Source organism: Magnolia sinica, chromosome 19 (genome assembly GCF_029962835.1).
Source record: "Magnolia sinica isolate HGM2019 chromosome 19, MsV1, whole genome shotgun sequence".
Classification (NCBI taxonomy): Eukaryota; Viridiplantae; Streptophyta; class Magnoliopsida; order Magnoliales; family Magnoliaceae; genus Magnolia; species Magnolia sinica.
In genome coordinates this window covers 36,875,061-36,947,149 of record NC_080591.1, presented here as the reverse complement: position 1 = coordinate 36,947,149, position 72,089 = coordinate 36,875,061, and the positions used below count along the sequence as shown (strand labels likewise).

Below are 72,089 nucleotides of genomic sequence, written 5' to 3'. Positions count from 1 at the left end.
TGATTTATCTTCCAATTAGATAGGATAGGACTCCAATTTCAATTGTTTTTTATTGAATCAAGCAAGGTAGCATCATAATAGCTACAAGTGGATCCTTGACACCCTAGTTACCACCTTTAATTGATAGTTTAAACATTATTCACAATTACTCTCTTTTATTCCAGAATTCAGATTTAGATCTTCTTCAAGTTCTAGTTCTAGTTCTTTTTAGAATACGTACAAGTTTAGTCCCTATGGATTCGACCTCGTTCTCACAAGTTATTACTACATCATGACCTTACACTTAGGGTTGTGAATAAGTTTTTGGCACCATTGTCGAGGACTACGACTATGTTTTTCTGCAATTAATTGGTATTAGAATTAGGTTAAGTTTCTGCTTTGATTTTAGGTTAAGATTTTTTTCTTTGAAATTATTTTTAGAAACTAACATTGTTTTCTGTTTTGTAGGATCCTAATATAGTAACTCCAATCTGGTAACCTCTTTCCAATTCTCTCTTTCTTTTCTTTTTTTTAGATCTCTTATTTGTTTTAGTTTTTCTTATTTTCTTTTTAGGTTTAATTATTTAGTTACTTGAGAGTTGTGCGTGTTTCATGCCCAAGTTGTTTCGTGAGAACACTCAACGTCTCTTGAGTCAAGGAGGATTAGTCAAAGGGTTGCCTATCCATCAAAGGATTAGACACCACTTGAGATCCTCTCAATTAATTGAAGTGATGGATGCAAATCAACATCAACCTCAATCACCAGTTGAGGAAGTTCAAGATGAAAACAAGGTGCATAATGCACCCCCGCCTCGTACTTTACGCGATTATTTACAACCAGTGAGGGTGAGTACACCTTCCTGCATGGTCTTTCCACTTAATGCATGAAACATGGATATGAAACCTGGAGTGATACAATTCCTTCATAAGTTTCATGGACTAGATTCTGAAAGTCCATATTTTCACATCACAGAGTTTGATGAGATATTCGCTACATTACACTTTCCAAACGTGTCTGAGGACACGGTGCGACTTAAATTGTTTCATTTTTCATTAAAAGAGAAGGCTAAGACGTGGATGCACTCCTTAAAGCCAAGATTCATCGACACATGGGCCAAGATGACCAGGGAATTTCTCAAAAATTTAACCCATTTCATAAAACTTACACTTTAAGGAAGACAATCATGAACTTTGCCTAAAAAGAGGAAGTGACCTTCTTCCAATGCTGGGAAAAGTTCAAAGATCTCACGAATTCCTATCCACATCATGGTTAGGAAGTATGGTGAACAATAAGATTTTTCTATAGTAGATTAACTTCACCAATGCACCAGTTCGTAGAGATGATGTGTAATGGCGAATTCATAAACAAAGAGGTCGATGATGCGTGGGATTACCTTGATCAATTGGCAGAAAATGCATAATCATGGGACACCTCTCCAAGACTAACCACTTCTAAGTTTACTCAATCAAAGGAAATAGGAGGAATTTATGTTCTAAAAGAGGAAGATGATATGAGTGCAAAAGTGGCCAATCTCACAAGAAAAGTCGAGGGCATAGAACTTAAGAAGGCAGAACATATCAAATTTAATAAGGTTGTGGAAGTTGTTTGTGGTAATTGTGCTTGTAACATACATATAACTGATAATTGCCCAATAATTCCTACCTTTCAATAGATATTGAATGAGCAATCGAATGTCATGAACAACTACCAAAGACCTTTTGGAGGACCCACTTCAAATACATACAATTCTAGCTGGAGAAACCGTCTAAATTTCTGTTGAAGGAATGGACAAACAGCTAACCTACAAGAGGCCCTTACTCAATTTTTAAATTAGAAGAGACCTCTAGAAGATACAGTTTAAAAATTCATGCAAAATCAAGAGCTATTCAACCAGAATACCCTACAAGCATTCCAGGATATCAAAACAACAATGAAAATATTTGCATCGTCCATTCAAAGGATTGAGTCACACTTAGTGAGTGGGGAGAAAGAGATGCTTCCAGCCCAACCTCTCCCCAATCCAAAGCCACAATGTGAAATTAGTGACCCAAGCTCTTCAAATCAAATGGAGCAAGTCAAGTCTATCACCACTCTTAGGAGTGGAAAGACAATTGACAAATCTATTCCGATAAGGGCTGAAAAGCCTGAGGACCCTGAAGAAGATAAGAATGATAGACCTAGCATTACTCCATATAGGTTAGAACTAGAACTTCAAAGTAAGCCGATTGCGTCATTCCCTCAACAGTTGATTGCACCAAAACCTCTATCTATTTCTCAAGATATTCTAGAGGTGCTTAAACAAGTGAAGGTCAACATCCCTCTATTAGATGTCGTTAAATAAAACTCTTCATATGCCTAATTTCTGAAAGATCTATGCACTACCAAAAGACGGCGAAACATACAAAAGAAAATCTTTTTAACAGAAAAAGTGAGTGTCATCCTCAAGTAAGATGTGCCATAAAAATACAAAGATCCGGGTAGCCCGATCATCACTTGTGTAATTGGGAATTATCGGATTAAGCATGTACTTCTTGACTTGGGGGCGAGTGTAAACTTGATCCCTTACTCGGTTTATGAACAATTAGGTCTAGGTGAATTAAAACTCACCTGAACCACATTACAACTTGCTAATCGCTCAAGTTGATAAATTATACTATCTTGTAGATTTTATTTTTCTGGATTGAACTGAGAGTGATGATTAAGGATGTGTTGGTCCAAGTTAATAAATTCTATTATCCAATAGATTTTATTGTCCTAGATACTATCATAGATGTGAGCACTCAAATTCCTGTCATTCTCGGTCACCCATTCCTTACTACATCAAATGCAATCATTAATTGCAAGAATGGAATTATAAATTTATCTTTCAAAAATATGATATTGGAGCTCAATATCTTTTTCAACATGAGCAAATAGTCATAGGATGTTAATGACATCCACGACATTAACTTGATAGATTCCTTCGTAGAAGATAGAGTAATCATGACTCTATACTCTGACACTCTAGAGACGTGCTTGGTCCACTCCCCTGATTTGATGATGACACGATTAGGAAGATGGATGTCATGCTTAATGCTACACCGGTACTTAAAGTTAACCGGTGGAGGCCACAATTTGAAGAATTACCTCAAACTAATGTAGTATCTCTACCTTCTAGCCTTAAGGCGTCGAAGCTTGACCTAAAACCTTTACCCTCCGATCTTAAATATGTCTATTTAGGTCAAGATAAGACATACTCGATAGTGATTTCTGAGAGTACGTTTATCTCTACTCTCATTGAGTATAAAGGAGCCCTTGGATGGTTGATTGTGGACCTCAAGGGAATTGACCCTTTGATTTGTACTCACCGCATTCATCTTGAGGATAATGCGAAGACCTCTCAACAACCACGATGCAGATTAAATCTAAACATGAAGGAAGTGGTTAAGGCCGATTTACTTAAGTTGTTGGATGTGGGTATCATATACCCCATATCCGATAGCTAGATGATGAGTCCAACTAAGGTGGTTTCTAAGAAATTCGGAATCACCATTGTAGCCAATGCCGACAATGAACTCGTGTCAACTAGAGTTACTACTGGTTGGAGAATGTGTATTGACTACAGAAAGTTGAATACCGTCACGAGGAATGACCACTTTCCTTTGCTCTTCATTGATCAAATCTTAGAGAGGTTAGCTGGTCACTCTTACTATTGCTTCCTTGACAGATATTCGGGTTACAATCAGATAGAAATATCCCTTGAAGATTAAGAAAATACCACTTTCACATGCCCCTTTGGCATCTTTACTTAATGAAGGATGTCATTCGGACGGTGTAACTCCCTCGCTACTTTTCAGCGATGCATGTTGAGTATATTTTCTGACATGGTGGGGCAATATTTAAAGGTCTTCATGGATGACTTCTGTTTATGGTCTATCCTTCAGCGAGTGTTTGAAAATTTTAAAAAATGTGCTAAAGCGATGTGAGGAAAAGAATTTGGTACTAAATTGGGAGAAGTGTCATTTCATTGTTCGTTAGGAAATTGTTCTTTAACATATCATCTCGTCCAAGGAAATTGAGGTAGATAAGGCTAAAATTGATCTTATCTCTAACCTACTTCCGTCCAAGAGCATACGAGACATGTGATCCTTCTTAGGATGCATCGGATTTTACAGACGATTCATAAAGGAATTTAGTCACCTCTCTCGTCCTTTATGCAATCTACTTCAAAAGGATGTACCATACGAGTGGACTGAGCAATGTCAGGAAACTTTCACTAAGCTCAAGAGCATGTTGACTACTGCACCTATCATGCAGCCACCCGATTAGAGCATTCCTTTTAAGATTATGTGTGATGCGTCTGACTATGCTATTAGAATGGTGTTAGGCAAGAAAAGAAGCCCTACGTTATTCACTATGTAAGTAAAACTCTAAATCCTGCCCAAGTGAACTACTTTACTATGGATAAGGAACTCTTAGTCGTAGAGTTCGCTTTGGACAAATTTAGGTCCAACTTGATTGGAACCAAGATCATCATCTACACTGATCATGCAGTATTGTAGTACCTTCTCTCTAAGCATGATGTTAAGCCCCGCTTGATAAGATGGATCCTCCTACTCTAGAAATTTGATTTGAAAATACAGGATAAAAAGTGAGTAGAGAACGTAGCAGTTGACCATCTTTCGAGACTTGATCTCTCTGATTCTCATGAAACGCCACCTATAAACGATATGTTCCCTGACAAACAATTGTTTAAACTCTCCCAATTACCTTGGTTTGCTAACATTGCTAATTATCTTGCCATAGGTTTCATGCCGACCCATTGGAATGCGCAATATAATAAAAAATTCTTTGCCGAGGTTCATAAGTTCTTTTGGGATGACCCGTATTTATTTAAATATTGCCCAGACCAAATTCTAAGGAGATGTGTACTAGACAATGAACACCAAAGTGTCATCTCCTTCTGTCATTCGTAGGCCTACGGAGTTCACTTTTTTGTTAAAAAGACTATGGCCAAAATTCCGCAGTGCGGCTTTTACTGGCCCACTATGTTCAAGGACACTCATGCGTTTTGCAAAGCTTGTAAACGTGGTCAGAAATTGAGTGCATTGTCTGGTTGAAATATGATGCCTCTGAACCTCATTCTTATCATTGAAGCATTTGATTATTGGGGCATCGATTTTATGGGGTCATTCCCTAAATCCTTTGAAAATTTATACATTTTACTAGCAGTAGAATATGTCACTAAGTGGGTCGAAGCGATCTAATCCCGAAACATTGACCATCGTATGGTCATTCGATTTTTAAAAGAAAATATTCTTTCCTAGTTCGGAACGCCTCAAGCCATCATTAGTGATAGAGGTTTATACTTCTGTAATAGGCCATTTGAAAACTTGATGAAGAAATATGGTATCTCTCATACGATGAGCACTCCATACCAGTCATAGACAAGTGGGCAAGCTGAGATTTTCAACAAGGAAATTAAATACATTCTGGAGAAAACGGTTAACCCTGACCGTAAGGATTGGTCAATCCGTTTGACCGATGCTTTATGGGCATACCGTACAGCTTTTAAGACCCCCATTGGAATGCCTCCCTTTAGACTCGTCTATAGGAAAGCTTGCCACTTGCTTATAGAGTTGGAACATAGAACCTACTGGGATATCAAAAATCTGAACTTTAATTTGGACAACGTTAGTTCACTGCGAAACTACAGTTGAATGAACTTGAGAAAATCCGAAACGACACATACGAGAACTCGAGAATTTACAAGGATAGGATAAAGGTATTCAACGACAGGAACATCCTTCGAAAATCATTCATAACCGGTCAAAAAGTCTTTCTGTACAATTTTCGGTTACACTTTTTCTGAGTAAACTTCGATCTCGATGGACCGGCACTTTTACTATTACTAATGTCTATCCACATGGGGGATAAAGAATCTAACGAATGACCATATTATTAAAGTGAACGGAAAACGTTTAAAGTCATTTGTTGAGAAATTTGACTTGGAGGACATGTCCATTCCTCTAACTGATCCTATATACCAATATTGATCTCCTAGTCTAATGGAGGTGTAGTTAGCTTTATTGCTTTTGTAAGATTTAGGATTAGGATAGTTTGCTTTCAATTTGTTTGAGCTCTTTGTGCTAACCCATTGAAAACCTTAAAAAAGCTTCAATCCCCTTTCTTCAGGTACTACCTTTCTATCACTTCTCATTTCTTTTCATTGTCTTATATGCATTGCATGCTTATGTTTTTTGTTTACATTGAGGATAATTTAGGTTTTATATTGGGGGGTGTGGATTAGGTAAACTAATCAATGTTTTCTTAGTTCTAAGCAAGTTTTTTTGAAATTTTCAATGTTTCAAGTTGAAATCTATTTGGAAAATGATACATTGTGTATGTAAAGAATGTTTTGAATATGATGATAAGATTGAGATTGAATTTTGAATTGTTGGAGCTTGATCAACTAAGTAATACATCACATACATTTTTTGCATTTAATTGATTAAGAGGACGTTTGAATATCATGTTAATCTAAGTCACAAGACACGTTTAAGTTGCTTTCTGTGAATTATGCTAGAATTTTTTATTGTTATGTGAAGCATTGATAGATGATTGTGAATTACGTCTGGAGAATTTTATCCACCTTAAAAGATAAAAAGAACCAGTTAAAAAATAGTGAGATCAACAAAAAGGTCATGTATGATGAAAAGACCATAAAAGAATGAAAAAGAATGGAAAGTCTGAAAAGAATGAATAAATAAAAAGAGACCGTTGATATAAAATCAAAAACTGAAAAAATAAGGAAAATGAAATATGTTTAGAATCAATACTTGATTATTCAATTAATCTTGAGGTGATGATCATGGCTAATATTATGTAATGATAGTATACTTTTATGGAAAGTAAATTGAAATTCACTAAGCACATTAAGAAAACTTGATATATGAACTCATGCTCTAGATTGATTGATGAAGAATTTATTTGATAGATTACTCATTTGATTCGGATCTAGGTTTACAAATTTTCATTCTCGCTTCTTTAGATTATACTCATTCATACTTGTTTACACAAATGATTGTTTTCTTAAAGAACTTTGAACATTGAGAATTGAAGATCACTTCACACATGTTTTGCTCAAGACTAGCAAAATGCTGGTTGAGAGGCATATTGAGTGTGAAATATTGTATATTTCTCCCTATTTATACCTTGGTTTTATAAATATAATAGTGTTTAATCGATTTAATTATGCATGTTTTGATGTGCGAGGTGATTTCGAGAGCGTAAGGTGAAATTGATGTCAAAATGAAGATTTATGCTCAAAAGATTATTAAATAAAGATTTGGATATTTGGAAGTCATTAATGAAGAATTCATATGCTAACAATCCAAGAAAATTAAGTGAGGAATGAAGAAAATCAAAGATTTGAAGCGAAGAAAAGGAATCCTGAAATTGTCCTGAAAACAAACATATTCCTGAAATTGTCCCGAAAAATCATATTTTGAAACTCGGAATCTATTTTAGTTGTGCAGAGTGAAGTATATTTTGAAAAACTACGCAGAGTGAAGTTTAATTTAGCAAACTGCGGAGAGTGCATAAATTTGAGGCGGTTTCTAGATTTTTCTAACTAGATGTAAAAATTAGAGTTCCACAACTATAAATAGGACTCCCTAGGATGCTCCAAAGCATCTTCTTGGGTTTAAAAAGGTCTCAAGGAGCATAACAAAGGGGTAGAGTAGTCGCCAAAGAGTTTTTCTTATTTCCTAGTTTATTTTTCATGATTTGTTTAAGAGATTTAGTTTCAATCACGTCTATGGTTAGCTAAACCTCTTAGCTAGAGCTAAGAGGTGAAACTTGTAATGTGTTGGGATATTTATTTCACTTAAATTCTTATTCTTATTGAACTTCATTGATTTCTAGTTTGATATTAAAGGAATATTTTCAGTTTTCTATGATTTATTGTGACTCAAATTACAATAGATGCTATGATAGCTTTGGATATCTTCTTTTCCTATTTTGAGATAGCGAGATTGATAAATCCTATTGTTCACCATCATCTCCTGGGCATGGTAGGGTGATGGAATCCCTTCCAATATTCACAATTCTCCTCCATTGAGAATTAGGTTAATGAAAAATTTAGATTTGATTTAAATTGCTTTATCTTCCAATTTGATAGGATATGACTCCAATTCCAATTGTGTTTATTAAATCAAGCAAGGTAGCATCTTAATAGCTACAAGTGGATCCTTAGAACCTTAGTTCCCACCTTTAATTGATAGTTTAAATATTATTCACAATTACTCTCTTTTATTTCAGAATTCAGATTTAGATATTCTTCTACTTTTAGTTCTAAATCTTTTCAGAATATGTATAAGTTTAGTCCCTGTGGATTTGACCTCGTTCTCACTAGTTATTACTAAATCGTGACTATACATTCAGGGTTGTGAATAGCAAGCTAATTGTGTGGTATTTTAAATTCTTTTTAAGCTTATTCAATTCCCTTTCTCAAAATTATTTCAATCTTATTTTAAAGAGTAGCTGGTTGTTGATGCCATCATTCAAATTCATGTCATCTTTGGCCGCCCATTCCTAGCTACATCAAATGCCATAATCAATTGTAGGAATGAGATCATGAAGTTGTCCTTTGAGAATATGACACTTGAGCTGAATGTATTTAATATATGCAAGAAATAAGAGGATGGTGATGAGGTCCACGAAATTAATTTGATTGATTCATTCGTGGAAGACGAGTCTCTTCTAAATTTGTACTCTAACACCTTAGAGGCGTGCTTGGCCTGCTTCACTAATCTTGATGATGATATGGTTCAGGAAATTGATGCCTTACTTGATGCGATGTTGGTACTTGAAACTAACCGGTAGAGGCCTCAATTTAAACCATTTCCCTTAACTAACTCAAAGCCTCTATTGCCTAGTGTCCAGGCACTGAAGCCTAACTTAAAACCTTTGCCTGCATAACAAAATATGTATATTTGGATCAAGATGAGACATATCCAGTGACAATTTCTTCCCACTTGGATAATGAGCAAGAGAGTAAGTCAATTTCTACTCTCAAAGAGCATAAAAGAGCTCTTGGATGGACTATTGTGGATCTCAATGGAATAGACCCCCTAATTTGTACTCACTACATTCACCTCGAAGATAATGTGAAAATATCTAGACAATCACAACACTGTCTAAATCCAAACATGAAAGACGTGGTTAAGGATGATGTGTTAAAGTTATTGGATGTGGGTATAATTTACCCTGTATCAATAGGTAATGGGTGAGTCTAACTCAGGTGGTGCTCGAGAAGTCCGGAATTACCATCGTAGCCAATGCAAATAATGAACTCGTGCCAACTAGAGTTACCATTGGTTGGAGAATGTACATTGATTACTAGAAGCTGAATACCATCACAAGGAAAGACCACTTTCCTTTGCCCTTTATTAATCAAATTTTAGAAAGGTTAGCGGGTCACTCCTACTATTGCTTCCTGAATAATACTTAGGCCACAACCAAATAGAGATAGCCCTTGAGGACCAAAGAAAAATTATATTTACATGTCCCTTTAGCACTTTCGCCTACCAAAAAATGTCATTTGGATTGTGTTGAGTTTTTCTTTTAACATGGTGGGGCAATTTTTAGAGGTCTTCATGGATAACTTCTCCGTCTTTAATTGTTCTTTTAATGAGTGCCTTAAGCACTTAAAATTGGTACTAGAAAGATGTGAAGAAAAAACCTTATGTTAAATTGGAAAAAATGACACTTTATGGTTCAAAAGGGAATAGTCTTTGGACACATCATATCATCAATGGAATTGAGGTGGATAAAGAAAATTTTGACTTAATCTCTAACCTACCACTACCCAAGAGTATACGTGAGGTACGATCCTTCTTAGGACACACCGGGTTTTGCCGAAGGTTCATAAATGACTTTAACCTCATCTCTCATCCTTTATGTAACCTTCTTTAAAATAAAAACCTTTCAAGTGGAGCGAGGAACACCAAAAAGGTTTCACCAAGCTCAAAAGCATATTAACCAGCGCCCCCATCATGCAACTACCCCATTAGAGAATCCCTTTTGAAATCATGTGCGATGCAAATGATTATGCGATTGGCCAGTGCTAGGCTAGAGAAAGAGAAGAAGCCCTACGTTATTTATAATGTGAGTAGAACTCAAAACCCTATTCAGGTGGACTATAATACGAAAAAGGAACTCTTAACCATAATGTTCACTTTGGACAAGTTTAGGTCCTACTTGATCGGATCCAAGATAATCATCTTCATTGACCATGCGATGCTGAAGTATCTTCTTTTCAAGAAGGATGCTAAGCCCCATTTGTTGAGATGAATCTTTATACTCCAAGAGTTTGATTTGGAAATCTAAGATAAGAAAGGAGTAGAAAATGTAGCGGCTAACCATCTCTCACAACTTGTTCTATCTAATTCGATGGAGACAACACCCATTATTACATTAATGACATGTTCCCTAATGAACAACTCTTTAAAGTTTTCCAATTACTATCATGCTACATGTACAATTCTTAGTCATTGGATTGCCCAAGATTAGAAGAAATTTTTCACCAAGGTATGTAAATTCTTTTGGAATGATCCTTATATTTTTAAATATTACCCAGATCAGATTATAAGGAGATGTGTTCCCAATCATGAGCAACACAATGTCATCTCCTTTTGTCACTCATATGCGTGTGGTGGCCACTTTTTGGCTAAAAAGACCACCGTAAAAATTCTACAATACATCTTTTATTGGCCTACCATGTTCGAGAATACTAATGGATTTTGTAAAGCATGTGTGCAATTTCAAAAATTGGAAGGAATATCCCATCAGAAATTGGGACCATTTCTCCCATCATTTATAAATATCTACATTCTCCTTGGTGTTGATTATATTTCCAAATGGGTTGAGGCAATTCTATGCTGAAATAATGATTATCGAACGGTCAGTAAGTTTTTGAAAGAAAATATCTTATCTAGGTTCAGAACGCCTCCAAGCCATCATTAGTGGTAGAGGATCTCACTTTTGCAATAGGTCATTTGAAATATTAATGAAGAAATATGATATTATGCATAAAGTGAGCACCCCTATCACCCATAGATGAGCAGCTAAGCTAAAATACCAAATAGGTAGAGTAAACAAATCTTGAAGAAAATAATAAACCTGAATTGCAAGGATTGGTCACTTCGACTAACCGACATGTTGTGGGATTACTGTACAGCTTATAAAACCCATATTGGTATGTCGCCCTATAGACTTGTATATGGGAAGGCTTTTCACTTACCTGTGGAGTTGGAGGATAAGGCGTATTGGACTATAAAGACTTTCAATTTCAATCTCAACAAAGCTGGCTTACTGCTAAATTTCAATTGAATGAACGTGAAAAAAAAAATGGAATGAGGCTTACAAGAACTCTCAAATATACAAGAACAAGATGAAGGTGTTTCATGACAATAACATCATTTAAAAAAAAAATTGAACTGCATCAGAAAGCCCTTCTATACAATTCAAGACTTCATCATTTTTCTGAAAAATTGAGATCTCGTTGGAATGGCTTCTTTATAGTTAAAGTGGTTTATCCTCATGAGGTTATCGAGATAGAGAATCCATCGAATGACAACATCTTTAAAGTGAATGGTCAATGCCTTACGCCATTTGTAGAGAACTTTGATTCAAAGGAAATGTCCATTCCTCTGAAAGATTTTGTTTACCAGGACTGACCTTCTAATCTAATGGAGGTCTCTCTCCACATTTATTAATTTCTTATATTAGGTTAGAGTAGTTTAGCTTTTCTTTTATTAGTTTGTTTTTGTGTGTTTGACAACTTGGAAATCCCCCTTGGTTGATGGAGAATTCATGCAATTACTTTTATCCTTCTCGGGTACTCTCACTTACTCTTTTATTTTTGTTGCCTCATGTTATGATGCATTGCATATCTTTTTACAATGAGGATAATATAGATTTTAGGTTGGGGGAGGGATTCAGGTGGAATTATCAGTATCTTTGCGGTTTTTTAGTAAATCTTTCAAAAATTTCAATTCTCTGATTTCAAAACTCTTTTTGAAGGTTAATTTTTTGTGTGCCTGAGTGTGTTTAGGTATGGGATGATGAGATATAATATAGTTTGATTTTTTAAAGCCTAGAGTCTAGTTGATTAGTAGATTTTGAACAAACTCTTTTAATGAATTGATTGATAGAAAGTTTTAAACATCAATTAAGTCTAGGTCACAATTCACAACTTGAACTCATAGTACTTCACTTGATTACTACTCAGAAATGTTAGGAACCAAGCTTGGAGATCCATGTCTACCCTGATATAAAAAGAAGAGAAGGGCCAGCTAAAAAAATAGTGGAATCGAAAAGGACTACCTATTACATGTGCTTAAATGAAAAAAAAAAAAAAAAACACAGAGAGAGAAGAAAAAGAAAAAAGTAATAGTGTGAAAGCCATCGATGAAAAATTGAAAGATGGAGAAATAATTGAAAAGGGAGTTGGGTTCGCAATCAGTGACTTGTGTTGATTTGACCACTTCTGGGTAATCGTCCTAGTTAACCCTATGGTGGGAAGGCTGACTTTTATTGATGATGAGTTAGAATTCACTGAGCATACTTGGAACTCGATGTTTGAATGCATTCTATTAGGTGATTAATGAATGAGAACTCTGTTTAATTATTTACTAATCATATTAGGATTTGGACTAACAACATCTTATCTTTGTGTCTCTGAATTCTATCATACACATGCCTTGGATTACACAAATTCCTTTGAAACATGTTTGAAGTTTGGGATATGGATTTAGTTTTCACATGTTTTGCTCGGGACTAGCAAAATGCTAGTTGGGGTATGTTAAATGTGAAATATTGCATATATACCCTCAATTGTGCATTGTTTTTGTATGCATAAATGTGCTAAGTTGATCTAATTACGTACATTTTACTATGCAAGGTGATTTGGAGAGTTAAAATGAAATGGCAATTAAAGTAATGATTTAATGCTCAAACAATGATCAAATGAAGGATTGGATACTTGGAAGACAATATTGAAGAATTTAAGTGGAAGAGATCTAAGAAAACCAAGTGCTAATGATGAAGAAATGTCTGAAAAATCACGTTGTTAAATAACAAAATTAACAGACTGTTCAGTCTGACTGAAAGTGCCAACAATAGTCCAACAACAAATAGTGATTTTTACAGTTAATTCAGCTCCACTATTAGGTGCAACTGAAATGATGTTCGGTACCAATGAAGATAGGTTCAGTGTGACTGAAAGGAGATAGTTCAGACATGTTTTTCATCTACAATTGAAAGTTAATTTGGCTCAGCTTCGGTGTGTCCAAAGGTGATCATCGATGTGACCAAAGCGTAAAAAAGTGTAAAAAAGTTGGTGTAAAGTTGGTGCAAAATTTTCTTATTTAAATGGAGGATTTAGGCTATTCTAAACACAAATTAAGGTTTCTAAGAGACAGCAAGAGGTTGTGGAGCTTCTACAGAGTTGTTCTGCTTCTTCAATTTTTCAATTCCAAGTTGCTTTTTATGTTTTTGTTTGAATTTAGTTCAACTATGACAATGGTTGGCTAAATCTATTAGCTAGCGCTAAGAGGTGAAGCTTGTAGTTATTTTAATGTTCTATTTTACTTTGATTCAATTTTAATTATTTGAATGTTGAATAATTCATTGATTTCAGTTTGAATAAAACTTTAGTTTTAGTTTACTTTGATCCATTGTTGGCTCTGGGCACTTTGGATGCTTAAGAAGGCTAAGATTGTTTGTTTATGTATTTTGCAATGGATTGATATATAAAATTCAGAGATTTATCATAGACTAAGGCATGATAGATACTTTGTATTCCCTGTGATCAATAACATAGTGCTTTGTGTGGGAACTGAATCAATTGAAGTTCAAATTTGTATTGCTTTGAAATATTGAATTAAACTCTCTATTATCCAGCTAGATAGGATAAGACTTCGATTCTAACTGTGTTATCTAATTGAATCAAGTGAATCAGGCATTGAGAATGGCTAAAAGTGGATCATTGGCGCTCTAGTATTTTATTTTATTAATTTTATCTCTACATTGCTTAGATTTCCATTATTGCTTCTTATAATTCAAATTTAGTAGTAGTTTAGTTCTAGTTCTAGAATGTTTTGAGAACGTACCAATATAAGTCTCCCAGGATTCGATCTCAGTCTCACTAAGTTAAAACGACATCGCAGTCATGCACTTGGGGTTGTCAACCTTTAGGTTCTATCAGGAATCCAATCCTGTCCCACTGCACGCACCTCATTAGCTGGACATGCCAACGTGGGATGTGTGTAAGATAGGACTCTGGCATATGTATCACGTGGGTCTCCACATGCTGGTAATTGGTCCAAAGACTTAACTATTGCGTTGGTTTTAAATTGGACCGTGTGTGTTATGTACGCATGGGCATGCCAGAGCCGAGAGTGGCTTAACTTTAACGGAACCCACTATGACCTCAGGAGTCGAAATAATCGATCTGATATAAGAAGATTGGCCAAACTACTCAACCACCAGTTACATAAAACCAAACAATTTATAAAGGGGGCCTTCTAATGAGTTCTTTTTGCCTTTGGAAAAAAGACCTTCAATTAAGCACGTGATATGTTACACCGTTCAACAATATAAGAATATAATTAAGAGAATAAAACTAAGCTGAAACTGATCAATTAAATGAGTTTTAACTATGGTCAGCTGAAAAATAGAATAATTAAAAGAAAAAAAATAATTAATAATAATTTTTCGTAATGAGATGATAGTAAAAAACGACTATCTGTTTGTGGTAAGAAGATCGTCAAGCACGAAAGCTAGATCACTTGCTGTTTACACTTGATGTGACTATGTCAAATCTAGTGACGCAGATGATGCCACATGGCAACAATATCTCGATAAGAGACAAATAAAATATCTTTTCACCTACTCTGGTGGCCGAATTTGATCATAATCTGAAAAGTCTCGAGTAGCTAAAAAGGTGTAAGTCTAGTTGGCTACTATCGTGGGATGTGTATCACATATCTCGCTCATGTGATAAGGTTGACTACTCACCTTGGTGGCCTTATGGTTGATAATGGGTAACGACCGAAATATGATCATGGCTAGTAATGAATTCGACCGATGCATCATAACATCATTCATAAGAGATCCTTATGGCCAAAATCGCTTAAGGAGCTATGAAACAACGTAAAGTCAATACCAAGTTAGCCAATTTTCATGATGCACAATGCACGTTCGAGCAGATGAAAGGATAATGATTATCTACATGTAGCGTCATATAAGGAAATATTGCTTACATAATGGAATCTAGACGTGCGTACAACCATTGGCCAATCCATGATAAACAAGTAACACACATGACATTGCATAATAGGCTACAATTATTTACTAGCTCAGACAATTATTTTCATGTCAACAAACGTAAGAAGTGGCTACAAAGATCTTTTTCTAGGTACCACATAAAATTTCTATAAATAGGAGAAAGATCAAAGAGCTCTGAACCATCACCAACCCAACCTGGCATAACTCTACAGTACAACATTGCTTATCTTAGTTTAGCTCTTAGCTTAACATAGTTCGTTTAGGCTGCTATGGTGGACGGACTTTAGCTTAGAAGTATTGTAATCTAGTCCATCTACATAGCTACGTTGGATCGGCTTTAGCTTAAATTGTAGTATAATTTCCTTTGTTTACACCTAAGTCATTGGACCATGGAAGACCTTATATTTAAGACCTCGCTATCTATGCTACAATTGGTAGATCCCTAGGAGTTTTCTCTTCTTTTTTATAAGTATTTATCTTTAATAAATAAATTTTCTTTTCATTTTCTTATCATTCTCATACTGCGTTAATTGATTGATGATTACTATCACGATGAAAAAAAAATCCTTTCGGTAGAAAGGTAAAAAAAAACTCATTAGAAGCCCCCCAAAAAATAATAATAATAATAATAATAATAATTCACCTATTCTTTATTTTAAGTGATTGAATAGATGGATGAATTGTTAAGTTCTCGGTCTCTCAGTTTATCTTGGCGCTTATTGTCAAAGGTGTTCAGTTCAGATTGAGTCGTATTGGGTTCTTGCACGCTTGGCACTGCACACACATATAAATGACTGAATTTTGAGCCCAACATCTGCTCAACTAGCTTTGTGGCTAGACAAATTTATTAGGAACGATAATTTGTTTGTCGTCGGATGGGCTTTGTTATACTAGACAATCGTGGTTGTAGAAGGGGTGAATATCGTTCGTCAGACCACTAGCTTTGTGGTTGGACAGTCATTATGGAAACTGTCTATTTGTTGTGCAGGACTGGGTTTTGTGGCTATACAGTTGATGGTAAAGCGGATCTTCGATAGTTTGTTCATCTCACTACTAGATTATGTGGCAAAACAGATGTGGAGAATGACTTTTTGTTCATTACCCTTCACAACTACGCTTCATGGGCAAGTCAATCATTGTTTAAATGATCGATCGTTCGACTCTCAACCACATTACTTTGTGACGGGAAGGTTGGTAGGATACAACCTATTCATCGCTTTAGATCCTCACTTCGTAGTGAGATGGTCATAGGTATGACTATCCGTTCTTGTGTGGATCCTAATTCCATAGGTAAGTCCATTGTAGGATGACCACCTATTTATCGCTCGAATGAGCTTCGTGATAAGGCAATCGTAGTTAAACAATGTCTTGCTCATAGCTTGGTCAAACTCCGTAGCAAGGCGGTTGAGTGGAATCTCTAAGCACGTGGCAAGATAGCTTGCTGACCATCCGTTCGAGACCTAAAGATCTTCATAAGTCTTACAACAAGATCACGGACATAGGGTGCGTAATTACCTTAATATAAGATACTTAAATTGGGATGGGTTTGTAGCTTTGCACTAGCTTGGTAGTGGAGAAGTTATATTGATAAGTATTTGTGGTGGACAAAAGATGGATAGTATTGCTTTAAAAATAATAGTGTTGTATCGTATTGGAGTCCCGTGGACCCTGAGCTCTTCATTGGCTACTGAACTTATAAATGTGTAAGACAATTTACTAGAGATGTACATTTGAATTGGGTTTCGGGATCTTCTCTTGATTGATTGGCCAATTAGTAAACATGGCCTATTACGCTTCTAACTCAAGATGAATTTGCGAGTTTTTCTTCTAATCAACCAATTTTCTAACAAGCTTAGCTAATCATATTTCTATTTTGAGATAATCCTTCCTGATTTTTGATAATTAGCTTACTTCCAGATGCATTTGGCCAATTAAGTGACATCATGCATCTCTATTGATCATTGCCTTAGCTAATCGTGTGTGTTAGAGCTCTTCGCTCATGGCTTCACGTATGTGTAGCCACTCGTACTCTGTCATGTGTCGTGGGAAGAATCACGCTAGCTAAAAAAACAGTCGTGAATCCTCTTTATGGGTTATCATAGAGTCCTTGGCCTCTCTTATTTTGCCATATGTCATGTAACAACTTTTCATGAGGCACAATGACATGTCTCTTGGTGGCAACTTTCCTTGTGCTTCACGGTCTCCTCTTGTCAATCATATTAGCTATGAGAATCGTGTCTTGATCTTTTATATAATGGTGCTACCACATGATGGCTTATTAGCCGTCAAATTTGGCAAGGTAAGATCAAGTGTAAATATATTCTACAAATATGATGGGGCACACGTAGAAAATCAATGGGTAGGAAAAAATAGTTGTGTCATTTTTTTCATATGCATGTAGCTTACCTGATAGTCGTTAAAAGGGGCGTCAATGGGTTGGGTTAGGGATAAGCCAAGATTTATCTAAGACCGACATGAATTGTCCAATGTAAGCCCAAACTCTATCCATAATGTAGGCCGAGCCCAGCCTGAAATGTTTATATAAGGCCAAGATTTATCTAAGACCGACATGAATTGTCCAATGTAAGCCCAAACTCGACCCATAATGTAGCCCGAGCCCAGCCTGAAATGTTTATATAAGGCCAGCCCGAGCCTAAGCCTGAGTTCCTTCTCCCTACCCTACCTTGTAAATCGAATAGTTCTCAAAGGTGTGATGCAATCCATCCATTGCAGCATGGAAGAGAGCATGGCGGTGATAGTGGTGGGAATGTTTGAAGAAGCGAAAATTCACCATCACTCTCTTTCTTAGACGTAATGGGATCAGAAGCATTCTCGTTTCTTACTGATGCAATGGGAGCATGGCTCACTGAAGATGACCTCTGTCACGCCCCAAACTCGAAAACCAGGCTCGTAAAATTTTCGATCACCGAATCCGATGCTGACAGCCTCCGTAGTACCCCATTCACAGCTCCTAGCGCGCATACGCCAGGTTCCGATCCTAGAGTCCTACAAGGAGGATTTTCCAAAGTACATTTTTCTCATAAGAAGCATAACCACAGGTTTACCCAAATCATAAATGCAACATCATCATCACATATCCACTAATATAATCATTTGAATACAATGCTGAAAGGGAAATGCATGTATCGAAAATCAAAGCTCCAGAGGTCCGTTGCATGCTCCAAGCTCAACGCTGTTGCAACCTAATGCTACCTGCATGCATCTATCATGCATAAGCTTATAGAAAGCTTAGTGGGTAGTGAAAGTGTGTACACAAGGTAAGTGTCGAGTAAGTAATATCAAAGTAATCAGAGTAAGCGAAAATACTGATAAGCCCATAAATCATACAATATCAAAATTACTAGCAAGATCATAAATCATACAATATCAGAGTAATGCGAAAACATGCTGATAGGCCCATAAATACCATCAGCCTTATCCAGGCTATGTGATGCAAAAATTTAATAAAAATAATATCATATGCTGATGAAGCAATGTAGATCAGCTATGCAATGCGGGGACAGTAAGCCAAATATCAGATGCTGATGATGCAATGCAATATGCGGTGCGAATGAAATGACTAGGCTGGAATAAAGTTGGGATGATAGTATGTAGTATTGCAGGCTTTGGGTCCATCACAAGGGACTTCTATCCAAACCAGTCTCATACTTAAATTTAGATAGCCAGACTTAATGTAATAGACTCCTGATCTCAGGTTATTCGCACGCCCAACCGAAATCCTGGTCATGCGAAAGTACACGTAATTGCGCACCACCAGCTCCAGTGAATAGTGAATAAATGAATGATTATGCAACTCCTACTCGATAAGTCCACATATCAGTACAGTTCCTCTCTAGGATCATCACCGGGGTTTAGTACACTCTACATGCAAATCGTCACCCACTGATGTGCGACCATGCAAGTGGAAGAGACCTCAGTATCCACCTGGCCAATAGTCAGCCAATATCTACCAGGCACGATGATAGCGGACCCATTCACGAGCTAGTCAAACTCAGCCTAGCTATGCCCCCTACGCTCAAGGGGGTAAGGCCACACCCCCTCCTAACCAACCAGACATAATGGGAGACGCGGCCTTATGGTATTCGGCACTCGGGCACTCATATATCTACTTGGTCTTGACATTAGGGCGTCTCCTGGCCTCAGAGGTTTAGAGACTTTCACCATGGACATCCAAAGTGCCCAAATGCTCGAACCAAATATTTTTGGTGTCCCATCTGGCCATCCACGACATGCCTGTGGAGGTCACAGCCCTGATGTCGCTAGGGCGTACAATAATCACACTCACATGATACAAGATGCATGAGTCATGTAGTCCAATCATGCATCAATCCTGCGCATACCGTACACTCATGTGGAATAACTCCACCTATCAGGGAGTCTCATAAACCATCTGTACTATGGCATATGCAAGAGTCAATCATATCTCACAATAAACATGCAAATGATGCGTATGAGCATGTATCATGATGCTATGTCATCACATACTCATAATCAGTATCAATAACTGGCATCAACAATCGGCCTCGACAATGTGGACATTTAACCAACATTGCTCCTAAGGAATGACCCACATAGAGCCTAACATATAGTGGACCCATGGCCTGACACAAGGGCCAAATATACAACATCATAGGCCTCACTCAAGAGCTTAATACACATCACGATGGGCCTTTCACATGGGCCTAACATACATTACAATGGGCTCCATCGCCTGGCCCTCAAATGCATTATAATGGACCTCATCACATAGGCCTCATATACATCATATTAGGCCTTAAACACGGGCTGCATATACATCACATAGGTCTCGACAATCAGCCTTGGCAATCGAAATCGGCCTCGATAATAAAAATCGACCTCAATAATCGTAATCGACAATCGTAATCAACAATCGGAATCGACAATCAAAATTGGCCTCGATACTCGACCTCAACAACCGGAATCGGCCTATACAATCGGCCTCGACAATCAGAATCGACCTTAATAATCGGAATTGGCCTATTCAATCAGCCTCGACAATCAGAATCTGCCCCAATACTCGGCCTCGACAATCGGAATCGACTTATACAATCAGCCTCGACAAAACGAAATTGGCCTCGATACTCAGCTTTGACAATTGGAATCGGCCTATACCATCAGCCTCGACAAATCGAAATCGGCCTTGATACTCGGCCTCAACAATCGAAATCAGCCTATACAATCGGCCTCGACAATCGGAATCGGTCCCGATACTTGGCCTCGACAATTGGAATCGGCCTATACAATCGGCCTCGACAAATCTGAATCAGCCTCAATACTTGGCCTCGATAATCGAAATCGGCCTGTACAATCGGCCTTGATACTCGGCCTTGATAATCGGAATCGGCGTATACAATCGGCCTCGATACTCGGCCTCGACAATCGAAATCAGCCTATACAATCAGTCTCGACAAGTGGAATCAGCCTCGATACTCGGCCTCGACAATCGGAATCGGCCTCGATACTTGGCCTCGACAATCAGAATCAGCCTATACAATCGGCCTCGACAATCGGAATCAGCCTCGGTACTCGGCCTCGATAATCGGAATCGGCCTCATTACTCAGCCTTGATAATCGGAATCGGCCTATACAATCGGCCTCGATACTTAACCTCAACAATTGGAATTGGCCTATACAATCAGCCTCGATACTCGGCTTCGACAATCATAATCGGCCTCGACAAATCAGAATCGGCCTCGATACTCGACCTCGACAATCGGAATCGACCTATACAATCGACCTCAACAAGTGAAATTGGCCTTGATACTCGGCCTCGACAATCGGAATCGGCCTTGACAATTGGAATCGGCTTATACAATTGACCTTGACAATTGGAATCGGCCTCAACAAATCAAAATCGGCCTATACAATCAACCTCGACAATTGGAATCGGCCTATACAATCGGCCTCGACAATTGGAATCGGCTTATACAATCAGCCCCGACAATCAGAATCGGCCTATATAATCGGCCTCAACAAATTGAAATCGGCCTCGATACTCGGCCTCAACAAATCAGAATCGGCCTATATAATCAGCCTCGACGAGTGGAATCAACCTCGATACTCGGCCTCGACAAATCAGAATCGACCTATACAATCGGCCTTGACAAACCGGCATATAAATAAGGTGAGGTCCATCGATGAACAGTTGATCAACCATAATGTAAAGATCGGCCCTCAGCCGTGGTTATATCAAATCTGATAACACGGAGCCATCCGTCTATAGTGAATGGGGCCCACTAATTAGGGTTAACCCACTAAGAGAATGATGAGAATGGACCTAACAAGGCCTAAGGAAAGGTCACAATGTGGACATCCAACCACCATTACCCATCAATGTGGACATCTAACCAATATTGCTCCCAAGGAGTGGCCCACATAGAGCCGAACATAAAGTGGGCCCATAGCCACACACGCAAGGGCGTAACATATATCACAAGGGGCCGCCCACATGAACTTCATATACTTCACATCGGGCCTTACTCATGGACCTAATATACATCGCAACGGGCCTAATATACATCACAAAGGGCCACATCACATGGGGCTTATACAGTACATCGGGCCTCATCATATGGGTCTCATATACAACATATCGGGCCTCATACACGTCGCAATGGGCCGCATCACGGTGGGCCACATACATCATAATGGGCTGCACTAATGGGCCTCATACACATCAAGTGAACTACATCAATGGGCCGCACTAATATATCAAGGTGGGCTTCAGGGATGGCTCACAAATATATCAAGGTGAGCCATAAAAACATCATATTGGGCCTTGACAAAGGCCACGGATACATAACAAGTGGGCCCTGCTCATGGGCCCTTACACACACCACGTGGGCTATATTAATATCAAGTGGGTCACATTACATGGGCCTCATATACAACACGTCCAGCCTCATGGACGGGCTACAAATTCATCAAGGTGAGCCTCATGGATGGGCTAAAAATACATCAAGGTGGGCCTCATGGACGGCCACAAATATATCAAGGTGAGCCTCATCATATGGGCTACACTAAAATCATTTCAATAGTTGTAGGTATAACATGTGTATCACTGCACACATGGCCCATGTATGATGATCAGCACTGTCCAAACATTGTCCAAGTAAATCGGTAGCGTCCAAACAGTATCCATGTAAATCGGTGTCATCCAAACATTGTTTATGTAAATCAACATCGTCCAAACATTGTCTATGTAAATTAGCGCCATCCAAACATTGTCTATATAAATCAGCGCCATCCAAACATTGTCCAGCACTGTCTAAACATGATTTAGCACTGTCCAGCAATATCTAGATGATGTGGATTAAATTATACATCATGGTGTAGCCACGTCAAAATGGATGGGCAGTGGATATACAAAACACACATAAAGGTGGGCCCCACCTCCACACTCGTTGATGTAAAAACATCAGCTATATAGCTGAGTGCAATACACTAGCCAACCCATTTCCAACAGGTGAGTCCCATGGAACTAGCTGAAGTCAATGCAGCAACCTTGCTGCTAGGATCCACTGTCCCTCCAACAGACGGCTTGGATATGGAACGCATACATCAATATGGGCCCCACCTCCACACATGCAGCACGTGTGGAGTGGGTCCCACGGCTGCCAAAAAAATGGATGGACAGTTTGATATAACTCATACTGCATGATGGGGTCCACAACATTTGCTGACAGTGTGGATTAAATCCATATATCTAATGGGCCCCACCCTTACACGTGCCACACGTGTGAGGTGGGTCCCCACGCCCTATGAATGGACGGCATTAATGAAACACTTACATCAGGGTGTGTACCACCGTCCAGCTGCTGGACGGTGGATACAACACATATTACAGTGGTTCCCACAACACTGTCCAAGGACGGCATACAGCTGGTGGGTCCACACGTGTGGCCCACCAGCTTATACCAAGCTGATATATGTGTTTTCATTTCATCCAGGCCAGTGGACGGACAACCTAGATGATACACGGCTATCAGGTGGGTCAAAGCTTTGGATCAACTTGATATTTGTAATTTCCCTTCATCCAGATTGGGTGGCAGGGCTGGCCCAATGGTTGGACGGTCTGAATCAGTCGTGCATGCACCTAATAGGTGGGCCACATCAAACAATCAAAAAGAGAGAGAGAGAGAGAAGGAAAGAGAGAGAGATCGGTGAGAAAGAGAGGGACCCCGCCATTATGGGCCCTCCCTATACAATGCATACACCATGATGGGTCCCACGACAAGTGGTCCCTAAACAAAATGAAATCCAACGGTTGATCACCCACCGTTCTTACTTCTTTTAGACTCCTTGGATCCTTTAGCTCCAAAGCTCCAAAATTGATGGAGGATGATGGAGGTTGGATGGTGGAGATGAGAGGTGAGGAGGGTAGGAAGGTGGGCCACACCAAGCTCTCTCATGGAGCTTGGACGTGGGTTGCTTGGAGAATGAGGGAGAGAGAGATGAGAGAGAGAGAGAGAGGGATGGATGAGTGATGGGGTGTGATGGGTGAGAGATGGCTGATGGGTGATGGATGTGTACTTGTTGTAAGAGAGAGAGAGGGGTGGTTGTACTTGGCATTGATGTGTGATGTGTACTTGATTGATGGGATTGATGGGATGTTCTCTTAGGTTTTGCAAAGCGTGACATTTTTTTCGAACTGAATGCGAGGCCACATCTCCTGGCCCGGGTATCACCTCAGTGCACGAGACGCGGCATTGGAACCGCGGCGATGGCGCAGTCGTACTGGTACAAGTCTCATGTCAAGCTGACTCTAGAATATAGGATACAACTCGGGATCACGTGCAACTACTGTCCAGGCGTCGCGAGTCGCCGAAATTCAACCGGGAGGGCCACGGAAGCCTACGGAATAGTACAAGCTAGGATACGAGTCTTACAACCTCTTCCATCGCATCACTCTCGAGCCAAAGCTCTGTTATTTCTAAGTCGAACATCTTCTTTCTTCACCTCTTTTTTCTCTCTTTCTACAATCTTTATTGATTAAAACACTACGATTTAATTAAAGGAAAAAAGCTTGAATTTATATAAAGGATAGAAAATAATAGTTTGTTTCAATGATCAACCTTTGCAAATCCTAACAAGTCGGGCCGGTTGATGGGCTTTTGGACAAATGGTTTAAGACCAACTCAATTTAGATACATTTTAAACCTATGTCCAACCCTCAGGCTTGATACTCCGAATCCACAAGTCTGTCAGAGGTGGGATAAGCTCGAATGGCTGACAAACCCTAGCCATTAGTCGCTCTAAGCATTTGTTCAAAGAGTGTGAATCCTTTATTTCTAGGGCATAGGAAATCCTTATGCCCTAGTTTATGTTAGGTCCACTCCAACTAATCAACCATGTCATCAATGGGTATTAGAAAAAAGAAAATTTTTAATAAGAGAAAAAATAAAAATGGAGGTTTTAGTTTTAGGGTTTCCTCTTTTGGAGATTTTGTAATTTCATCCTTCTTTCCAATTCAAAATCCATTCAAAAATATTTTGAATCACGAGTTCGATTTGAGGAATTTACTCATAATGGTCGTATTCCAATTACTAAAGGGGGATCTTACCCTCATCTCTCTCTCTCTCTCTCTCTCTCTCTCTCTCTCTCTCTCTCTCTCTCTCTCTCTCTCTCTCTAGAGCATGCATAGTGCCACCATTCTTGGAGATTCAACAAGTTTCTAGTCAACCTTCGAGCATTACTGCCTCTCTTATCCCTCCCTATCTCGATGACTCATGATAATATATAGGTATTTTTCATTTTATTCTTTTTTTAGTGTTGGTGTTGGTGCTGGTGCTGGAATTCGAAGGTTGTGGAGGTGTTTGAATTCACAGGTGGTGGTAGTGAACTTGGTTGAGTAGAAGAAGGAGATGGGCATTAGGCTTGGACTCGAATATTGGGTCGGCATCTGCCTAATGCTAATTCATGCTTGTGGTGATAACATCTAAATAGTGTATATATATCCTCTCAATTGCATTAGTTTCTATGCATTCAAGTGATATATTCATTCCATGACATATATTTTATACATGCGAGGTAATCCAAAAGACAAAGATGAAATCATGCTTAAGAAGTAAGATTAAAAATCAAATACTAATCAAGTGAAGACTTGATGTTTGATGGTCATTATTGAAGAATTCACATGTCAAAGATTTAAGGAAACCAAACGCAAATGATGGAGAAGAAAAGCTAAACAAGAAAGGAGGAGAAGAAAACTCCTGGCCAGCTGACGCTCTCTCTCCTCTTCCTTTGCTCCAGGCTCCCAAAGTGCCTCCACTACTGCCCAAGATGGTTCCAAAGCTCTCTCTCACGTCTCCTTTTATAGCAACAGGGTGGTGAAATGGCTAGCGTCAGTGGAGTCAGTGGTATGCATAAACTTACGCAGCAAGAGGCAGTGCGTGCGTAGCCTTTACGCATCCCCTTTGCGTACACAGTGAAAACCCAAGAACACCAATCTCCTAATGTTCTTCCTTCCCAAAAAGGCTAACATCCCTTTGGATGGATTTATAGGGCCTATAAGATGGACGGTCCGGATCTTCATGGAGAGCCATCCGTGGTGGCCCATCTAGATCGTCAAATCCATTTGCAAAATAGGGCTCGCGCACGCCTCCTGCGTTGATGATTTGTGGGGCCCATAAGCAAGATTCTCTGAGAAATCCAGTCCATCCATTGGATGTGGCTCGAAAAACCAGTCGAGGATGTCATGGTGCAACCCAGATTCGGTGTGGCCCACAAGAATTTCTTTCCTGTTGTCCAACCTACGTCTGAACGGATGGAAACCATTCTTGTTGTTTCCTTAGAAGATCCACCTCTAGGCCTTGGTCAGACGGCCCTATAGAGTCTAATGGACGATCCAGATCGATCATGCAGATCAAGATCGTGGCCCACAAAACCCATCTGCAGACGCTCTGTTTCCGTTTTCGCAACAGAAATTTGAATTCAAGAAGGATTGTGTGGTCAGCGTGCTTTGACCGAACTTTCGCTGGATCTGTATGGCCCATTTGCAGTAATCTTTCGCTAGATCTGTGCCCTTTGATGAAATTGTCGGGCCATATTAGGCCATAGGCCAAAATATGGAGTGGATCTAAGTTTTAGATGGACCACACGATCAATCAAGGTGCTGAGTGCTGCTCACCGCTTAAAATTCCTACTTTCACTTACATTGGATTGTTCAAATTACATGGGGTCCACTTGTGATGATTTCTCGAGGAATCCACTCCGTCTATCTGGTTTGTTACCGTAATTAAGGGTATGAGGTCAAAAATGAAATGATTCCAGTAATCAGGTGGACCATACTACCCGATCAAGCACCAAGAACATTCACCATTGAAACTCAATTGAAATTCTTGTGCAACAGTGCCATGCACATGTTATCACTTACGATTTTACCCTTTATGTTGTCAAAACTTTCGCCGTCCGTAACTCCTGACTGCACCATGCAAATGAAACGAAATTTCACCAGTACATATTATTTTTCACGCTCTTTCTAACGCCTAAGTTTGAGCCTTGATCGCTTATGGATTACCAAGATGTTCTTTAATAGCTAGCGCCCTCTGATCTCTCAGTTGGGCCACTTCCACAAAGATCAAATGGCTGAAATTCGACATGTATGGTTAATTTAGGGTCCTCAGGCCAAATATAAAGTTTCAAGCTGAACGGATGGTGAAAACCCTGTGATCTTGCATTCTGAAAAACTTTCAGGCCCCTTTAAACCCAATCATTTAATCTTCTCGGATCTTTGGTATGTAAATCCCTCGATCTTGGTCCCCCAGGGTCCGTCCCTTGCCTTAGTATTTTAGAGCGTTAAATCCATGCTTTTAATACCCTTTTCAGTTCAAGCTCTTTAAATTCACCTTGTAACAAAAATACGATTAAAATAGGACATTAAGAATTATCATGTTCATAAAATCAAGGAATAATTGGGATCTAATATGCAATATTTGACCATTAACATAATCCCCAACCAGCATTTTGCTAGTCCCGAGCAAAGTATGTGAAAAATAAGTTGAAAACTACAAGATAATTTCTATAAACTCAAGTGATTTTTGAACAACAGTCCAATCAATAGAATTCTAATATCCATAAATGTTAGCCATTACTTTCTCCTAGACTCAAGCGCACAGTAAACTTCATAGTCAAGTTCAAGGTTTTGATCCATTGATTAGAAAAATTCTAAACATTGAGTTCCATGGGTTAATGGTGAAACCTAAACTTACCACAATCAAAGGCTCAATTCATTATTTTCATGATAATATTGATAATCACAAGAGCATTCAAGATAACCATAACCTAAACTAAAACTTGCCTTACAATTCAACTTTTCATTTTTTCACCTTTTGATTTTTCCATCGATGGCTTTCATGCTACGCCAATCTTTTAAAGGTAAAGCCAAGGAGGGGAAACGAGCCCTCACCTATAGGGAGCAAACCCATGGTGAAGATCATTTGCCCAATCCGTTCCGAAGACAACTCTTTTTTAGCAAGGTATTAATTTTTTTTCTTTGAACATTATGGACAAATTCTCCAGATTGGTTCCTTCCATGTCTAGTGACTACCAGGTTAACAATTCAATACTAAGGCTTTTACGTGTAAGTCAAGTGTGACATGTGGAATCATGACTCAATCAATGTTTAAAACTTCTAATCATGGATTAACAATTTGAACTTAACTGTGAATTCTACAGATACTTGAATCCAAGAGTCATCAATTACCAACATTACGTATCGCATACTTCTAAAATTAAGATGGCCCTCAAAATCACTTCGACTTCACAAGAATTTCTATAAAAATTTTAAAAATTTTCTACAATTTTTGCTCAAAAGCAAGAAAATACTGATCAGGTAACCTAATCTCTCATCCCTAACCTAAAATCTACATTGTCCTCAATGTAAAAGATATAAGCATGTAATGCACATGAGACAACGAAATTGAAAGAGAAATAATGGAAAGATAGTACCTGATAAAGGAGTTTGAAAGGCTTTTTCCAAAGAGATTTCAGCGTGACGGTGGTTCGGCATAAGACAAATCCAACAAAAACAAACTATCCTAAAACAACTGGCAAGTAAACTATCCTAACGGCATAAAGCCGACTATCCTAGAACGGCATCAAGTAAACTATCCTACTTCTATGAAAGCAAGGGAAAAGCTACTCAGTCATGCCACAAGGTTCCTCTTCTGATCAATATCTAGATAAATTTCTCAGTAGGTTTCTCAACATGATCATCCAAAAGCCCTTTTTGTAATAAGCTTGGATGCCATAGAGCATGAATTTCCAAAGAAATTTATGGACCTCAGCACAAGATTGTAGTTGAATCGCTTAAGGTATCCAAAATATATATGATTCACCTGTGACTGAAAAAGTTTCAATGTTAGTACCCCATGGTGAATCAGAGACTATAGGTTGATAAAATTTAGAAAAATTCTCAGCAGTTGTAGTCTCAACACATTCCGAAGTTCCAGACTTTGGTTCAATTTCTAGCTCCTCCTCCTTTAATGGTAAACATTCAGGGTCTGGGGAAGGAGGGGCTTCAAAATAAGAATTTTCTCGGTCTGTGACAACTACCGAGATAATATCTTGCAAGGCATTCACTGTGTCTTTTATCATGAGATTATCTGAGTCTGCAAAGTGTGTCAAGCAATCATCTGAAGAGTTGGAAAATTCAGCTGAGAGTGACTTATTTTTCACATTAAAGTTCGTGATGATCTGTCCAAGGATTCCATCGTCTCTGAAAGTAGATGGACGCATGCTCTCTTGCTCCTGCCCTACACAGACAAATTGAAAATCAACAAGGGAAGCATTAATGTGAACACTCTGTTCATTGAAACTACTCAATCGAGGCATTGAATTGTCAAACGTGTACAACTTAGATGATGGCCTCAACTGGGTGGTTTCAAATTCCAGAATCATATCGAGCAACTCGTCCTTCTCCCGAATCATATCATCATTCAATTCAGGAGAGTGGTCCAACCATGTCTCACAAGAGTTAGAAGAGTCGATTGTAAGGAGCTCATCCTCCACATTTAAATCAGGCATGTCAGATGAGTAGAGTAGATCCTTATGACTGATCACTTCGTGTACTTCTTGATCACAGACCTGGACCATACTTAAGATTGATTCCAGGGGAATTTGGGCTGAACATCATGATCGTCATCCCAATACGCATCATTGTCTAATTCCGTGCAATGCACACTTAGGATGGGATCGCTTTCCTCACATTTTATTCCTAAATTAGGTTGAGGTTCAAATAAACTAACTTCTCCCTCATCATTGAAATCATGTATGCCATGTGAGTGAAGTGTGTCACTATCATTATATTTGAAAGACACCCACGTCTCTTGACCATTCTTTGGACCGTCATCGAGATCGACTCATCGGGAAATTGAACCATATGCTCATTAATGGACTCCAACTCCTCATTCATAATTTAGTTGGTTTCACAAGCGAGTTAGGATCTCTTTCCTTGCATTGTGTTTCTAGATTAAGTTGTAGCTGAGACGAACGAGCCTCCAATGTCTTATCGATGCGCACTACAAGCACTTCTATCATTTTTCTAAGGCCCAAAAAATCATATATGTCGCCCTGAAGTGACTTCTCTTGGATAGTTTCTAATTGAATTTCAAAGGTAGAAGACCTAAGAGAATGTTCACTAGGATACATTGTTGGTTCATATTGATGTTTCCACTGATTATAATCATACGGATCATAGGTGGGAGAATCTGATGGTTGGTAATACATATTATCACCCATGACATAATCATGCATTGTTTTCTTCTTATCTGATGGGTGATAACTATAATGCCCTGAATTTTGAGGGTCGAGCGAGGCTCTACTCCCGAGATTCAAAACATCACTTATGCAGTATGGATGATGATGTTCAGATTTTGTCCATATTAATGAGTTAAGCGTGAGTGAGATTATACTAAAACAACATATCATACTCCGAATATAATTAAATTAAGCAAGTGGAAGTCTGAAACATATTTATTTTAGCAATGGGGTGTTTCACAAACCTCCAGAGTATGAGTATGTAACCAGGTTTAATATATACATGTATTATCTCAAAATGAACAAAATATGGAAGTGTAAAGTGTCCAACTAAGCCAGATATCCCAGTGGACCCTGCGTGTCAGTACGAGGTCTACATCGACCCGCCCGAGAGCTAAAAGTAGGAGAAATCTTCCTCCTTATCCATAAAGTCCTACTCCATTACATAGACTTCATCAGCATCTGCATCTAAATCAGAGTCTGGTTGGTGTTTTAAAATACCGTCCCAGAATGGGAGTGAGTGATCAACTCAGTAGTTCTATAAGGCAAAAGTTAACATGTTATTAAGTCAATCAAGCAGTAATGATAAAGCAACATAACAATCACTTCCTAACTACTATTTTTAATGCAGGAATGGAGTGCAAGTAATGATGTATGCCCTCGCATCGAAACTCCCTCGCAAGCGACTCCGACAACCTATTTCGCATATGACAACACTTCCTTAAAATGGTGCAACTTCATCGCCTTTAAAGCACATCCTAACTAATGCAGCGCGATGCATGGTCGTGTTAGCCAAGTAATTAATTAAGCTTATTCATACAACCAGTTTGGGAAGCTAGGATACCTCCCTTTATATCATGACCCGAATCGAATGATCCATCTAGATTCGTCACTCTTAATTAAGCACATATGATAGGTAAGTTGTAGGGTCATCACTCCTAATGAAACGCATTCGATAGGCAAGTTCAAGAATTTATACTCGCAGTCACTATAGGGAGGTTCATCACCTCAGCGTAGGCAACAACACGAAGACGGTGTCTCATACCACCATGCCCGGCTCACGAGTCTGAGTTGTTCACTGGTCACTACGGGGAGACTCGTCACCCCAGCATAGGCCGACAGCTGGAACACGTTGTCCCATACCACCATGCCTGGCTCATGAGTCTAGCGGATCGTGGTACCATAGTTAAAGTGAGCCTTTACATTGATGAGGGGTACCTCAGATTCAAGCAGTAGTGTCCGTATATGGTAAACACACAATAGACCAATCAGTTTGTTAGGCAAGTTCGATTGGTACGGGCACATGCTAACTTAATTGACATGAAGCGCATAAGCACCCCTCGTGGCCTAACCACTGTCGACAATCGTCGTGCGACCCAGATTCATCGAGTATACCTAATGTGGCGAGACTAATTCGACCACCCAAACAGGGATTGTTACCGATTTCCTGAGCTACGTTGTAGCCTTAACCTACTCATATGTAGCGATCAAACCCATGTGATATTCATCTTAGTATTTAACAAATAATCCAAGTGGATTCTTCATTTGCGCATTTCATCAAACACATCGATCATGATACCAAACACTTACATTTTATCAATTAATTACACAGAGGAAATTATGATTACATAAAGGAAATCATACATATGCATAAGACAATAAAGAATCCTATCTAAATACTCATAGTAAATACAAATTATCAACAATTTTTCATTCAGACAATTCATCAAACACATAGACTAGGTTAGTTACAACATATGTTTTATCAATTCCTTATATAGAGAGATCAACATGCATATGACAATGATGAATCCTAGACCAGTAATCATAGCAAGCACAAATCATTTTCAAATATTCATTCAAACATTTCAACAAACACATGGGATGCATCTTTTACTCATCACAGTTCATATATGTATAACATATATAAATCAACGTATCTAAACTAATACGGTAGCAATTAAGTTAGACATAAATCATTAGCTGACATGAAAGCATTGATAACCACAACCTAAGCATTTATGATCCACACCTTTCGTCGGAATACTCGTTTCGGATTCGGTCCAAACTCTACGTTTTCGAAAATGGAACGTCGGGTACCTAAATGATGAAACAAGTTAGCTAGGTTGACGAATAACTATCCTGGATCTCTACAACAATATTAGAGTTAGGATTTCTTACCCAAAATCGTAGCTAAAAAGGTTTTGTAGCGCAACGGGGCGAAGATTTGGTGCGTGGAATCGTGGGAGAGGATTCCTGCAGCGATCTCCCAAGTTTTTCTCTCTCTTTCCTCTTCTCTTCTTTTCTCCTCTCTCTCCCTAAAGGTTTTTGTAAAATTCGTATATGGGAGTGAGGGAGAGAAATAAGGGCTATTTATAAGCCTAGAAGTGATGCAAATGGCCCCAAGGCCACTGTATACATAGTTTATACCCTTTGGGCGGCTGTTTCTGATGAATAGGGCTCATAGGGAGGCCCACAACTCATATACGTCATAGAGTACATTCCCTACTAATGAATCCATGCTAGGACTTGATTTCGGTGTGATTGGATAAGCCAATCAACTGTGGAGAGCCTGTGTTAGATCAACGGTCATACTTACTCAATCGGGGCCACAGTTATACGGATATGTGCAGGAAAATTTCTTTTCCCCATGGGTGAAGTGTGGTCAGAAACTAACGGTCCGAAATCCTCAATTTTGCGTGAGAGAGAACAACCCAATTCACTTAAGTTTTAGTTCGTTTTCTAAAGGTATTCGCGTTTCTCACGCACTTCACTCATGGCTCAAGTTATACGTTTCTAGACACCATTTGGACTTTATTCCCGCGATGGTTGTTAAACCCAGTAGGACGGAAATAGTCCTATAGTTTCATGGTCATCAGACCCTCGACGTGTGGTCTAGGTCCAATACGAGGTTTCAATGTACTCCTGAGAGCGACAAGCTCTTGGAATTTCTCCTAGGTCTTTAGGTAGCATTGAGCCAGTGGTACTCATGGTTTTAGGCCTTCTCATTTGTGAAAATGGTGGCTCAAGATTAATCCACCAATTATTTAGTTTAGTACTTAACTAAATTCCATCTAAATTATACGACAGGATGCAGTCCTTGGGTAGTTCCGCCTGAGGTGATACTCGGGTCTTTGTACAAAGTTTTCTGGGACGTTACAATAACAATTCTCACTCCCATAATTATGATAACTCCAACACTCATGTACTGTTTTATTAATCCGTGGGGTGTAATTGTTCTCCTGCATATGATCGTGTAAAGACTCATTAACCAGTGGAGCATTATATTCCGGTCGGTTCTCGATGATGGCTTCAGAAAAGTTTTGAGACATAGGTTGATTTCTATCATAATCATCATCCCAATTTATATTATTCTTCTCAACATACTGACATTCCCACTCTTACATATATATGGTGAAACCCTAACTCTGAATCTAATCCTAAGAGAAATAAAAGAAAAGATCCAACAGCAGTATAGAAAGTAAAAGGAGAAGAAGTTAGAAATAAATTACCAGATTGGAGTTCCTATGTTAAGATCCTATAAAAGAAAACAAAAGAAATTAGTTTTTAAAGTTATAAAGTTCATAAAATTAGAAAATAAGTTAGTTTCTAAAAACAAAAATAGAAAGTTAGTTTCTAAAAAGGAAAGTTTCTAACCTACAAATAAAAAGCTAAGCTAGTTTCTAAAAAATAAAAAGAAATCTTAGAATTAGAAAATTTCTAGAAAAACAAAACCTAATCCTAAAAATAGAAAATAGAAAAACTATAAAATTAGAAAGAGATTACCAATTTAGAACATCTATGTCAGGGTCCTATAAAATAGGAAAGTTAAGTTAGTTTCTAAAAATCAAACAGAAAACCTAATCCTAAAAATAAAAATTAGAAAGTTTCTAAAAAAAACTAGTTCCTAGAATTAGAAAAATCTTAGAATTAGAAAATTTCTAAAAAAGAGAAAATAAAACCTAAAATTAGAGAGTTTCTAAAAATAATTAGGAAAGTTCTAAACCTAAAGTTAAAAAGTAAGTTAGTTTCTAAAAAGGAAATCCTAGAATTACAGTTAGAAAAATAAAATCTAATCCTAAAGTTAGAAAACCCTAATCTTAACCTAATTTTCAAACTAGTTAATCTCAAAAAAATGTAACCGTCAATTCCCGTCAATGGCGCCAAAAACTTGTTCACACCCCAAGTATAGGGTTATGATGTAGTAATAATATCGGTAAGACCGAGGTCGAATCCACAGGGACTGAACCTTGTACGTAATCTGAAAGTAACTCGAACTAGAACTAGGCGAAGATGTAATTTAAATCAAGGAATTTTTAAGAGAATAATTGTGAACTATTTATCTAAAACTTGTAAAATTCAAAGGAGGGAAACTAGGGTGTCAAGGTTCCACTTGTAGAGATTAGGGAGATCTGCGTTTGATTCAAGAACACAACTGGATTTAGAGTCCTATCTTCAACTAGTTGAAAGATAATCCATTAAAACACAAATATGAACTTCCTTTTGATCTAGTTATCAAATAGAAGATAGGTATGGGAATTAAAATTGATTCCATCATAAAACCATGCCCGTAAGACAAAGCAAACAACAGAATTTAGCCAATCCATAACCAATCTAAGGGATGTATGAATGTTGGGAATGATTTCATCATCCAACCATGCCCAGGAGACGATGGTAAACAATAGGATTCCCAAATTCACAAACCTTATAATGCTAAGAACACGCTCAAAGCTATCGCAGATCCATTGTAATTTAAGTCACAACAAACCATTAAAAACTGAAAGCATTCCTATTAATCAAACTATAATCAAAGTCAGTTCAACGTAAACATGAATTAAAGCACTAGAACACACCCCATCACACTACAAGCTTCACCTCTTAGCCCTAGCTAAGAGGTTTAACTAATCATGGACATGATCAACTAAACACCCTTAAAAATATCAAAAGAAGAAAGAAGAAGGAGAAGAAAAGTCCTGGCCGACTCATGCTCTCTCTCTCTCCTCTTCCTTTGCTCCAGGCTCCCAAGGTGCCTCCATGGCTGCCCAAGATAGTTCCAAAGCTCTCTCTCATGTCTCCTTTTATAGCAACAGGGCGGAGGAATGGCTGGCGTCAATGGAGTCGGTGGTATGCATAAACTTACGCACCAAGAGGCGGTGCGTGCCTAGCCTTTACGCATCCCCTTTGCGTACACAGTGAAAACCTAAGAACGCCAATCTCCTAACGCTCTTCCTTCCCAAAAGGCTAACATCCCTTTGGACGGTTTTGTATGGCCTACAAGATGGACGGTCCGGATCTTCATGCAGAGCCATCCGTGATGGTCCACCTAGATCGTCAGATTCGTTCGTAAAACAGGGCTCGCACACGCCTCCTGTGCTGATGATTTGTGGGGCCCATGATCGGGATTCTCTGAGAAATTCAGTCCGTCCATTGGATGCGGCTCGAAAAACTAGTCGAGGATGTCGTGGTGCAACTCAGATTCGGTGTGGCCCACGAGAGTTTCTTTCCTGCTATCCAACCTGCGTCTAAACGGATGGAAACCATTCTTGCTATTTACTTGGAAGATCCTCCTCTAGGCCTTGGTCAAACGGCCCTTTAGAGTCTAATGGACAATCCAAATCGATCATGTAGATCGAGATCGTGGCCCACAAAACCCATCTATAGACGCTCTGTTTTCGTTTTTGCAACAGAATTTTGAATTCAAGAAGGATTGTGCGGTCAGCATGCTTTGACTGATCATTGCTTATTCAGTGTGGCCCATTTGCAGTAATCTTTCGTTGGATCTGTGCCCTTTGCTGAAATCGTCTGGTCATATTAGGCCATAAGCCAAAATATGGAGTGGATCCAAGTTTTGGATGGACCACACAATCAGTCAGGGTGCTGAGTGGTGCTCACCACTTAAAATTCCTACTTTCACTTACGTTAGATTGTTCAAATTGCATGGGGTCCACTTATGATGATTTCTTGAGGAATCCACTCCATCTATCCGGTTTGTTACTGTAATTTAGAGCATGAGGTCAAAAATGAAATGATTCCAGTAATCAGGTGGGCCATACTACCCGATCAAACACCGAGAACATTCACTATTGAAACTCAGTTGAAATTCTTGTGCAACAGTGTCATGCACATGTTATCACTTATTTACGATTCTACCCTTTATGTTGTCAAAACTTCCGCTGTCTGTAACTCCTGATTGCACTGTGCAAATAAGACGAAATTTCACCAGTACTTATTATTTGTCACGCTCTTTCTAACGGTTAAGTTTGAGCCTTGATCGCTTATAGATTACCAAGATGTTCTTTAATGGCTAATGCCCTCTAATCTCTCAGTTGGGCCACTTCCACGAAAATCCAATGGCTGAAATTTGACGTGTATAGTCAATTTAGGGTCCTCAGGATAAATATAAGTTTCGAGCCGAACGGATGGTGAAAACCCTGTGATCTTGCATTCTGGACGACTTTCAGGCCCATTTAAACCCAATCACTTAATCTTCTCCGATCCTTGGTGTGTAAATCCCTAGATCTTAGTTCCCTGGGGTCCATCCCTTACTTTGGTGATTTTAGAGCATTAAATCTATGCTTTTAATACCCTTTTCAGTTCAAGCTCTTTAAATTCACCTTGCAACAAAAATACGATTAAAATAGGACGTTAAGCATTATCATGTTTGTAAAATCAGGTAATAATTAGGGTCTAATATGCAATATTTGACCCTCAACACTCGACTCATGTAACCTCCAAATTTGGGTGATTATAGAAATCAAGTAATAAAGAGAAAAGGAGGTCTAGGTTTCATCAAACAACATGATCTATGGTGTAGATTTCTTATGAAAGGGAAGGTTATACCATTAGACACCTTTCACTAGTGAAGAAATGAAAATGTTTTTCGGTGACGTGAGACGCATCCAAGGTCCAACGTTCTCTTCACCATCTTCCACTACCGAATGATCAATGGAACACGTCAACCGCAAGCTCCAACAACCTCAACCCTAACCCAACCCAACCTCGGGTTAGGAATTCTCAACCTAACCCGACCCTAGCGGGCTCGATCGGGTTGGTCGGGTGGATACATGATAATATTTTCATTATCATATTAGTCTATTATATTTTCAATATACGTCTTTTTTTTGTATGTATGATTTTATTAATTATATATTTAGTTATTTATCATAAAGAACTTCATTTTTTTCTAAACAAATAAGCTAAAATATAGGACTACTGCTTTAAAAGTCATGTTGTGTAACACACAATCTATTTGGGAGAGATAAATTCGGCATATCTTATTAGCTTGAGTCATTAAAAATGGCATAGACTAATGAAATCCGACAACACTAGACTTTCTCATGCCTTCAACACAGACAATCCGCACTCAATTATAATGTATAAGTAACTTATTTATTGATTGGGTTTGGGTTGGATCAGGCAACCCAAGACCTCAACCCGAGTCCGACCCAAGTTTTATCAGGTCAGTGTTTATATAGCCCAAGCCTGAGATCGAACCGGATGCATCATGCCCGAGCTCAACCCAGTGTTGGGTCGGTCATGGGTGGGTCGGGTTGATCCCACCCGACTTTCAGCCCTAATATACGACGCACACACCACACACATGGATTGGGCATTAGGCGCATGTGGGCCGAATATTGCCCAATGCCCATCTCCTTCTTCTACTTCATCAATGTCACCACTACCACCTTCAAATTAAAACACTTTCACCGCCTCCGAATTCTAGCACCAGCACCAACACCAACACCACCACCGAGAAAAGAATAATATAAAAAATACTTGTACATTATCGTGAGTCATTTAGATAGGGATGTTTGGAGGTCGACTGTTGGCAACCAACTTGTCGAAGCACCAATAACGGTGAGCATATGCACACTTGAGGGAGAGAGAGAGAGAGAGAGAGAGAGAGAGAGAGAGAGAGTGTGTGTGTGTGTGTGTGTGTGAATCCCCTATTGTAATTGGAATATGGATGTTGTGAGTGAATTCGAATCGAATCCATGATTCAAAATCACTTTTTATAAGAGAGAGAAGGGAAGAAATAACAAAATCCCCAAAAGAGGAAACCCACTTTAAAAAAATTATTATTAAAAATTTTCTTTTTTTCTTTCTTTAATATATGTTGCTGAAATGGCTCATCAGTTAGCGGAAGCAAATTGGCTGGTGTACCATACCACCGACCTATCTAGTGTGTTGACGTCACCCAGTTCAGTGGACCATCTGTCCATTTGGCAAGCTTGTCGCAAGGCTTGAGTTGAAAAATAAGACAGATCCAAATATCAAGTGGACTACATTGGAAAAAAGCAGTGGGGGATTGAACGTTTACCATTGAAACCCTTTTGGGGATTATAGAAGTTTTGGATCAATATCATATTTGTTTTTCCTCTTCATCGAGGTTTGTGTGACCTCATGAACAGATTTGATGGAAACATATATATATATATATATATATATATATATATATATATATATATATATATATATATATATATATATATATATATTATTGTGAGCCTTATAAATTTTTTAATAGTAAAAATCAGTCTTCACTTCTATTTTTAGTGGTCCACTTGCACTTTGGATATGATTCATTTTTGTCTTGTGCTATAAACTGATCTCGCCAAATGGCCCGATATAATAAATACATCATTGTGGTGCCATGTAACTTTGATATCCATTAAAGGGTTGATACAACTGGGAGCTAAATGAGCGGCAACGCTTTTCTTTGAATACACATACCATATAGGTCGGTGGTACGTGGTACACCATTCAATCCTCTTCCTTAGTTGGTATAGTTATATCGAGTGCAGGTTTTCCTGTGCCCAAGGAGGATGCTAATTTCAGAAAGTTCCTGCATTGAAAGCTTAAGTTGGCCCGCAATGATGTTTGTAAGAAATATACCTGCTAATTCAATTTATGAGATTATTTTAAGCCATTGGGCTAAAATTGAGCTAGATACAAAATTTAAGTGTGATGAAAACATGACGATTGAACCTCCTCAATTAAAATATTCACGGGTACATAGAAGTTTTGAATCAGGCTAATATTTGTGTTTTCAGTTTATCTTAGGGCCTGTTTGGATGCCTGTAAGTTGGGTAAGTGGGAAGTGACTTACAGGGAAGTCACTTACAGGTGGTGTTTGGGGAAGAAAAATCACCTGTAAGTAACTTACAACCTGTAAGTCACTTACAGGCAAATCTACTAAAAAACTGCAGGGGGATGGGGGTGGGAAGTCACTTCCCTGTAAGTCACTTACAGGCTCAACGGTCAGATTTTTTAAATGAGGGGAAGAGGGAGAAACGCACCAACCCACCAAATCTCTCTCCGTCTCTGCAATCTCTCGCTGTAGTTACTGCCTTCCGTCTCTTCTCCTCTTAAAACTGTAGGGTTTCTTCTACCCTTTTTTTCTCCGAACGGGAGTGGTTTGACGTTACTCTATAAGGCACGCTGGCATCCAAACAGTCACTTATACGCACCGGCGTATTTTTTCACACATGTCATGGGCCTCTAATCCGAACGGACCATGTGATGCAGCATCCCATGAAACCGTCAGGGACTGTGGCCTGTGGTTGGTGATCCTGTAGATTGTTTATCTGGTTGGTTTCACTGTAGCCTGTGGTTGGTGATCCTGTGATGTACTCGCAGTGTTGGTGAATCTCTTAGATTACACAATTAGAATGCAAGTAATTTAACGATCTACATCAGTGTTGGTGAATCTCTTAGATCCTGAGCATCAAATTCCTCATTAGAGAATGAGAAAAACTTTGATGATAGAGTGGGATTGATGATGCGCTGGCCCTTGGAAATTACATCAGATTGCGCAGTTGGAATGCAAGTAATTTAATTATTAGATTTTCTATTAATGTTTTAAAGTTTATTCTCAATGCTTAAATTGAGTTATTATCCCATATTATAGATTTTTTGAATTCGTGGGCCCACTTCTATAGCCCACTTGATGATTGGTTTAGCTTAATAATTATCTCAAATATTCATCTTGATGGGCTTAACAAAATAACATATTTGATCCCATGTTTTTTTATATGATTATAACATTTTAGAACGATTTCCCAATCTAAGCTATGCTTGATGTGAATGTACAGCTTTCTACCTGTAAGTAACTTACAGGTTATCCAAATAGAAAAAGTAACTTATCTATAAGTGACTTACAATATACATCTAAACAGGTTACCTGTAAGTCACTTACAGGTAAGTCACTTACAACTTAAAAGAACTTAGAGGCATCCAAACAGGCCCTTAATGGAAATAACATTACGAATAGTTTGAATGGCACGTAAACATCACTGCCGAGGGAAGTATCAACGGTTGGAATTTCTATACCCACCTTTTCCTTTAGTGCGGCGAACTTGAGTCCTGATTTATTTATTTATTTATTTTTATTGTTTAAGTACTATAACGAGCAAACAAAACGGATAGGCGGAGCAGATTTCTCATAACCTCGCATGAAATCCGCGTCCCTGGAAGCAGAGGATCCGCACGAATCAAATGATATAAAAGCAGCATGAGTACTGCGTGTGGATAAGGTGCGTGTAGAGCTAGCAAACCTCCTCTCATAAGTAACAACCGAACCCTAACTTCCTCTTTTCTTTTGCGAATTTTCTAGGTTACACATCTGTCTCCCCTACCGATCTGCTCTCTATCTCATCAGATATATTCTAGATCGTTGATCTCTGGTCCGGACGTTGGATTTTCGATCAGAGATTGATCAATGGCGGAGCATCTGGCATCGATCTTCGGGACGGAGAAAGATCGGGTGAACTGCCCGTTTTACTTCAAGATCGGGGCATGCAGGCATGGAGACCGTTGCTCGAGGCTCCATACTCGTCCGAGCATCAGCCCCACGCTGCTGCTCTCGAACATGTACCAGAGGCCTGATATGGTGACACCTGGCATTGATCCTCAGGGCCAGGCCATTGATCCCCGCAAGATCCAGGAGCATTTCGAGGTTCGATCCTCTTTCTCTCCTTCCATTCATTGCTCTTTGAGTTTTCGCGATTTTATGCTGATTTGCTGAATTTCTGCTTGCTGGCAATCCTCCCCTTTTGTAAAATTTTGAATTTTAAGTTTTGAATTGAAAAATTGAACAATCTGAACCTCTCATCTGGTGGCACATGCGTGAATGGGCTGCCTGTGAAAGCTCACTGATCGGACGGTCTTGATTGTTACATCAGCGGCCTACAAGTAGAAATGAACATTAGTGTTGATGGTTACCAGAAATGATGCAACAAAATGGTCACACAAGCTGATTAATCAAGATTTTAAGTAAAGGCCCACATATGTGCACAAGAAAATGACCACTCTCTCTTTTTATCTCATCTCTACTTTGATTTATCTTTCAAATCTCTAAGTTAAGAAATTTCCCTTTTCTTTCATATCTTTATATTATGCGAGAAGTAATTTTAAGGGTCATTTGGGTGGTGGTAAATCGGGCAAGGGGTAAATGATTTACTAGCAAATCATTTACTACTTGTGTTTGGATGCTCTAGTTCAAGACTCTAGGACTGTTGAGCTTGCTCACAGTCTTTCATTCGTGGTCTCTAGCATCCAGCTAGAGGATTGTTGAGTCCTTTCCCACAATCTCTTTCTTCTTTTCGTTGATCTATTTGCTTCTCCTTTCGGGGATTGCATTAAATTGGTATCAAAGCAAGTTCTGCTCTTGGGATATTCTCTTTTCTCCTCTTCCCCATCTTATTTTCCAACCCTGCCAAGTTCTAATCCCGTTCCAACCCATCAATTCCCTAGAGGGAGGAGTGATCTCTAGTTCAAGACTAGAGGACTATTGAGCTTGCTCACAGTCTTTCATACTTAAGATGGTCTAGTGAAAGCAACTTTTTGTCGAGAATTGATCACATATAGGCAAGGTGGCATAACTTGTGGCGCCGTACAGAGCGCATTTGTGTAACATCAGTACTATTAAAGCGGTTAACCCTGCCATGAAGATCACTTGTCAGGGGCACATTCTGGGAGATCTTGAGAGATGGCATGCATGTCATAGTGAACATGCTATGGACCAACAATAATCGTGTCATATCTAATATGTATTGCATATGAGGTCAGGTTCGGGGTGAGTCATGTTGCCTAAGGAGTTTGAGATCCCAACAGACGACATACATGTCAGAGATCTGTGCCATTCATCAAGTATACGCACAGTGAACATGCTATCTATCAAAAATAATGTGTCATATTTAATCTGCATATGTATTGCATATGACTCTGGTTTGGGGCGCGTCAAGTTGTCTGAGGACTCAACACAAACCTCGGGTTGGGGATTTTCAACCCAACCCCAACCTAGTACAACCCAAAGTTCATGTTGGGCTATTTGGGTGTAAGTGCCTCAGTTTCTCAAGAACATATGCTAGTGTGTCTTGAGTTAGTTGAGCCTCCATTGGAAGACAGACAACCGAAGACTTGAAGACTTGCAATGTCAAGGCTTGAAGGCAGAGGTAAATTGAGGTGCCTTGGTAAAACTAACCCTAAAGACCCTTAAGTTCTAAAACACCCTACCTCTAGATGACACAATTCAAATAGGTAAACCTTGCTTCATCATCTCAGGCCTTAGTCTCAAAAAAGAACATGTTCAGCTTAGTCTTGTAAGAGGTTCAGAGCTTTTGATGGTTGGAAACAAAAACAGAAGAAATCAGAGCTCTGTCGATTGAATCGATAAAACTGTTGATTTGAGTCGATCGAATTGAAAGTGGCTAAAACTGTCTAGCGAACCATACAGTTAAATCAGGAGTTTTTTCGATCGAATCGAAACTCCAATCAACAATGTTGATTCGTGTTGATTGAATCGATAGTTAGCCTTAAAGATCTGTTGGGGCTTTTTTCTTATAAAACGGGCACTCTGACCTTTGCAAAGTAGATTGAGTTTTGATGATTTAGAAGCCTTAGTGTATACAACTCTTTTTCATTACTCTTGGGCTCTAATCCAAAGAGATTTGTGTCATCTTCCTTGTGATTCATCACCCTAACAAGCATTCCATGCTCCATTTGAAGATTTACATGTTCTTTTACATTCTTTAGAGGTCGGACACTAATCCTATAGGTAAGTTGTCAAGTCGCATTTGCGATCACATGTGATCAGTATATGATGTTCACATATGCGATTGCACAATTGCATATGCCATGGCATATTTTTTAAAATTTTGAAAAAAAGAATAAAAATCTAAAAAATAGGAAAATTTTGCCAAATTAGTACACATGATTGGATTGGATTATTTTACTTATTTCATTATAGTTTGAGTGTTTCATTAAGTTATATATTTAATTACTTATATTATATTCTATAAATTGTAACAAAACAATCAACAATCTACATTAAAAGAGAATTAATTATTAAAAACTTCGAACAAAGAAATTTTATTGATAAATGGATAACTTGAAACAACTTACAAGTTATAACTTACAACTTAATTTACAAAAAGTAAGCACAACTTATTAAATACAAAAAATAAACATACTTGAAATAGTCGCAGAGAGATTAGAGTAAGAGAGAAAGAGGTGTAAGAGAGTGAGTAAGAGATTGAGAGCTTTGGAGTAAAGAATAGTGAAAATGGAGGGGATATGAGTGCTCCAAATTGAAAAAAAAAAATGCATCCACTCCAACTATTGGGAGATATGCGATCACATATAAAAGTATGCCATGGCATACTTGCCAAGATCGCATTTGCCATCATGGCATATGCGATTCGATCCACAGTATGCAGATATGCAAATGCATTTGACAACAATGCCCATAGGTAAATCCTTTGTCTAATCATTATCTAGAATGCCCATCTAGGTGAATCCTTATTTGGAACCATCCCATTGGTTGTAAGAGATTCCACCACCATTTATTACCTTGGCAGTCTCATAGGCACATTATTGCAAGGTAGCCAATTGTCGGAGTTGAAGAAGATCCACAACATAAATCAAGGGAGCTGAAGAGAAGCCACATCAAGATCGATCGAGCATCTTAAGAAAGGCGCTATCAACGGGGCTCTTGCAGTAGTCAGATGTGCCTTTGCCCAAGCTAAAGAAAATGATGATTGAACGATGAACACGATCTTTTACACTTATACCAAGTGTGGAGAAAAGAATTGTAAAGTGATTGTGGACAGTGGCAGTTGTGCCAACGTGGTCTCTACTAGCACCGTGAGTTGATTGGGCTTGAAAGTCGAGTATCATCCTTAGCCCTACAAAGTTTCGTGGGTTGATGAGTCCTCCATTCCGATCTCACAGCGATGTTGCATCCCTATCTAGTTTGGGTCGTATAAGGATTCACTGTGGTGTGATGTGTTTCCGATGGATATCGACCACATCATCTTGGGTAGGCCCTGATTATTTGACTTGGATATTACAATATTCAGTCGATCGAATATTTATACATTCATGTTTGAGGGCAAGAAAATTAGATTGAGTCCTCTTCCACCCACGAGCATATTGGGAAATAAGGAGATCACCAAGAAGGGTGATCCTAGAACTTTGAGGAAGCCCAAACCCAAGTCTTTTCATATCATTAATGCAAAAGAATTTGAAAGAGAGACTAAGGAGGATTCAAAGGTGTATGCCCTCGTGACTAGAGTGGCTACCCCCCAGTTGGTGTAGAGTTGCCTAGTGAGGTAATTTCGGTGATGGATGAGTTCAATGATGTCTTTCCTGACGACCTCCCAGATGAGCTTCCACCTATGAGGGACATCCAGCATGCTATTGATTTTATCCCCGGGTCGACTCTCCTAAACCTTTCTCATAACAGAATGAACTCAACAGAGCATACGGAACTCAAGAAGTAAGTTAATGAGCTTCTTAAGAAATAGTTCATTCAGGAGAGCATGAGTCCATGTGTCGTGCCCACCTTTCTGATGCCCAAGAAGGATGGCACGTGGTGTATGTGTGTGGATAACGGGGCCATCAACAAGATTATTGTTAAGTACCAATTTCTTATATTGTGTTTTGACGATATGTTGGACATGATGGCCAATGCTACAATTTTCTCCAAAATAGACCTCAAGAGTGGGTATCACCAGATCCATATTCACCCAGATGATGAGTGGAAAATAGCCTTCAAGATGAAGGATGAGTTGTACGAGTGGCTAATCATTCCTTTTGGGCTGACTAATGCCCTAAGTACATTTATGCAAGTGATGACCCATGTATTGAGACCCTTCATGGGGAAGTTCCTAGTCCTATACTTTGACAACATACTTATTTATGGCATGACTAAGGAATAACACCTCCACCATCTGAGGCAAGTGTGTGGGATCCTTATGGCAGAGAAGTTATATGCCAACCTCAAGAAGTACTCGTTTTTGTCTAGTAGTGTCATCTTCTTATGTTTTATTGTGCCATCTGAGGGCATGTCTGCGGATCCCGATAAAGTCAAGGCTATAGTCAGTTGGTTTGAGCCGCATAATATTCATGAGGTGTGTAGCTTCCATGGCTTAGCCACCTTTTATAGATAGTTTATTAGAAGGTTTAGTTCCACCGTGGCTCCCATTACTGATTGCATTAAAAAATGGGAGTTCTAATGGACTAAAGTAACCTCTGGGGCGTTCAAGGAGGTTAAAGTCAAGATGATTGAAGCTCCTGTCATGCGACTTTCAGATTTTTCCAAGGCTTTTGAGATCGCTTGTGATGCGTCTAGTATAGGTATAGGTAGAGTGCTTAGTCAGGAAAGACACCATGTCGCTTTCTTTCACGAAATATTGAATGAAGCAAAATAAAAGTATTGTACCTATGACAAGAAATTCTATACGGTAATGCAGTCCTTGTGCCATTGGCGACATTATATATTACCACAGGAGTTCATCTTTTTTTCTGACCATGAGGCTTTGGGCTATCTCAACTCGCAAAAGAAGCTGAATCCGAGGCATGCCAAGTAAGTCTAATTTCTCCAAGAGTATGCTTTTGAAGCACACGGCATGGTTAAGAATAAACCTGCTGACGCATTGAATCGTAGGGTTGCGTTACTCCACTCTATTAGCGTCAAAGTCACTAGGTTTGAGCGTTTAAAGAAAGATCATCCTAGTTGCCCAGATTTTGGAGAGGTGTACGTATCGTTGTTAAATTCTCAGTCTAGAGGCAGTAGTGAGTTTGTCCTGGTCAGTGAGTTTTTGGTTAGAGGTGATAGATTGTGTATGCCCCGCACGTCCCTCCGTGACTTTCTTGTCTAGGAGCTTCATGCTGAAGGGATAGCTAGTCATTTTGGACATGACAAGACTATTGCCCTTGTAGAGGAGCGCTTTTATTGGCCAAGTCTCAAGCGAGACATGGCTAACATTATAGGTCAATGTAGGACTTGTCAGCTGGCAAAGCAGAGGAAGAAGAACACCAGTTTATATACACCTTTGTCAGTCCCCCACGCCCCATGGGTTGATATTAGCATGGATTTCGTGCTTGGGCTTCCCAAGACGATTAAAAAGCACAATTCCATTTTTGTAGTTGTGAATTGTTTTTTGAAAATGGCTCACTTTCTCCCATGTTCTAAACTGTCTGATGCCACTAATGTGGCAAAGATATTCTTTGGGGAGATAGTTCGTCTGCATGGTTTGCTGAAGACCATTGTGTCAGATCGAGATGTGCGGTTTAGGAGTTATTTTTGGAAAAGTCTATGACACATGATGGGGACTAAGTTATAGTTCTCTTCGGCATATGATGCAGGGATGAACGTGATGAGGTCGATCACCATCTTCCTCAAGGATAACTACTCCGAATCCATGGAGCTTCTCTAGACTCCTCACAGAGACTTCTCAAATCTACGAGGAAAAAATGCAAGGAAAATAGAAAATAAATTCTATAAAATTCGTAATTTGATTGATTGATGAAATAAACGAGTCTACAACCCTTTAAATAAGGATATCAAGCCTTGGAATAAATTTCGGAATTAAACTACAACTAAAACTCCCTAAAATTCGTAACTTACTATAAATAGTAAATTTACTATTTATAGTAAGTGTACTATGTGGCTTAACCACGTTATTATCCTAATTTTTCTAAACACTTTTCATGTTGGACACAACTCCTAAAGCCCAACGAATGAAGAGTTACAATTAAATCAAAACTTACTAAAAATAGTAAAAATGGAAATAAACAGGAAATTCGATCGTCAATCTAATGGAATCTTGCAAATTCGACGTGGGTAACCCGACATAGCCGGGTTGGTTGGCTAAAGTAGCTCGTCCTTCCCCAAAATCATATATGGTATGTCGAGTAACTAATTGCAGTTTGCGAGATATGCCTATTTTAAGGTTTTGACGGTTGTGATGACTTTTGCCTCCGATCGGGCCTTCTCTGGTCCATCTTGGACATGAAAGAGTCCGCGACCCGCCCTACATCAACATACCATCTTTAGACTGATGGTCAGACGAAGGTTGTCAATCGAAGCTTAGGGAATCTGCTACGGTGTCTGGTGGGAGACCATATTGGGACCTAGGATGTAGTTTTGCCCATAGCCAAGTTTGCATACAACAATTCCTTCAATAGGTCCATAGGAATGAGTCCATTTGAGATAGTATTTGGGTACAAGCCCAGAACGCCTATAGATCTCATACCCATATCCATTTCACATAGGCCATCTAAGTCCGCAGACACATTTGCACGGCATATTCATGATTTGCATTGTGAGATCAAGAAGTGCATTAATGCTAGTAATACATTATAAAATCTCTGTAGATTCACATCATAGGTTTAAGGAGTTTCAGGTGGGTGATTGTGTCATGGTTCGCATTTAGGGGTGTACACAAACCGAGCTAGCTCGGTTAGCTTGCTCGACTTGACTCGAAAAAGTTCGATTCGACTCAGTTCGAAGCCGAGTTCAAGCCAAATCGAGCTGATTTTTTGAGCTTGAAAATGAGTTCGAGCCGAGTTCGAGCTAGCCCCAGCTCGACTCGACTCGGATTGAACCCAACTCGAATCGAACCAGTTCGGTGACTCGGTTACTTTGATATTGATGTTGCTCACCAAGTGTTTGATGAAATGACTCAACGAGTGTGGCTGGTGGCAATGAAGGTATGTACTTAGCCATGCTTCTCACGGGGTGGAGCATGTACTAAGTCATGCTTCTCACGGGGTGGAGCAGCTCGAATTCAGGTAGCTCGGAGCTGATCGACGTTGGTTGTACTTCAATGTGGGTCCGCTTCTGCATGGAGTGGGTCACTGCAGGGCTGTACGTGTGGTCGCTCATTGCCCCACTGATCTTACCTGACCGTGAGTTCGCATAGAGCTTTTATGTACCAGACTTTGGTGGATTGTAAATATATATATCAATATGGATTGGATGTATGTCAGTCTGTGCAGACTCTATTGTTGTGTTAAAGCTATGGTAAAAAGAAGAAGAAAACAACTAGTAAATTCATTTTTAAAAAATCATTTCAAACTAGTAAACAACAATGGGATTTTGAACGTGCAATTCAAGTGTTTGTGAAAATGCTGCACAGACGAACTCGGCTTGATCTTAGCTCGAACTCGGCTCGAACTGGCCCTAGCTGCTGACCGAACCAAGCCGAGCTAGCCAATCAGGCTCGAGGACCGAGCCGAGTCGAGCTGAGGCCAGCTCGACTCAGTTCAACTCGATGTACACCCCTATTCGCATTAGGCCCGAACGATTCTCACAAAGAACCATGAGGAAATTGCATGCCTGTAGGGTAGGTACATATAAAATTTTGACAAGACTGGGCCCTTATGCCTATGTGGTAGATCTTCCATTTGACATGGACATTAGTGCAACATTCAACGTGGAGGACTTTGTGCCCTGTGACAGACCCACATATCTTTCTTCTTGCCCTCCTGCAAACCTTTCTCATATCCCAAATGATGGTGTCCCTAACTTCGTCCCTAGCCTATGGCCTTTACTAGACTTTACTTCCCATCCATTGCCTTCTCTTCCATCACTACCTGGTTAGAAAGAAGAGATCGAAGATATTCTGGACCACCAAGCGGTCTTTACCTGCCATGGAGGATATCATAAATAACTTGTGAAGTGGAAGAACAGGTCGAAGTCAGACAACACATGGATTACAGAGGTAGAGTTCCAGCACACTGATCCTGACCTCCTCGAGCGTTATAACAGCTTTATTTCGTCAGTGGTGAAATCTTCTCAGTCGGGGAGAATTGATTGGGACATCAGAGGACCTACTCCGGTGTACCAGAGATTGAGATGACCACCCACATTAGCGCAACTTTCTTTGTAGATGGGAGATGAGTTCCATATGGGGCCCGCCGAGCCATTTTAAATACCCCACATGCATTGGATGTATATCAAGAAGACCCCACTTTGGGATGATGCATGCAGTGTTCGAAGTATCGGTATCGTTACAAGTTTCGCTAGCCAGGGATACGGAAACAATATCGATATTACTAATAACCGGAAATGCGAGGAAACATGGAGAAAATGATGAAATTTTTAGCGAAACTTCAGGAGATGTTAAAATGTACATATTTATATATTTAGAAATAAAAAATTGAAAAAAGAATCACACATAACAAGTTTCTCCGCTGGGCCATTTTGAAGACCCCACATGCATTGAACGTACATCAGGAAGACCCCACTTTGGGGTGATGCATGTTAGATTTGCTCAATGACCCTCAATCGAGTGGTCCTTTTCTTGTATAGAAATCATTTTCCCTAATTACAATATATCCTCCCCTAATAACAGCATAATATCTCCTAATTACAGCAGCATCTATATCCCCTAATTACAGCATCTATATCCCCTAATTACAGCATAATATCACCTAATTACAACATTTATATCCCCTAATTACAGCAGCATCTATATCACCTAATTACAGCATCTATATCCCTTAATTACAGCAGCATCTATATCCCCTAATTCAGGAAAGATATTTACAGATTTGTTTCCTAAATAACTGTACAATTTATTTATGGTAAGTATGTTGTTTACCCTACTAACACCCCCCCGCAAATTGATGTTGGTCGATCAAGAAGCATCAATTTGCCAACAAGAAACTGATGACGTAGTCATGTCATAGTTTTGGTGAAGACGTCCGCTATCTAAAGGTCGCTGTAGACGTGTGGAAGAGAGATAACCCGAGTATCAACAGCTTCTCGAATAAAATAGCAGTCCACCTCGATATGTTTGGTACGCTCGTGATAGACGGGATTTGAAGCGATCTGAATAGCACTCGTATTATCAGCATGAAGAGGAGTGGGAGTAGACTGAGGAAAACCTATTTCAGCAAGCCACGGAGGCACATAATCTCCGAGCAGGCTACCGACGTGGCACGGTACCGGACTAGGTCAAAGATTTGAAAACACGATCCTGTTTCTTACTCTTCTAATAGAAGTAAATCACCAAGAAACACACACCACCCGGTGACAGACCAGCGAGTATCAGGACATCCTGCCCAGTTAGCATCACCAAAAGCTACAAGGCAAAGAGGAGTACCAGTAGAGAAGAACAAGCCACGGTGAGAGGAACCCCGGATATATCGAATAATTCGGCCGACCGCGGCAAGATGAAGGTGGCGAGGAGACTGCATAAATTGACTGACTTGTTGGACAACAAAGGAGATGTCAAGCCATGTAATAGTGAGATAATTGAGACTACCAACTAACTGTCGAAACACCATGGGATCAGGAAGGAGATTCCCCTCACGTTGATATTTGACATTCACTTCAAAAGGGGTATCCACAGAAGAGGAATCCTGCAAACCAGACAAGGAAATCAAGTCCTCCGTGTATATATGCTGATGCAGGAAAACCCCAGAGGAATTGGACTGAACTTCCAAACCGAGAAAATACCGGAGAGGACCAAGATCCTTCATATGGAATGAATCATAAAGATGCTGCTGAGTTAATCGATGAGGGCAGAATCAGTGATGACAATGTCGTCGACATAAAGCAGAAGAAGAACGATACCAACAGAAGTCATACGAAGAAACAACGAAGAATCATACTAGCTTTGGACGAAAGAAAATCGAAGGAAGGTAGCCCGGAACTTATCAAACCAGGCCCGGGGAGCCTGTTTCAAACCATACAGAGAGCGCTTCAGCTTACACACATTCGATGTCGACGACGAGCAGAGGCAAGGAGGAGGTGTCATGTAAACATCTTCCTGTAAATCACTGTGAAGAAATGCGTTCTTTACATCCATCTGGCAAAGGGACCGTCCCTGAGAGGCTGCAATGGCAATAATAGTACACACAGTTGTCATTTTAGCAACAGGAGCAAAGGTCTCCTCATAGTCAACCCCATTATCCTGGCGGTTACTAAAGGCAACCAAACGAGCCTTATAACGGTCCACAGACCCATTAGGCTGAAGTTTCACAGAAAAAACTCACTTACACCCAATTAGCTTGACATGAGAAGGACAAGGGACCATGTCCCAAGTCTGATTTTCTTGAAGAGCTTGAAGTTCTTCCTTCATAACCTTTCTCCAACACTCATGTTTATCAGCTTGTGAGTAGGAATTGGGAATCGACACAGTTGATAAGGTAGTCGTGAAGGAGGTATGAGGGAAACCATACCTATCTGGTTGATGAGAAGTACGGCCAAATCGTCGAGGAGGGTGCAAAACGGGTTCAGGTGGCAGATCAGAACAAGGAAGGGGTAGAGTTGGTCGACGATGTTCATACACAAAACCAAGCTTGAAGCGTTCAGGAGGGCACATCAAATCATTAAAGTGAGGAAGAACAGAAACTGCAAAAGATGATTTAATAGAACTAGGAAAGAAATATTGATGCTCAAAGAAAACGACATTACGAGATATATGAAATTTATTGGAAGAAGCATCATAGCACACAAATCCTTTTTGAGATAAGTTATATGCTATAAAGACACATTTCACAGATTGCGCAGAGAGTTTGTGACGTTGATGCGGAGGTAGATGCACAAAACAGACACAGCCAAAAATGCGTAAGTCAAGAAAGCTAGGGTGCTGTTTATGCAGATGATAGAATGGAGAGTCGAAATTTTGCACTTTAGAAGGCAACCTATTAATCAAGTATACTGTTGTAGCTACAGCTTCAACCCAAAATTTAGGAGGAACAGAAGATGCAAGTAACAAGGTCCTAGCCACATCTAACAAATGTCGATTTTTACACTCAGCCACGCCATTTTGTTGAGGCGTATAAGGACACGAGCAGTGAGAAACAATTCCTTTGTGACAAAGAAACTCAAGAAATTCATGAGACATATATTCTCCACCATAATCAGATCGTAAAGTCTTAATGCTAGTGGTAAATTGATTCTCAACATATGCTAGAAACGATTTGAAAACAGCAAAGACTTCAAACTTACAGCGCAGAAAATATACCCAAGTATGCCGACTATGGTCATCTATGAATGTCACAAATTATTTATAATGAGCATGAAAAATGACAGGAGTAATGCCCCATACATCACTATGAACAAGGTCAAAGCAATTCTTTGCCCTACTCCCGAAAGAATGGAAGGGAAGAATCTTACTTTTTTCGATTTTACACGTAGAACAATCAAAAGATAAAGCATGAGGTAAAGAAGAATCTTTTTTTTCCAACAAACCAGAATTCAGCAAATGAGATAAAATAACATTGTTTGAATGGCCTAATCGTTTGTGCCATACTTCACAATTATTGGAGACAGTAGTACGAGCCAAAGAAATGATACTAGGAATGGAAAAGTATAATGGAAACAATCTCCCAACTTTAGGCCCCTTCGCTATTGTCCTCCCCGACACCGGATCCTGCACATGACAACCATCACGAGAAAACTGAACATTGTAATAATCATCCACTAATAGTCTAACCGAGATAAGACTCAAGCCCAGGTGATACAAAAATATTAGTAAGTGACGGTGCGATCTCACCAACCCCAGTAATCGATAAACGATGGCCATTAGCAACTTGAATATTAGAAGAACCAGTATACTTACGAACATTGCTAAGCATATCAAGAGAACTAGTCATGTGATTGGATGCAGCGGAGTCAACAAGGCAAGATTGAGAGGGTATAGTATGTATAGTACCCTTACCTTGCAGCCCTAAAGTGGAAAATGTCGATATAATCATTTGATGCACCATTTCTGGTGTAAGGGCAGGTGTAGTAGCAGTGGAAGATGACACTGGAGCGAGATTTTGAGTGCTGGTTACCCCATCCGAAGTGTGGCCAGTAGCAGTAACATGATAAGCATTCACGAGTCGATTTTGAGGACGTGCTGGGCATTCTTTGATGATGTGCCCCTTCTGTTTACAGTAGTTGCAGAACTTTTTAGCATAATGGGTAGCAACATGCCCATAATCTTCGCAACTGTAGCACTGAACTGTACGCATGTCTTGAACCCTCCCTTTGCCTTGAGCAACGTATGCAACAGCATTCTCTTGCGGAAGCGAAGATTGAGTAAGAAGATGTTCCTCTCGAAGAAGTGCTCCAAAACACACGTCAAGAGATGGTGAAGGATCCCTGTGCATTAGGTTGGAGCGAATAGACTCGAATTCTGGCCTTAGTTTCATTAAAAATTGGTCTCTTTTGCTAACTTGATGGACTACTTGAATAGCAGAGAGGGACTCGGCCGACACGTTGCCATATACAATGTCGGAAAACTCAGCCCAAAGATTCTGAAAACCACAGAAATATTCCTGAACAGAGTGTACCTTGGGAATAGGCAGCAAGATCAGTTTCCAACTGAAATAGCGGGCGGAATGATCGTGATGATAGACCTTTTTCAAGTACTCCCACATCGATTTAGCCGTCTTGTGCGGCCTTAAATTGAGTATAAGCAGTGGATCAATACCTAAGAATCCAAGTCATCACGCAAGCATCTTTCACCTTCCATTGAACCAACATCGTAGGATCGGTAGGTGCTGGATCACTCCCATCAACATGACCCCATAACTCCTTTCCCATGACAAAAAGTTGAAACTGAAACTCCCAGGCAGCATAATTTTTCCCTGTAAACCGAGTTTGAAAGACTTCTAAGTTAGAGTTGTTAGCCATAACTAGAATATCTCAAAATGCACCAAAAAAACTGCAAACCAAAACCTGCACCCAAGAAACCAGAAAACCAAAGCCTAGAACCACAAAAATTGGACCAAAGACAAGGTTGCAGAGAGTGGCTCTAATATCATGTCAGATTTGCTCAATGACCCTCAATTGAGTGGTCCTTTTCTTATATAGAAATCATTTTCCCTACTTAAAATATATCCCTTAATTACAGTATCCCCTAATTACAACATAATATCTCCTAATTACAGCAGCATCTATATCCCCTAATTACAACATAATATCTCCTAATTACAGCATAATATCACCTAATTACAGCATCTATATTCCCTAATTACAGCATCTATATCCCTTAATTACAGCAGCATCTTTATCCCCTAATTCAGGAAAGATATTTACAGATCTGTTTCCTAAATAACTGTACAATTTATTTATGGTAAGTATGTTGTCTATCCTACTAACAATGCATGCAGTGTCGAAGTATCGGTATCATTACAAGTTTTGCTAGCTAGGGATATAGAAACAATATCGATATTGCTAATAATCGTAAATGCAGGGAAACATGGGGAAAATGGTGGAATTTTTAGCGAAACTTTAGGAGACGTTAAAATGTACACATTTACATATTTAGAAATAAGAAATTGCAAAAAGAATCATAAATAACAAGTTTCCATTTAATGGGGCCTTAAAAGCATGTGTTATCGTAAGAAATCAGTCCAACCATCCCATCCGGTCTATTTGACCATCCATCCTTCCATCCAAACATCCATCGATATTGCAAAATATCAACAACACATGATATTTCACCAAGAATTCTTCAACAATTATAAAGGAAACGAAAGATTGTGGTCTCAATATCGCGCATGTTACAATATCGATAATATTGAGATGTGATCAATATTATCAATGACAAATTGAACACTACATACAACCATGTGCCCATGAAAAAAATTGAAATAATTTTTTTTTCTAATAAATAAAATTTTGATGATATCAATTCGTTTACGTTATTATTGAAATATCGTCGATACACTTGTAATACAAGGATTACCTAGAATTTATAGAGTCGAAAATATTGGCAATACGTTGATGATATTGTTGCATTGGTAATCCAAGCGACACCTAGAATTTACATAATTGAAAATATTGACGATTACATTAGCGATATTGATATTTTGGCGATACTTGGCAATACACTACTAATACCTGGAATTTCTTATACTACTAGCAAGGTGTTCCGTATCCATTACGATACGCTCGTAAAGGCCGATATGTATAGGTAACGACCATGACCGTTACGCGATATGAGGGTGAAAAGTGGCAGTTAGTTTTTTGAGACCATATCGGTTGTTACGGTGGCCGTAAAGGCCATTACAAGGCATAACAACCATTACTCCCGTAACAGTCGAAAAACGATCACTTTTTTTTTTTCTATTTAAATTCATTTTTCTCCTCTTTTTCACTTTTCTCATTCCAAAAACTCTCCTATATCATTTTCAACCACTCCTACTATAGCTTTTAAGATTAAAATTATGGATTGAAGTAATTTGAGTGAATAGAATCTCCGAGGGGCTATTTTTCCAAAAATTGAAAAAATAGAATTTATGCCTTTTTCTGATTTCTAGTTCTAATGCTTGATCGTAATGTGTAAACATTAGAGACATTATCATATTAAACAATTCACTAGACAACTCAATACAACACTCTTACCACAGAGTGGACCGTTACACTACCATAAACATGTTCAAAACAAAAAATGAATATATATTTAAAATATTTACATTATTCTAGATTTTCTAGATATTTTTTCAGAATTTTTTGAGCAAAAGAAAATTTTCAACCATTACGGGGGTCGTATGGTTGTTACGCCCTCATATCAGCCATTATGGTGATACCCGTATCGGTAATGGCAGTGACTGTTACAGCCACCGTTATCGATACGGAATACCTTGACTGCTAGCATTATCGATATCGCTACCAGTGTTATCGCTGAGCTGGAGATAAAGATAATATCAGAGATAATTCGAACACTGGATGCATGTGGGCTGCGTAGGAGACTATTTAGTCATAAGATTTTTATTTCATGTTGATTCAACCGTTGGATCTTGTCAATCAGGCCATTGGGCCGCCAAATCTTTTAGATCTCGGCCCCTTAGACTCTAATCTTGTTTCCTTTATTTATTTATTTATATATATATTTTTAATGATTTATTCGGTGGTTGAGATTGATAATAAGTGTTTTAGTTTTCTTATTTTAGATGATAGGTCATTCACTTAGGTGAGTTGTATAATTATAATTATCCCGAATTTTTAATAATAAAAGCATGAAGGGTGGAGGTCCAACCCTAGTGGTGTTATTGAGAAGAAAAAAGAAAAGACAAGCTCTCTTGTGTGAATAAATTTTTCTCCTTATGTTTTAGGGTTTGTAAGAAACCCTCTCTTCCAATTGAATTATGGAAGGGTAGAAGCTTGTTTGGTGGTGGATTCTCTAAGGTACATTTTCCTCTTTCTCTTCTTCAAAAGGTATTCTTTTTCTTCTCTTGTCTTCTTCTTTCCCCTTCCATTACAAACTTCTAAACCCATCAAAACCTCACTCAATCCTCCTCTCTTTCTTCTCCTTTACCTAGACACGTGTGGGCTCTCGTTTGGAGTTTTCTCTTTTTGATTTTCCTCCAAAACTTCCTAATCCCCAAATCCTTTAAATCCCTAAAAGTTCAATTCCTAAATCTCCATCCATGAATACAAAACCCTAATGAAAATCTGAACTTTTGTGAAACTTTCCCTAAACCAGAATTTTACTTGTATCTTTGTCTATCCACGTGGTTGTCGCACTACCCACGCTAGATTGGAAGTCCCTACTTCCAAGTGGGCCACTCTTGAATTATTTTATATTTTCGTGCATTGCGTATATGATAACCTAAGACCTTCGTATTATAAATTTGAATTTTCGAATCTATTATGTGGTTATGTTTTGATTTTACATGTTGATTGTTGAAATTAATATGTAAATTGATCTCTCATCTTGCATTCTAGGGTAGTTTCCATCATCCTTCATCAAATTTGGTATCAGAACCTAGGTCTAGCGTAGGGTAGGTGTTTGACAAAATTCTCATACACGTAGTAGAGCATGTAGGTCACATATAGCTTGCCGAATTTTCTACTTGGGTATTTTCAAAGTCCTATATCGCTAGAATTTTCAAATTTAGTGACTTTAAGACACCTAATTGCTGAATTTTCCAGTTTTAGCCTTATTAGAATCATCCTAGGGTAGTTTCCATCATCCTACATCACTCCCCCTTACAAGACAATCAAATTCTCATGTGTCGGGCCTTTAACTCTCTTGTGCTGAACCTGACATCACCATCATTATGTGCAGCCTTTTCTTCGGAATGATTACTCTCGAAACAGGCGAAGGGATGGGTGGCGCAACCTCCACAGCGCCTTCTCGCCATGTTGGGCGGGTACGTGGTGAATAGACGAGAGCACCCTCACCACCTTCCTTTTGAACATCTCTCCTCACGACGCGTCGCTAACCCGATTCTGGGTGGACTACCAGAGCACTAAAATGGTACTCTGTCATCCTCCTCTGTCGCCTCACCACCTTCAAACTTCTCCCCATGGTATCTGCCAACATCCCTACCATCTTCCACCACCTCCTTCTCGACACCCCTCTCTTCCCGCACCACCATCACTAACACCTTGTCCTACCCCACCAATATAGAGATTATCTCCAGAGGTAGACTCTACTTCCTCCTTCTAACCTAATCCCTGGCTACCTGGAGATCCACCCATCCCAACATGTTGGGTCAATGGCAGTAACCTCACCCACACAGGCACCCATTGCCAAGAAGACCTCCGGAACCCACAACTCGGTAGCCCCAAAAAGGGGAACCAATCCTCCCTCTTGAAATCAGCCTGATCGACCCACTTGCAAACATAAGTCACAAGCTCGTCATTGAATAAAAAGCTAGTTAGGATGATCTTGTCCAGGTTCTCCCGCGGTAAAAAGCTAGTTAGGATGAGGGTTTTGTCTTCAAAGCTTAATTTTAACAATATGTCCAAACAAACCAAAATGATGTACGGAAGCTACAAGGAGGATAGTTTTCAACTCTAGGCCATTTGAAAGGGAGATAGAAGACCCAATTTATAGGTGTTAGATGGAAATATGGAATTTTAGTTATTTGGGTGAAGATTGAGGGTAAAGTACATGAGCCGTAGAAATATTAAAATATTCAAGGTGGAATTAAAATATGCATAAAAGGGAATCCAAATGAAAAATGGGAGCTATTATGGGAAGACCAATGTCATTATGATTTCATGCGTGGCGCAAGAATTGGATTCCTGTGTACTTAGACATGATCCATTACAACATGTTGGTTGATGCGTGCAGGTTGACGTGTGGGCATGCTTGTGGCCGTTGGGAATTGGATTCCCATGTCATACCCTTTTATCGTGGAAGGATTTGGGGTTGGGTAAGTCCTAAGGGCGTGTTTGGGCGGTGGGATTAGAAGGGATTAGGTGGGATGGGATTCAAAAAACATAATGATTACCCATGGCAGGGATTGTCCCCTGTTGCCATGGGATAAGATTAATGCCGTACTTTGTTGGTAATATGATGGTACATTGAATGGGTATACCCACCATCATTTGAAATTACTAAGAATAACGCACATGTGTTATATCTAAACCGTTCATTTGTTTTGTAACCTCATTTTATGGCATGGGCCTAAAAATGAGGTTGATCCTAAACTTATGTGGCCCCAAAGAAGTTTTCAACGGTAAGTATTCAATCCCCGTTGCTTTCTATGGTGGGGTCCACTTGAGCTTTAGATTTACCTGATTTTTTGGCCCATGCTCTAAAATAATCTCGAAAAATGGGTGGACGGTGTGGATATAGCCCACACATCATGGTGGGACCTACACAACTTGCTAACATTGAGTGAAATTGGCACAGGACCCAATGCAATTCCATCTAATCTAATTCCAAGCTTTTCCATTCTTCCCACCTAATCCCTTCTAATCCCATTGCCCAAACACGCCCTAAAGGGTTTGCTTCTTGAGGGAGATGAAGTACAGAAGTGGGGCCTTTCCTAATCTAGTCTAGTCAAATGGTTTTGTTGACCCTTGCATCAAGCAAGGTGTTTACAAAACCTAACGTCAAAATTCACTGACATTGGCCTATGATTATATGTGATTATGTGGCGATATGAATATGGTTAGGGTCCAAAATTTTGTCCGTTCCTTTTCCTGTGTGCAATGAAATGAGTCACAAAATAAAAATGGAACCCAAATCAACTAGAAACAGACCAAAGTGAGTCATATTGATTTGGTCCCCAGGCGAGTGTACTACTAATATTTAGATCATAGGATGTTATTCCATGAAATTGAGCTTAGTTGTTTGACCGACTATCAATTTTTTTTTAAAAAAAAGAACTTAGAAGTTGCAAAAGAATAGCTGATTTGGTATTACAACGTTGAATCATATATTTGCAACAAGAAATAACAAAGGAAAGAAGAAGAAGAATTTTTACATGTTTTCTTTCATATTTCCCAAATTCAGCCCTGGATCTTCGATTCTCCTGAAATTGCTTAAATCTCATATTTTTATTTCCAAAGATTGCACAAATCTAGTAGAAAATGGGTTAAAAATAGTCACAAGAAGCCAAAATGTTAAAAAGAGAGAAAATGAGGGGAAAATGAAAAAGAGGCCTCAAAAGGGGACTTGGATACACATAAAGGCCTTAGGGCATGTTTGGTCCGTGGAATTGAATGGTATTGAATTGTATTAGATGGGATTAACATCATTATTGCACAATGATTGCATGTCTGGAAATTCCATGGTATTGTAGCCATCAATCCCACGTTTGGGATAAAAATTTTGCTACCCGAAAACACCAGATTAAGCAAAATCATGTTTGGTGGACCATGGAATTGTAATCAACAGACCAAATTCAAAACGGATTTCGTTCACTTGTACACATATATAACTAGAATGTCATGTGTAAACGATGTATGCGGATGGACGACATGGATAAACACAAGCATCAGTGTGGGGCCCATATGTATAGTGGATTTCAAAATCCATGGGACTAAATGAAATTCCATCCTGCCTAATCCCAACCTCTCCAAATGCTGGATGGAATTGCACAGTACCAAATGCAATTCTATCCCACCTAATCCCATCTAATACCCCGCGCCAAACGCCCCCTTAGGCCATTACGCATGGTTATAACGGACTGTTATGGGCCTATTGCAGTATGAAAATTTTGACATGGGTTCTTATGACCCCGTATAGCCTAACGGCTCGTGCCATTACCATTACATAACCGTTTTTGTATATACCTTGATGTAACCTTAATAGCTGATAGTTTAGTTATGTTGGTAGAACTCACGGAACTGCATTAATGCCAATCCCTTTTTTCATTATTTATAAATGCACCTTATTTATTACAACAAAAATGGTGTCTCATTCTCTTCAAAAGATGCCATTACTCTCTCTCTCTCTCTCTCTCTCTCTCTCTCTCTCTCTCTCTCTCTCTCTCTCTCTCTCTCTCTCTCTCTCTCTCTCTCTCTCTCTCTCTCTCTCTCTCTCTCTCTCTCTCTCTCTCTCTCTCTCTCTCTCTCTCTCTCTCTCTCTCTCTCTCTCTCTCTCTCTCTCTCTCTCTCTCTCTCTCTCTCTCTCTCTCTCTCTCTCTCTCTCTCTCTCTCTCTCATCATGCATTCATATTGTTTGGAAAATATAATTTTTTGCGTCTCATAGTTTCTCTCTCTCATCATGCATTCATATTGTTTGGAAAATATAATTTTTTGCGTCTCATAGTTTGTTTTGTGGTTTGAATGACTTCGAAACTGCAGGATTTCTATGAGGATCTATTTGAGGAGCTGAGCAAGTATGGAGAGATTGAGAGCCTTAATATCTGCGACAATTTGGCTGACCACATGGTAATATTTAGAATTGCAGTTCTGTAGTACCTGTTCAATTCAATTCTTTCCATAGCTGACAACTTCTTTTGCAGGTGGGTAATGTATATGTTCAGTTTAGAGAGGAAGAACATGCTGCTAATGCTTTACGCAATCTGAGTGGAAGGTTCTATGCAGGTTAGTCTTTTACCTCTTGTCCTTGAATGTTGTATTACTGTCAAATCTGATTTTCCTTGGGTTAGTACCTTTGCTTCCCACTTCACTGATAAAATCCCTTCTCTTCTCCTCGATAGATTCTTTCTTTTCTTATTTCTAACTGAAAATTGTGCTATAGTTGCTCTTCCGAATATAACCTATCCACTTCTGAATATTTTAGGGCGTCCCATTATTATCGACTTCTCCCCGGTGACAGATTTCCGTGAAGCGACATGCAGGCAGTATGAAGAGAACACCTGCAATCGAGGCGGCTACTGCAATTTCATGCATCTCAAAAAAATTAGCAGGTGAACCTCTGCCCAATCTTTTTCTATCATTTCTCATCAGCTCGCTTTTTGCTTGCTGTCTGATGATGGAGGATCATTCATTTTGCTGTTGCTAGAGAGCTGAGGCGGCAATTATTTGGACGGTACCGACGAAGGCATAGCCGGAGCCGAAGCAGAAGCCGGAGCCCCTACAGGCATCGCAGCTATGAAGACCGCTCCCACGGTGGCCGGGGTTATGGAAGACGACATGACGAGAAGGATCCTTACTATGAAGACCGTGGCAGAAGGGCCAGGAGCCGAAGCCCTGCACGTGGTAGAAAGGGACGGAGCAGGAGCCCTGGTGGGAGGAAGAATAGGAGCCCAGTTAGGGAAGGCAGCGCTGAGAGGCGGGCTAAAATTGAGCAATGGAATAGGGAAAAAGAGCAGGTTGAATCAGGTAATAGGAATAACAACAGCGCTAACCATAATGCCGACAGCTACGCACCCAATGGAACGCAGAACTACGACCAGCAGCAGCAGCCGCCGCCACCCCAACAGCAAGGAGGATATGGTTACTGATCCTCTTCACTGTCTGGTTCGTTTCTCATCTTTTGTTGTTCTGCTGAGCTCCAAAGAAAAACAGTTGCTGCTTTTATGAAAAAAAAAACCACCCGTTCAGGAAATGTAGCTCATAGCCCATTTTCCGCTGTGCAGGTGGTGTGCAGGTCCACCGTTCTGTTACACGGAATGTAAAATCTTTTTTTTTTTTTTCACAACTATCACTAGTTGTTTGTTCTGAATCATTTGCTTGCATGCTCGTTTTTCAAAACCCCTGCCCTTTTGGCCGTAGTGCTTGCAATTTGAGTTTAATTTTTCCTGCTTTGGTTGTATGCTGTGCTGTTTTTTGGTATTTCAGAAAAGTGGAATCTTACTGGACCCCAGCGAACTGATTTAAGTATATGCTGCACCAATGTTTCCCTTTTGGCATGGACTTTCCTGTTTAATACAGACCATTTCCAATATTCTTTTCTACCATCCATTTGCATGACACTGTTTGTAAACTAAGTGGATTTCTACACTGCAGTCCATCGACTGTCATGTGGAACCCACTGATCAACGGTCCAGAACATGGTCGGTGTGCCATGTTTCAAACAGAGAATTGAATTGGTGTGCTGTGCTCCTTGCTTGATTACCCCTTCAGACAAATATATTCAAAATCAAATGATTCTACAGCACCCAAATTTTAGGGGGATTTATTTGAGACTTCAGCAGAGAATCATTCTTGATATGTAGGCAATAACAAATTTCACATGATGGCATTAACTCAAAATAAACTGTTGAAGTTGTAGACTCCACTGTTGAAGTTACAGTCCTGAAATCCAAGTATTTGAATAATCCTAACCTCTGATTCATGGACACTTGTTTGTTGAAACAGGGCCATTGGATACTTGCCATTTTAACTGTCAAATAAATGCCCATCAATCCAATGGTTAGATAATCAAGTGTCATTTTTGGTTCATGATACATATGGGGGACATAATTTGGACAGTTTAAAGTTGAATTATTTTCATGCAACATGTGCAATTTGTAAGTGCCTATATAGCAGCCATCACACTGCCAGTGTATCAAAGTTTTTCTCAATAGCTTAAGGGGTGTTTGGTGCAGAGGGTTAATACCATGATATTCCTGCCTGAGTGAAATTTGGGAGGAGAACATGTTCAGCTTGGTGCTGAATATTAGTTTTCACAATATTTACCCTTTCTAAATACCGCATATATGGCGTCCTGCTGTTTGGAGAAAATCACATTAAATGTGGCTCTTGGAGAGCTTGTGTTTTAATATTCCCAAAAGAAGGTTAAAAAAGGACTGAAATCCAATGAAAATCACATTAAATGCTTTTGTCGAAGTGTTCCAAAGATTGTTTAAGAAAACTAACAGCATTAAGAATTAATATCAAAAAAAAAAAAAAAAAAAAAAAGAACAGGAAAAAACCAATTGTCATGCATGCCTTAATGTACCGTTTTCTAACTACTGCATATCCAGGGCTCTTGTTTTCTTTGCTTTTCTTTTATTTTCTTCCCCAAGAAACTCTTGAGCTTACGTACTTCGCGAGTTTTTGCAGGTCCAGGTATCCCTGCTTCTCAGGAATTGGGCCTTGGTTTTTTACACGGCTTACCTGGAATTTCTGTACAGGTTCTTTGGATCCGTTGTCGCCAAATTGAGTTTACAGGATTCATCAGAAAATGCAGGGAGGAATGATGGCCTGTCCCCAGGTGAGCCTTTTTTTTTTTTTTTGTGCGTTTGCACTCTCTCGGTCTTTGTATTGAGCACATGTTATATGTATAAGGGAAGAGGAAAACCGAAACATTGGTTTTTCCTATCAGACAGTTATGGTAGCAGACACTTTTAAAAAACACAATAATATAGGGATAAGACTACATTGTGTGCCTGTTTTAGTCATGTTACAGAAAATATTTGAACATTAGTTTGTAATTGTTGATGCACTGTTTAGCTAACATTTACACAAACATGGTCTTTCTGTCTCTTGATGTGGTGTTTGTGCCCTCACAAGGCATTCCCAGCATCAGCAAACCTGTATGCATAGGTTTGAGTGCCCCAGACTGTTGATCTAATGGGCCTCTAGATGTAGGATGCCCAAGAAATCTCCCAGATTGAAAGATCTTTCATGGCCCCTTGAAATTGGATCAAAAATATAAAACTGAATAGATCAGTACTCAGAAATTTCTGATCGACAATTATGTCCACTTCAAGTTTAAAAATGATCAGCCAATTCTCTTCCAAGCAACTAAACTACAGAACTTGGTTGATGAATTGAAGATTATTGGGATGGATCTTCCTGAAGAATTCTTGGTCGGTGTAGTAATTGCAAAATTACCCTCATCATGGTTTGATTATAAAAGGAAACTGAAACATGATGAAAGGAAGTAGTCCCCATTTGCCTGCATGGTGGTATGATTGAATTACATTTAACCTTGCATGAATGCTTTTAATGTATCCTCAAGAGTCCTCTTTTGTGGTTGCATGATTGAGACAAACCCCAAGTGTAGGGCTGCGATGTAGTAATAACTCAGTGAGACTTGAGGCCATACTCATAGGGACTTATATTTGTACAATTTTTGAAATACTTTAGTGTTAGAAATAGAACTAAAGCATATTCTAAAATCTGATTTAAAGAATAATGATGTAATTGAGAATAAATTTAATAGAGATAAAACATTAGAGCGCTAAGAATCAACTTATAGCCAACCTTAATGTTTAATTGACTTGATTCAATCATATAACTTAACTAGAATCGAAGTCATATCTTATCCAGCCGAATAATAGAGCGGTTAAATCATCATTCATAAGCCCAAAATAGATTTGAACTTCAATTAAATCGGTTCCCACATAAAACACCAAAGTATTGATAGCATTGAATCCAAAGCATCTATTATGGATTTTACAAATTAAACCCTTACAAAATAGATAATAAATTACTCTTAGCTTTTCTAAGCATCTAATATGCCAGGAGTTAATAATGGATCAAAGTAAACTAGAATAAATCTTCATTTAAACCAAATATCAATTAATTATTCAACAATCAAACCAATTACTTAAATCAAAGCAAACTAAGACATCAAAAATAACTACAAGCTTCACCTCTTAGCCTTAGCTAAAAGTAGGGGTGTACATCGAGTCGAACCGAGTCGAGCTGGCCTCATCTCGACTCGACTCAGCCACTAGCTGACCTCAGCTCGAACTTGGCTCGGCTCGGTCCTCGAGCCTGACTAGCCAGCTCGGCGTGGTTCGGTCAGCAGCTCAGGCTAGTTCCAGCCGAGTTCATCATTGCAGCATTTTCACAAACACCTTGACTGCACCTTCAAAATCTCACTGCATTTGAGAGAGCAGTAATGGTTTTACAGGTATTTTATCAAACACCTTCTACGCAACATAAAAATCAAGAAAAAAGGGTGTTGGTTTCATATACATACCTTCCTTACCACCAGCCACACTTCTTAGAGTCATTTCATCAAACACTTGGTGAGCAACATCAATATCAAAGTAACCGAGTCATCGAACTGGTTCGATCCGAGTTCAATTCGAACTAGGTTTGATCCGAGTTAAGTCGAGCTGAGGCAACTCGAACTCAGCTTGAACTCATTTTCGAGCTCAAAAAATCAGCTCGACTCGGCTCGAACTTAGCTTCGAATTGAGTCGAATCGATCTTTTTCGAGTCGAGTCGAGTAAGCTAACCGAGCTAGCTCGGTTCTTGTACACCTCTAGCTAAAAGATTAGCCAATCAATAATTGAAGAAGAATGGAAGGATTGGAGAAAGAGGACTCCGTAGAAGCTCCACAACTCCTTGTTATATCTCTTCTACCCCAATTCATGTTTATAAAGACTAAATTCACCCCTTTAAATAGGAAAAATCTGTACTGACTTGGAATCGACCTCAAATTTATGCACTTTTGTTACGCTTTGATTAAGGGTGTACACCGAGTTGAACCGAGTTGAGCTGGCCTCAGCTCAACTCGGCTCGGCCACTAGCTAACCCCAGCTCAAACTCGGCTTAGCTCGGTCTTCGAGCTTGACTAGCCATCTTGGATCGGTTCGCTTAACAGCTCGGGCCAGTTCGAGCCAAAATTGAGCCTCTGCTGTATTTTCACGAATACATGTTATGCACTTTCAATTTCTCACTATATGTAAAACAACAGCAACTGTTTGCAAGTACTTCATCAAACACCTTGTAGGCAACATCAAAATCAAGATAAAATGATAGTTGTTTCATATACATACCGTCCTTACCACTAGCCAATACTTCATTGAGTCATTTCATCAAACACTTGGTGAGCAACATCAATAATAAAGTAATCGAGTCACTGAACTAGTTCGATCCAAGTTCAATTCGAGTTGGGGTTTGATCCAAGTCAAGTCGAGCTCGAACTTGGCTTAAAATTTTTTCGAACTCAAAAAATCAGCTCAACTCGGCTCGAACTCAGCTTTGAACTGAGTCGAATCGAGCTTTTTTTAAATCGAGTCGAGCGAGCTAACCGAGCTAACTCGGTTTGTGTACACCCCTAGCTTCAGTCACACCAACTATGGCCTTCGGTCGCACCGAATATCACTTCGATTGCACCAAATTAGTTGCTCCGTTACAGCTGAATTCTTTCAATATTCATCTAAAGTTTTTATCTCCCTCAGGTTACACCGAACTCTCCTTTGATGGCACCGAACATGGCTTCGATCGAACCTAATGTCAAGCCGAATTCACTCTAAAAATCAGAGTTTCTTGCTAGATTGTTCTGTATACATTCGATCAAACAGAACCAACCTTAGGTGGGACCGAATAATCTATTATTTCTGTTAATGTACTTCGTGATTTTTTTCAGTATTTTCTCTCTTTTACACTTGGTTTTTTTGGATCTTTAGTACTTTGAATCTTCATCAATCACCTCCAAATCTCCAAATATTCACTTAATCATTCTTTGAGCATTAAATCTTCTTTTTAATCATTATTTTCATCTTACCTCTCCAAATCATCTCGCATAGGAAATCATACATAATTAGATCAATTAAGAACATCTATACTTATAAAACCAATGCACAATAAAGGAGAAATATATAATATTTCACATTCAACATTGCACTTGTAGTATGCTTTAAGGTGCAGGGAGAGGTCCTTGAGGATGAGTGTTTTTATTAGCGGTTAGCCCGTTTCTCCAACTGAAGTTGGGATGATTTCACTAATTAAGATTGTATGTGTTAGAATTTGATGCACTAAATGAGCATTAGTAGGCATTCATGGCATTTACTTGAGCTTACAACGTGTCCTGAAAAGATGGAATTATAAGACGAATCCTTTGTAAGGTGTGCATCACTCTCACATATGCCACAAGTGCTTTCAATGGCCATATTGGTGGGTTGGATTGCTTCCACCTTCCTTCATTCCGTGGCCTCAACTTTTTGAGTGAAACTCACAATCTTTACATTCACATCGTCCTTCTCCCTAAGGACGTATATTTCTCCTTTCTCTTTAGAAGTGGGCTTAGAATTACTTGATTTGTTAGTGGTGTCCCATGATTGTGCATTTTCAGCCAACTTATCAATGTAATCACATGTCTCTTCTGGATCCCTGGTCATGAGCTCGCCGTTGCACATCATCTCAACAAATTAGCGCATATTTGAGTTCAATCCATCATAAGAAGAAACTAATTACTCGGTATATTTCATAACCGTGGTGTGAGTATGTGAGTAACTGTGACGTCCCGTCATTGTTGCACATGTGTGCAGACGCTGATGTGGGCAGGGCCTAAGGGCCTGGGCGAGCTACCAGTGGTTGGCAGGCTACTGTGTACGCAGTGGAGGTTAAACTTGTCCCATATCGGAAGAGTTGTCTGAAGTAATGGTGGTTATATGTGTAGTTCAGACCTTCCTTGTACGAGGCCTTTTGGGGAGAACAAAACCACGCGAGTCCAGTGGGACCCAGAGCGAACAATATCGTACAGTGCTGGTCAAGCTGTTACATATGGTATCAGAGCCGAGGACGGCTCTGCCCTCGGTGGGGGATATTGTGACGTCCTGTCACTGTTGCACATGTGGGCGAGCACACGTGGGCAGACGCTGATGTGGGCGGGGCCTAAGGGCTTGGCGAAATACCAGTGGTTGTCAGGCTACTGTGTACACAGTGGGGGTTGAACTTGTCCCACATCAAAAGAGTTGTCTGAAGTAATGGTGGTTATATGTGTGGTTCGGACATTCCTTGTACGAGGCCTCCCTATGGGGAACAAAACCACCGCTGCGTATTCTGATAGGTTGGATAATATCCGTGGGATAAGTATTAATGTGGGCGGGACCACGGGAGCACTGGGTCTAGGCGAGCTATCAATATCATTCTCCCGCATGAGGCCTTTTGGGGGAAACCCTAAGAACAAAACCGTGCGAGTCCAGTAGGACCTAGAGCAGACAATATCGTACAGTGCTGGTCGGGCCGTTACAATACCATTTGTAACGGCCCGACCAGCACTGTACGATATTGTCCGCTTTGGGTCCCACTGGACCCGCACGATTTTGTTCTCAGGATTTCCCTCAAAAGGCCTCGTACAAGGAAGGTTCGAACCACACATATAACCACCATTACTTCAGACAACTCTTTCGATGTGGGACAAGCTACACTACAATCAACTACAACAGTAGCTCGCCCAGCGTGGTAGCTCGCTCAGGCATCAACCCCGCCCACTTCGCGCTTGCCCACATTAAAGCAGTGACTGGGGCGTCACAGTAATAGGTCCTTTAATCGCTGTCAACATTGAAATAATGTCTCCGCTTCCTTTTGGGAGAAATTCATGATGGTGAGCCTTAAGGTGTTGGTTTTATGAACCAGGAAGATTTTTTTAAGGAATCCCTAGGTCATCTCACCCCACGTGCCTATTGAACGTAGTCTCAATGAACGAATCCATGATTTGGCTCTCATTTAGAGAGAAGGGAAACAGCTTAAGTTTAATGATGTCTTGAGAGACGTTGTAATGTAAGGTTACTATAATCTCATCGAATTCCTTGAGATGTAGATATGAAGTTTCTAAGTTAAGTCCATAAAATTTGGGAAGGAGTTGGATTACTCTCCATTTGAAATTCATATTACCGATATTAACCGGAAAAATCATGCAAGATGGTATGGTTGTTTTTGCCGGTTGTAATTAATCTCTAAAGTTCTAATCGGGGGAATATAGTGTGCCTTGTTCTCATCACGCACGCATTGTCCTAACTAGTGGTGTGTTCCGCATAAGAATCTCATCAAAATTCTGTTCAATTTCATTAATATTCTCATCAAAGTATGACTCCAACTCGGATATGTTTGGAGTGTTCGTAGCCATAGTTTGAGATGCTTCAGGCGTACTCATATATTTTATAACTTGATGGTGAATGAAAAGCCCATCGACTAAACCTCATTCGCTTAAAAGTCGTTGTGTAAGGTCCCTTACCCACTTGGGCATGAACAAGCACAAGAAACTAGGTTCTAATCCTAAAAATTAAACCCTAAAAAAGTTTATTCTAAGGAAACTAGAAAGTAATTAAGAGATCTAGAAAGCAACTAAAATAAGTGAGGAATGAGGTTGATTACCAATTTAGAAGAACCAGGGTTAGGAATTCTGCAAAACTAAAAATAAAAATAAAAATTGTTCGTATCAAGAGAATAAAAATTGAGTGAAAAACCTAAAAAAATAAAAACCCTAAAAATTAAGCCCTAAGTTATAACTAGAAACAAGACTTAATATAAACCTAAGTATTCTCAACACAATTAGTCCCCATCAAAGGTGTAAAAAACTTGATCAAACCCAACGGTTGACAACTCGAAGTGCAGGGCTACGATGTGGTAATAACTCGGTTAGATCAAGGTCGATTCACGTGGACTTTAGTGAGAACACACTTAGAACTAATCAAGTTTGTCTGGGGTTTTAATCAGGTGATGTAAAAGGGTTTTAAAATAATCGATAAAAATGACTAAAGATTTAGGAATACCCAATCAATGGAATTTAACTTAATTCATCTTCGTAAGTCGATAACTCACCTAAAACTGGATTCCAATCCATTCTAATCGGGAGATAACACAATAATATCAATCATAAACACTCAACATAGATTAGAATCACGATAGGCTTAATCTCTCATGACGATCTAAGTAATCATATTGCAAGGAATTGAAAGCATCCAATGTACCCAAAGGCGACAATAAATTAATTAATTTTAAAGATTGATTCCTTCCCCAATCTAATAATTCAATCACATCCAATCACAATTCAACATAAATAATCTAAAACTTTCATGAAAATGAATTAAATATTATATGTTCATTAAGAGGTTCATCCATTAGGCTTAATTAAGATATTAGCCAAGCATGAGTAACATCTTAAACAAAAACAAAATAAAAACTAGAAAAATAAACTAAAACCGAAGGATTGAGAATGACGATTTTGAAGAAGATCTACTACTCTTTGGTCTCTCTCATAAGCCCTAATTCATACCCAGAAGAGCTTAAAACTCCTATTTAAATAGACTTGACTTGCTCCAACTTTGAACTGACTTTAAAAATTCACACTTTGTTACACTTTGGTCGCACCGATTGTAGCCTTTGGTCACATTGAATTTGCTTCTCAATTGCAACCGAATTTTCTTAAAATTCTTCTGAAGTATTTGTCTCTCTCAGGTCCGACCGAACTCTCCTTCGGTGGCATCGAACCTAACTTCAGTTGGACTAAAGTATCAAGTTGAATTAACTATGAAAATCACAATTTTTTGTCAGACTATTCTGTGCACTTTCGGTTGGACCAAACCAACTTCGGGTGAGACCAAACAATCTGTTATTTTTGTTAATGCACTTCGTGATTTTTTAGCATTGTCTTCATCCTTTTTACTTGGTTTCCTGAGATTTTTGGCATGTGAATTCTTTAATAATAACCTCCAAAGATCCAAGTCTTTACTTGATTAGTCTTAGGGCCCATTTAGAATCGTGGATTTGGAACCCCCTGGATTTGAAATCCTCTTATTGTGTTTGGCACCTAGTTTCAGAATCAACTTTAATCCAAAAGTAGTTATGCATATTATATTTACAGGAGTTTGAATTTAATTACTAAATCAACTTTAATATCTCTAATTAGTAAACGTATGTAATGTTTGACACAATGGTTGTAATAAGCCCGCTGAAATATATACTTTACCTGAAAATGATGAAAATCCAAATCTCGGATGGGCCATAAGCACAAGATCACGTCTGAGTGACTAACCAACGATTTTTAATCATTGATTACATTGACAATGTTTGGACGACGTTGATCATCATATTAAAGTAATTATAGTGATGCAATTGATAATCTAATTATTTTGGGATATCATTAGTGGGCCATGTGTCCAATAGATTAATAGTCTAGGGACACACATGTTACACATGCAACTCTTGGAAAGTTTTTAAATATAATCCAAGCTTTCACTGCGGGGATTTCAAACCCCCTTGTTTGAGGGGATTTGAAACCCTTGGTTGCCAAACAATCAGTGGATTTGAAATCCCCTCAAATCCCCCCAAATCCATGGTGTTAAACAACTCCTTAGGGGTTCAGGGCTTGCTCCAGTTTAGAGGGTAATTTCATAATTTCACATGGAATTTTATGTAAACCCTAATTCATTTGGAGTAATATATATTATATCGTGAAAGAGTAAGAGTCGTCATTGTATCGAGAGTTACTTCTTCATTTTTTGCCTTTGAACATAGTAGATAGGTATGAATTCATGGATGTACCGAAAGGGAACCATATAAATCTATGTGTCCCAGTTTGCCTCTTTTTTATTTTTTTGCTTTCTTTTGATTTTAATATAGTTTTGCATGTGGCTGAGAAAAGGATCTTTCTCCCAATAATAAGTACTTTATACCCAGCCCAAACTCAGCCTATGGCACCCTCATGCCCTGTTGATGAATGGCCCACATTAACGGTGGGCGCCTCACGGGCAGTCAAACCAAGGTGGGTCACACATGGACGTGGACATCAAAGGTGGTCCCTATATGATGGATGGTCCATATCTATAGTGGATGCTCCATTATGGATGGTCAACATCAAGGTGGGTCCCACATGATAGACAGTGGACATTAAAGGTGGGCCCTATATGATGAGCGGTGGAC

The 72,089-nt window shown here is 39.2% G+C and overlaps 1 protein-coding gene across 3 annotated transcripts; it reads left to right on the top strand.

The window, feature by feature from the left end:
• The first annotated feature begins 40,657 nt into the window (after positions 1-40,657).
• Positions 40,658-63,914, top strand: LOC131234295 (splicing factor U2af small subunit B-like). 3 transcript variants are annotated; one of them, XR_009165664.1, is made up of 7 exons: positions 40,658-41,069; positions 60,897-60,983; positions 61,058-61,139; positions 61,339-61,465; positions 61,561-62,018; positions 62,138-62,172; positions 63,617-63,914. XR_009165664.1 is itself a non-coding variant. In XM_058231064.1 (6 exons), exons 1-5 carry the CDS (start codon positions 40,833-40,835, stop codon positions 62,000-62,002), a joined length of 975 nt encoding a protein of 324 aa, XP_058087047.1. In that variant the 5' UTR covers positions 40,658-40,832; the 3' UTR covers positions 62,003-62,018; positions 63,546-63,914. The 3 variants fall into 3 exon arrangements, 2 of the variants coding, with proteins under 2 accessions (XP_058087047.1, XP_058087046.1); XM_058231064.1 differs by lacking the exon at positions 62,138-62,172 and having other exon boundaries at positions 63,546-63,914; XM_058231063.1 differs by lacking the exon at positions 62,138-62,172 and having other exon boundaries at positions 40,659-41,069.
• The last annotated feature ends 8,175 nt before the right edge of the window (positions 63,915-72,089 follow it).

What these genes read in the sequence shown, in the direction of transcription:
- LOC131234295 (XM_058231064.1), top strand. Translation starts at nt 40,833, where the DNA reads ATGGCGGAGCATCTGGCATCGATCTTCGGGACGGAGAAAGATCGGGTG. An exon ending in AGATCCAGGAGCATTTCGAG is followed by an intron (nt 41,070 to 60,896) that starts GTTCGATCCTCT and finishes TCGAAACTGCAG; the next exon opens with GATTTCTATGAGGATCTATT. An exon ending in CATCTCAAAAAAATTAGCAG is followed by an intron (nt 61,466 to 61,560) that starts GTGAACCTCTGC and finishes TGCTGTTGCTAG; the next exon opens with AGAGCTGAGGCGGCAATTAT.